Source organism: Benincasa hispida, chromosome 11 (assembly GCF_009727055.1).
Source record: "Benincasa hispida cultivar B227 chromosome 11, ASM972705v1, whole genome shotgun sequence".
NCBI lineage: Eukaryota > Viridiplantae > Streptophyta > Magnoliopsida > Cucurbitales > Cucurbitaceae > Benincasa > Benincasa hispida.
This window is the reverse complement of record NC_052359.1, coordinates 30,197,638-30,268,275: the sequence shown is the minus strand read 5'-3', so window position 1 is coordinate 30,268,275 and position 70,638 is coordinate 30,197,638. Positions and strand designations below refer to the sequence as shown.

The 70,638-nt window shown below is 34.5% G+C and overlaps 2 protein-coding genes across 4 annotated transcripts; both read left to right on the top strand.

Moving 5' to 3' along the window:
- The first annotated feature begins 5,570 nt into the window (after window positions 1-5,570).
- On the top strand, window positions 5,571-10,722 carry LOC120091116 (transcription factor-like protein DPB). Of its 2 annotated transcripts, none has more exons than XM_039048957.1 (9): window positions 5,571-6,006; window positions 6,215-6,294; window positions 6,446-6,489; window positions 7,127-7,189; window positions 7,280-7,429; window positions 7,528-7,596; window positions 8,158-8,256; window positions 9,750-9,820; window positions 10,051-10,722. In XM_039048957.1, exons 1-9 carry the CDS (start codon window positions 5,777-5,779, stop codon window positions 10,289-10,291), a joined length of 1,047 nt encoding a protein of 348 aa, XP_038904885.1. In that variant the 5' UTR covers window positions 5,571-5,776; the 3' UTR covers window positions 10,292-10,722. The 2 variants fall into 2 exon arrangements, with proteins under 2 accessions (XP_038904885.1, XP_038904886.1); XM_039048958.1 differs by having other exon boundaries at window positions 5,572-6,006; window positions 7,283-7,429.
- Window positions 10,723-21,385: 10,663 nt separating this feature from the next.
- Window positions 21,386-33,782, top strand: LOC120090915 (protein EXPORTIN 1A). Of its 2 annotated transcripts, XM_039048608.1 has the most exons (33): window positions 21,386-21,763; window positions 22,489-22,605; window positions 23,227-23,319; window positions 23,437-23,508; window positions 24,478-24,585; window positions 24,677-24,759; window positions 25,078-25,216; window positions 25,302-25,370; window positions 25,474-25,551; window positions 25,725-25,787; window positions 25,877-25,921; window positions 26,442-26,549; window positions 26,683-26,781; window positions 27,267-27,470; window positions 28,040-28,099; window positions 28,456-28,566; window positions 28,669-28,766; window positions 29,050-29,158; window positions 29,371-29,436; window positions 29,547-29,645; window positions 29,726-29,806; window positions 29,933-30,022; window positions 30,357-30,442; window positions 30,559-30,639; window positions 30,734-30,916; window positions 31,127-31,193; window positions 31,392-31,502; window positions 31,625-31,732; window positions 31,827-31,964; window positions 32,210-32,347; window positions 32,449-32,553; window positions 33,028-33,198; window positions 33,291-33,782. In XM_039048608.1, the coding sequence occupies exons 1-32, from the start codon at window positions 21,665-21,667 to the stop codon at window positions 33,148-33,150; spliced, it is 3,231 nt and encodes a 1,076-aa protein (XP_038904536.1). In that variant the 5' UTR covers window positions 21,386-21,664; the 3' UTR covers window positions 33,151-33,198; window positions 33,291-33,782. The 2 variants fall into 2 exon arrangements, with proteins under 2 accessions (XP_038904536.1, XP_038904534.1); XM_039048606.1 differs by having other exon boundaries at window positions 21,387-21,763; window positions 33,028-33,782.
- The last annotated feature ends 36,856 nt before the right edge of the window (window positions 33,783-70,638 follow it).

Below are 70,638 nucleotides of genomic sequence, written 5' to 3'. Positions count from 1 at the left end.
ATACCGATAGACGTCTATCAACCTCTATCAATGATAGACTTTTATCAGTTTCTATCATCGATGATATCAATGATAGACTTCTATCGATTTCTATAATTGATAGAGATTGATAGACTTCTTTCAGTTTCTATAATTGATAGACATTAATAGACTTCTATCAGTTTCTATCACTAATAGACACCGTCACACCGATAGACTTCTATTAGCATCTATCAATGATAAACTTTTATCGATTTCTATCATTGATAGATGTTGATAGACTTCTATCAATGTCTATCTATGATAAACACTGATAACAATGTCTATCACAATTATAATTAAAATAATTAAATTTTACTATTTGTGTAAATATTTTCCTTTATTTTTTTTTATTTTTAATCAAAAAGAAAAATTGTTTGTATTTGAATATACATATAATTTTACGGTAGCAAAATGTACACACATTTCTTTCATGTAAACTATAGACTTCGACGTACGATCGCATGTATTTGTTCATGACTCAAACCGACGTAATAAATTATTGCTTATATTAGTTCACTTTATAAATTTGTCTAACTTTCTACCTTTTCGATCCATTTTTCATCTACCCTATATACTTTGTGAATGAATTTGATACTTGTTTGAAATTGTAAACACAAAGTTCTGTTTTTCTTGTGAGTTCAATTTTGCTCCACGATATTGTTACTCTTTAGAGGAAAATTTAGGGGACGTTTGGACCGCTATTTTGGAATCAAGATTATCGAGAAACTGATTCCATTGAGATTTGTTGTCTTGCTTAGTTTTTTTATATATGTGCTTAGATTGGATTTGGTTGATCTTCTTTCTTTCGGTGGTTTTTTTTTTTTTTTTTTTTTAAGTGTTTTTAAGTTTTTCTATCGTCTTGTTACCTGAGTTTGTTATATTATATAACTTTCCATTTCATTGCTCACACTGAGTTTTTAAATTATAAAATCTTCATATTTAATTCTAACTTTTATTCTAGTAACTTACAATATATAACATGTAATCTAGGGACTATTTTGTATTGGTTTAATAACATTTATCATATCTTGATTTTAATTTCCAGTCCTAACTTTTATCTAAAGTTGAAATGTTTTTTGCAATCTTGATTTAAGTATCTTTATCACCCTTGTCAAGAGTTGTCCAAGTCAAGGTCCAAAATCCATGGGCGAACACAAGCCCATATAGTATTGAGAGGATGCATTGGAGAATGTTTGTCCCAAAAGGGAAAAATCAATCCCTCAGGGTTTGGGTAAACTAGAAAAGTCGGTAAAGATATACCAATCAGAAAATAATTGAGTTGTTCTTCGTCTGACACCCTGCAATCTCAAGTACCAAAAACAACTCTGATATCATCGACATTACAAAATTAGAGGCGAATGTTAAATGAAAGGCCTATAACATTTGACGTTTCCAAACGGGGAATAGTAAGTAATCTCCAAAAAAAAGCTATGACCTTACTTTTTGCGTGTTTTGCTAAAACACTCCTTTTACTAATCTGGACATCATAGTGTGGTAGGTTTAGGACCATAGATGCAAGGGTTCTCTTATGCAAGTAAGCTTGAATATTGAGATCAGGTTGGGAGAAGCGAGCCGAAGGTTAACCCACGAGGGACCACTAATGACAACAAACACGAACAAGATCTGAGCGCCAACCATCCTAAACTTTTATTCTATAAATTCATTACTTAGGGCTCAATGACATTTATTACACATAATATAACAATATATATGATATGGATTAAAACAAATATAAAAACATTTAAAGAGTTAATAATATTAAATACATCATTTCAAACCCAAAGAAAGATGAATAGTTATAATAAATGTTATCATTAATTTGTTGTTCAATTTTGATATGTAATGTCATCTATTTTTTCAATCAACTCATGTTAAATGATGTTGATTTTCTTGAGTTAGTCCAAATTAGTCAAAAGTGAATTTGACTAAGTGATATTGGTGCGTGCTCTATCTTAAGAGGTCGAAAATTTAACTTTCCACTTCGCAGTTGTTGTATACAAAAAATTAGTCCAAATTAAACTGATTTGTAAATTGTCCATCAAACTTTGTAATTAAATTTTAACGATGAATAATTAATTGCACAACATGATTCATATATTTGTGTGTCGACGTATAACTAAATATTTAGGAAAGAAAATCGAGCATATTTGCATTCATTTAATATTTTCCTTTTAGAAATGAACGTAGCAAAACACACGCATACATAAAATTTAAATAAAAAAAGAGACGGATGAATTTTTGTTCTTTTAAAATTAATGGTTAAAATGAATATTTTATTGTTTTATTTATTTATATCATAACTGATGAGAAATAGTGGAAATTTAAAAATGTAAAAAATACTAAAAATTCGTTAATGAAAGTAAAATAATAAAAATGAAGAAGAAATAAGAGAGATGAGAGAGATGTAATAAATAAAGAAAATTGAGAATTGAAAAGTATAATTGAATATTAGAAGAAAAATTAATATTAAAAAAAAGGTAAATTGCTAAAACCAACATAAAATATGGTGGTAGTTACAATAATACCCTCAAACTTTCGATTATGAAAATTGAGCCCTTAAATTTTTACAAGTGCTAAAGTTGGACCCTCGAACTTTTTATTGCAGTAGAAATTGAACCATCTAAATGATAAAAACTTGCTTGAGGGTTCAATTTTTATCATCTGCGGGTCCAATTTCTACAACTATCTTAAATTTGATAATTCAGTTTTGACACTTGTTTAATTTCTATGGTTGAAAGTTTGAAAATGTAATTGCAACTACTACCATACTTCACGGATGGTATTTGTACTTTACCCAAAAATAATAATTAGGATAGATGAGAGAGAACAAGAATAGATGAGTTGAAGATAATAGACAAATATGGTTTATAGTGGGATGGTTGGGTTGTAATGAATGTGGGTTATAATTACAAACTAACTCTAAACTCAACTAACCACACATGAGATTAGAATCCATACAACTCCTAAACACCATCTCAATTTATAACTTAAAATTTGAAAGGAAAATTGACAGAAATAACACCTTTAAGTTTTTACCTTACAAAACTAGCATTCTTAAAAATAAAAAAATAAAAAAACTCGTTCAAATAGCTTTTCTCGGTTCATCTCGAGCGACCACCGAGATTTAGTTTTAAAAAATAGTTTTTTTTTTTTCTAACTTATCGATTGTTCTGGCTCTTTTGACCTTTATCGGTTGAGACTACAGCGAGATTCTAGTAATTTTTTCCAAAATATTATGTGATATTCCTAAATATTATATATTTTCAAATTTTATCTAAATTCGATTATATTTACCAAATATTATATCAAAATGTTAGTTTTTTTAAAATCTTTAGCCAAATGTCTAATTTCCAAATCAATTTACCAATTATTCAAATGAATTTTTTAGATGGGTCTCAGGTGATTGATTTTGATTTTTAATTTTTTGGAAAGATTAATTTTTTTTTAAAAAAAAAACAAAATATGGAAAATATATAAAATCTCGGTATGAATATCGGGCAGATTAGCACACAGATTGGTGAATTCTCGGACAGATTAATAGCAATATTTTATATATTTTTCATATCTTGCCTATTGTTTTTTTTTTTTTTTGTAAAATTAAATATTTCTCATAATTTAAAAATCAAAATGCAATCATCCATCTGAAGAAAAAAAATCAAACTGATAAATTAATTTGAAAATTTAGAAATTCATATAATCATTGAAACATGAATTAGCTTAAAATTACATAAGGATTAAATATAATATTCAGTAAAGATAACCGAATTTGAAGAAAATTTAATAATATATAAGATTTTGTACAGATTTTGGATAGATTATCTAATATTTAGAAATATTACTAATCTCAACATTTAATGCCGAGAGAGATCCAAAAGGGCCAAGACAATCAATAAGTTAAAAAAAAGTAAAATTTTTAATTAAGCCTCCCCATTTGATCTCATCCGAGATCCACCGATAAAAACTAGTTTAACGACTTTTAAAAAAAAACGTGCTAATTTTGAATGATAGAAAGTTGAAGGTGCTATTTCTGACAATTTACCAAATTTGAGAATGTACTCTTCAAATTTCAAACTAATAATTTTTTCAAATAATAGTCTATAATTGTATAGTATGCGTAAAACAATTTAGACCATTTGCAATGATTTTGTCTCATAACATGTATATTTTCACGCATGTATAGGTAAAAATCAATGCCACACTATAGATAAGTTATAAAGTCAAATTGATAGTAGCATATTTTATTAATACGAGTGGTTTTTATGTAACTTTTTTAGGTAACCTGTAAGAGATGAATTGTTTGACGGGAAAAAAAAAAAAAAAAACAGAAGTTTAAGTTACCTCACATGGTATTGTACTTATGTGTTTATAGAGGAACTGACATATGATTCATTAGCAATTTTCCTAATGAATTAGCCCAATGATAAGTTGATCATTGACTTAGTTGATCTCTTGTCTATTTGGCCAATTTCATCACGTCCGTACCTAGTACAACAATCTAAAATAAAGAAAAATAAATGTATTGAAGGCAAAATAGCAAATGATCTTATTTATAACACAGTAATAATATTAGAAACAAATCTAATGTTTGTTATCAACATGAGCATAACACCGCATTGTTGACGTATACTCATTATTTATGTTTAAATCTCCAACACCACTATTATTGTAAGAAAATTCAATATCGATGTAGAGTTGAACAGAAGATAATTTAAGTAATGTTTTTGTATATCGCACATTTATTGTCTTTATCGATGGTTTCAATTTTCATGCTTCATTACTACAATAGTTTTTTTAAGACAAAATTTAACAAACAAACTCGAACTTATTTTAGTATAACAAATGAGAGTATGTGGATTTCAACCTCCGACGTCAAGAAGGTAGGTTGACAATAAAACCGAGCTATTGATTATAATTAACTAAGATCAAAACGACTCAATGAACCCACCAAAAAGTTAAATACAAAACTAATTTTCAATTTATTACATACAATGCTCATTCAAAGAATCAACGAAAATATGTATGTATATATATATGTCGCTTTATTTTATTGGCTTCAACTTCCATGTTTCATTTTTATTGTCACAATTATTATCAGCTCAACCCAACTCACCAAATGCATCCACATTTATTACTTTTATCAAATATTTTAATTTGTTATCCTCATTTTTATTACAAGAAGGATAGGGAATTAGAACACTTCTTCTAATCTCTAACACATTTATATGTCGTGCTTTGACATTAACACGGTTTATTTCTATTACAATCTTTTAAGACATATCTTAACGAACAATCTCGATTCCTTTTTTTTTTTTTAGTACATCAACTAAGGGTATGTAGATTTCAACCTACGACATAAAAAAAATAGTATATGTCAATTACCGTTGACAATCAAATCGATATACTCAAGATGAAAACGACCCAATGAAACACCAAAAGTAAAATACCAAACTAATATTGAATTTATTATATTCAATGATTTTGAAAATCGACAAAGTGTGTAAAAAAAATAACGTGTGTGTTATGTTCTCTTGGCTTAAAATGTGGAACTTACACAATAGACAAAGAAAAAACACAAAAGTTTGTAGCTGTTTAGGCATTGGAAGAGTTCAAAGACAGTTCTTCCTTTGTTTAAGAAAACCCTCTTTCCCTCCTTTCCTCCAAACCCTCAAACCCCCAAATTCAGTTTCTTCATCTTCATCCAGAACCCAATTCAGGATTCGCTTCTGTGAATCGCGAGCTTGTAGTTCGAAGGCACATGGGTACAAGAACACAGCAACCATGCCGAGAAGACGACGACGACGACCTCCCAAGTGGCCCTGGCGCCACCACAATTTCCGGTCAGTCTGTTTCAATGAGTGGCAGTGTGGGTTCTCCTTCTAGTCGCAGCGAGCAAACCATGGCAACGCCTGCCAGCGACAACACTTTTCTTCGATTGAACAACCTCGACATCCATGGCGACGAGGCAGGGTCGCAAGGACCCACTGCGTGAGTTTTCTTTTATTTTGTTTTCCTGTGATGATTCTGCTGGGATTTTGCCTTGGTGTTGTGTGTATGTTTGAGGAATGTTGAGTGATTTTTTATTTGAGTCATGCTGAATGAAGGGGACTGTGAATTGTGTAGTTTTAGCTTTGGTTATTCGAATTGAATTGTGGGTTTGATTTGATTTCGTAAATGGCTTGTTGTTTTGGGATAGTAACGTGAAGAAAAAGAGGGGTCAGCGTGCTGTTGGAGGGGACAAGAGTGGAAGGGGCCTTCGCCAATTCAGCATGAAAGGTGTTTGACTCGAGCTATTTTTGTTAATTCTGCCTTCATTGGGTTTGATGCGACTCCGCCTGTGGCTGGACATGCATTGAACTGGTGGATCGTGATGTGTAATAGAAATTTCTTATTCTCTGATTGTTTGACTTATTCCCATTGCTTGCAGTTTGCGAGAAAGTGGAGAGTAAGGGAAGAACGACCTATAACGAGGTTAGATCGTTTCTTGGCTTTGTTGATTTGTGATCGTGTTCATATGAAAGCTTCAGTAACTATGATGTTGCCTTTTCTTTTCTTTTTATTGGTTTGGTTAATTAAGTCTTGTTTTTCACTATTTCCTAAAGTGCTGACCATTATTCCTTTTTATTATTTATTTTGGATAATTTTTGTGGATGTTTGTTGGGCGCCATCTCATTGTTCAATGTAATCATCTATACCTTCCCTTCCCTTCTATTTTTTTCTCCCAGTGTGATGCTTCTTGCCTACCTTTGAGGCTACCATTGCCTAGCTAAACTCACTCATCAACTCCTAGTTAATTCTAAAATTAGTCAATATATTAAGATTTTAGGTATCTTCTACTGAACTATGCCATACTTCTGGAAACTTAATTGCTTGTAACTGCTTATCGCTGGATCATTATCAGTCAAAGGTGCTGCAAAATTCCTTATTAAAAAGGAAAAGAGGAGAAAGAAAAGAAGAAGAAGAAGCTAGAGCACTCTTTATGATTGTCTCAAGTTGTAACTAGAAAGCTACTTAAACAAAGCATGGTGCATTGAGATTTTTGGTTCCAATTTTCAGTCTTGTTTTCTCTCTTACACCATTCTCAATTCGAGAAATGTGTACTTTTCAGGTTGCAGATGAACTCGTTGCAGAATTTGCTGATCCTGGCAACAGTGTTGCATCGCCAGATCAGGTTTCCTATTCTTCATATTTTTGCTAGTTGTTTTTGTGCATGAGAGGACAGATGTCGTTATATCTTTTACTCCTTTTAAACTCAATCTAGCAGCAACAGTACGATGAAAAAAATATCAGGCGAAGGGTATATGATGCCCTGAATGTCCTCATGGCAATGGATATTATATCAAAGGATAAGAAAGAGATACAATGGAAGGGTCTGCCACGTACCAGCGTGAATGATATTGAAGAACTAAAGGTTCTGCTGCAGTCTGCATTTCTTATCTCATGCATCAAGCATTTAATTTAATTTAATTTTTTTTTTGGTTGCTTATATCTTGTTATTCAACGATGCAGTCAGAGCGTCTTGGACTTAGAAATAGGATTGAAAAGAAAGCAGCATACTTGCAAGAGTTGGAGGAACAGGTGTGAATAGCTGTCATTATATGCTTTCTGTTTGTTTTTCATGATTAGCAGCATGTTGTTATCATTTTGCACTCTAGTATCACGTTTCTGAATTGCAGAAGTTATAAGATATTGTTTGCTTTCATACTTCTTCTTACCAATTACTTCTAATAGATCTTGTAACAATTCCATCTCACTCTACCGACTGGAAAGGCCTTCTTCTTTATCCACATGTCAACTGGGTGGCTATCTAGACTTCACTTCTATGCTTTTTTTCTTGAGTTTTCTTTTTTCTTTTGGGATAAGTGACAATTTCATTGATAAATGCAATATCCAAAGATATCCAAGAGTACAAAGGAACCAAATCAAGATAGCTTCTTGTGCTGCTTTTATTTCATTCATCAATAAAATGTTTCTAATTCAAAAAAAGTATACTTTTTTCTTCAGCTAATTGTGTTATCTTAAAAATAAAAAAGTAAAGTTATTGATATGGAAATGCCATTATTTTGCATGCCTTCTTTGTACTTAAATTAATCATTGCATTCAAGTGATAGATTGCAGCTAACGGTCTCTGGCTATCAGTATGTAGGTCTTCAGAATCTAATACAGCGAAATGAACAGTTATTCAGTTCTGAGAATGCTCCCAGTGGTGGTGTGTCTTTGCCTTTCATCCTGGTGCAGGTAGTTTTTCCCCATTTTTTTATACGTATTTATCATATTATCATCCTATATTTCCTTCAAAACCTTTCGACAAGTGTGATTTTTTTCCCTTTCGAGAGAAGTAAGCGTGATGTTTTGTTGATCAAACAAGCGATAATCTAAAATTTTCAGTCTCAAATTCCAAAATATTATCATGGGTGCTAATTTTTAATCATTCTACACTTTTGAACTATGGATGCATCTGAAGCTTGTGCACTCTTGTACAGTGTGTCTGATCCATGCTTGTGTGTGTGTGTTTTCCCTGGATTAGAGGAACTCTGACGCTTGTATCTTTGTAGAATTTCCATTTATCTCCTTAGTTTTCGAATGGATGAACGTTTACTTGCTCCTATATTGAGCTTTATACAGATGAGCCACCAAGGGTCAATTTAACAGTTAAAAAGGACAAGCTATAAACTTGTATTCCTTTGAAGTCACATGTTGAAATCCTGTGCTTTAGCTATCAAATATCTTAGCCCTACCTGTCATAAGATTAGGTGTTGCTTGGGGTAATGATAGGCTAAAGAAATACAAACACTTCAGTTTTGCCCATGTCAGACACTTGGACACTCTAACACTTGTTCGACGCGTATCAGACACTTGTTAGCACAATGAATGTGTTAAACACTAGCTGTACAAAAGTTATGTAGGTTCAATATTTGGTAAACATGTATCAAAAACTTGACTTTGAATAAATTTCGAGAGTGAAATGCCATTTTTTAAGCGTATAAATGTATTAACCTATTGACTTTGAATTTCTTTTGGTATAAAAACGATATATATTTTAAAATATGTATACTTTAATGAGCGTGCCCTTGCCATGTTCTTGTCCTAGAATCTTTTTAAAAAAATTATGTGCCACCATGGTTGCGCCGTATCATGTTCATGTCCATGTCCAAATATGCTGTGCTTTTGGAGCTCTTAGGTAGAGGAGATCCCATGACACAATTAGGAAGCATTTATATCCTGAAAAGATAATGATGTTTATTTGTTCTCTTCTGTTGGGGAGACCTGAATACTGAACTGAAGATGTAATTTAGTAAAATAATTTGACAACTCTTGGCTTTTTCAAAGTTGGATGGATGTGTAAAAAAGAAGAGGATCTAATCAACCGTCTCTTCTTCTGGTGCCCTTTTTAGCATCAGTTCATTGAGTTCATTGAGGAATGTGCTTCAAACTTTTATCCGGTTTTACTGTTGCCAATAGGGATGTAGATATGCAGCAGCCTTTGATTCCTTTCACCTCTTAACGTATTAACAAAAATTCATGAGATTGTTTCTCATCTAGAAAAATATTGACAACTTTTGGGGTCTTTCAGACCATTTGAAAGTGATTCGAACTAGATTTCACTCCACCGGAGTGCTGTCATCTAGTAACAGCATGAAGAATCTGGCATTTTAAGCCCAAATAATATTTTTGTTCTTTCCATGTGTCATTCTGTTAGTTTATTTTCCTGATAAATTTTGAATTTGTAGACACGGCCTCATGCAACTGTTGAGATAGAAATTTCAGAAGATATGCAGCTGGTGCATTTTGACTTCAACAGGTAGATCGATATTTTGGTTGTAGGAATGTAATTTGGAGTAATTCCCAATTCCCTTTATTCTTATATAAAACACATACATACATATGTGTGTATGTGTGTATATATTCAACTAATGTCAGAAACTAACCAAGTTTGGGTTTAACAATGACTTCCAGCTTCGGACAACCATATGTTGAAAGTTGGAATTCTGAAAGTAGTTTGATTTTCATTGTGTCATGCTGTTCTTGCAGTACTCCTTTTGAGCTCCATGACGACAACTATGTTCTGAAGGCAATGAAGTTTTGCGACAGACCACAGTGCGATAATACGGCACAAAATTTTACTCCTGATGGTGGGGAGGGTTCTAGCATGTCAGGCATGTATCAACCACCTCAGATCCCTCTTCCTTCAATGTCTAACACGCCGGTTAGAACTCCAACCTCCCCACCACTTCCTGGAATCATAAAAGCTCGCGTCAAGCACGAACATTAACGATTGGTTAGACCGAGCTTGAGTCTATGTGCATTAATCTCTGCATGATTGTATATTCTGCATGTTCTTACTGCTGTGGCCTTCTTCATTATTGCTGGATCATATAGAATGGTAGTTCACTGCATCAAACTTCATGCAATCAAATTCATTTAGCTTGGAACTGATTTAAGTCGTTGGCTGGCTTAGAGCTAATTCTTTGCTTCTGATGTTCTTTAACTTTTCTTTTTACTGTATCTGATTAGTCATATAATGTTCCTCTTCCTATTCCTCATCCTTCTTGTAGAAGTATAGATTTTAGATGTGTTGGATTGTGGAGGGTTGATTAAACTACAGATCATTACAGAATGAGTTAAACAATGCTGCGAATCTGTTTACCTTGTGTATAGAATTCTAGTTCAAATGGCAAATATTGTCTTATTATATTGTTTGAAGATTATTTCTTACTCTTCCCCCTTCTCTCTCTCTCTCTCTTTATTTACAATACGTGGATGCGGAATCAAACATATGATTTCAATGTTGATAATATAAGTATAATGTTAATTGAACTATGTTTATTTTGGCTTCTTGTTATTTCATTTGTACATCTTTTGGATGGGCTTCCCGTTCCCACTGCTCGTACATTTTGCAACGAAATTTGACAGGGGAGTTGGAAATTATATGCGACATGCTTTACAATTTTTTTGCTAAAATAATGGATGAATATTAAAAAGAGAGTTAGAAAGTATATGTGACATCCTTGAAGGATGAAAATTGATAGTTGGAAAATACATGTGACATTTTCTGCAACTTAAATTCGATCATATTAAGGTAGTTATGTTCATACAATATTGTTTGTGTAATCATTTTAACAGATATATATATATATAATGATGTAAAGCAAATTGTATGTCATTTCTTTCTAATCTATAAACTTAATGGACAAAATTTAATTTCAAAGTAGCACCAATTTAAATATTGCCCTCCCATCCAATTTTCACTTTACCATTTTATTTTATTTTTGTTAATTTACCTATAATTGTTAATAAACAGATAATGTAAAATTCTAGGAGGAAAAAAAAGACACTTTAATGAAAAACAAGTTTTGCACGTAACTAAGTTTGATTAATGTACCAAATCAATCATTATGTACTAAAAAAACTGATCATTAAATGTTTTTTTTTTTTTCGTTATAACTACCTAAGGGTATGTTGGATTGATTAGATAAAAAAAATGTTTTTTAAAAACATTGTTTTTATTTAAACTTTTTTTGATAAAAGTTGTTTAAAATATATTTTTAAAATGTTTCAAAATATATTTTGAGTGGTTGCTAAATATTCCATTTTTTTTCCAAAATGTCAAAGTAAGCTTAGTTTGGTGATATTGGTATACATTCCAAAGAGGTCGGAGGTTCAATTCCCCACCCCATAATTGTTTTACTCAATTTTTTTTGCAAAGTGATTTGTTTTCAAATTTAAACACTTGAATAATTAAGTCAAACACACCTTAAGTTCAACAAGAAACTATTTATAATGCAGTTTTGATTATTTAAATTAAGAAAAAATATCAATTTACACCCCTAACTTTTTTGTTATACCAATTTAAACCTTGAACTAATAATTATATCAGCTAGCAACATTCAAACTTAGTTTGAAAATATCATTTTGCACCTCTAAATTTTGGGTTATACTAATTTAAATTTTGAAATTTTGTAAGTTTATCAATTAGCACTCTCATTAGACTTAGTTTGAATCATATCATGTGAAACATATAATTATTTCAAAATAAATTTCTAAATTATCATAAACAAATCAATTTAAACCCTTTATAAAGATTACATCTGAAAATCATATATACATTCAGTTGTTACACATGTGTAGACGTCTTCAAAGTCATATAAATAAAATTGACAATTATATTTGATATGTGGACAATTTCAAGAAGAATATTAGGCCATGTTTATCCAAAGTGTAATCCATCAATAGTAATTTGAAAAGTTGACCCCACTTAATGACGTTTGTTGTTGTTCACCTGTATTCCATAATCACAATGAGGAACAGAAGGTGTTCGATCTAATTGTGAAATGAATACTGCTCAGTCTGATTGTGTTTGAAAATTACGTGGGATCTACTACTTTTACCATTACTGTGGTGACTATTACAATATAAGAATTATGAATATGTCACTATTATTGTTACATTTACTTTTACATTTATTGATTGACCTTAAATGGTAAAGGTAAAGGTCATGGTAAGAAAACATGCAAAGTAAACGACCTCAATTGCAATCATATTGCGTTAGCAAAATGCTTTAGTAAATGTGATCAAAAGCAATCCAATTACGTTTGCAATTACACCAAATTTGATTACAGATTAGTAAACGATGTCTCATTTGAGAGTATAAATTACTTCACTTATGAAAGTTTTGGGGTTTAATTGATAAAATTATAAGTCACACATAATATTTATCAAAATATAACACAATGAATGGTGTAAATTAATATACTTATGAATGTTTAGAGTTTAAATTGATATAATTATTAGGTTATATCTAAAATGCATTTTCAAGTGTTTAATTAAAAAAAGAAAAGAAAAAAATCCATTTTAGGAAGAAAAAAATCTGAAGTATTTGGCAACTACTTTTGAAGTATATTTTCAACGATTTTTGTCAACGTGTTTAAATAAAAAAAAAAGTTTTTTTTTAAAAAAATCTCAATCAATCCAAACAGACTCTTAATTTATGGTTTAAATTGGTACAACCTAAAATTTAGAGAAGACAATTTAAATAAATTGTTAAATTAAGTACATCAATAAAATTTATAATTCAGCCCATAGTTTGAAACCAACCCAACTTTAAAAAATTATTGAAAATCAGCCCCTGATTTTCAATAGATGTAACATGTTAAATTGTTTTTTTTTTTTTCTTATAAGAGTTGCTAACGTGTTTCGTGGAGTTAACTTTATGTCTTCAAGGGGGTCTTCTATGGGATGAAAACTTTTTTAGAATGTGTTGATCCTGAGGGGAGTTTCTCTATTTATAGAGCTCATTGATGAGTTTTATGGGCTTAGGTTTGGCTTTTAGACCTAATTTAATTAGACTTGAGTCTGACCTTTGGGTATAATTTAAGTGGATTTGGATCTGATCTTTGAATCTAATTAATTGGACTTGAGTCTGGTCTTTAGGTCCAATTTTATCTATAATTATATGTCATTCTTTCTAATCTATCAACTTAATGGACAAAATTTAATTTCTATTCTTTAGCACTAATTTAAATATTGCCCTCCCATCCAATTTTCACTTTACCATTTTATTTTATTTTTGTTAATTTACCTATAAATGTTAATAAACAGATAATGTAGAATTCTAAGTGGAAAAAAAAGACACTTTAATGAAAACAAGTTTTGCACGTAGCTAATTTTGATTAAGGTACCAAATCAACCATTATGTACTAAAAAACTGACCATTATATAATAATCTAGTATATATATAGTATATAATATATATATATATATATATATATTGCTATAAGTACATACTAAGGATCTATTCAGATTGATTAGATAAAAAAATGTTTTTCAAAAATATCATTTTTATTTAAACTCTTTTGATGAATGTTGTTTAAAATACATTTTAAAAGTGTTTCAAAATATATTTTGAGTTGTTGCTAAACACTCCATTTTTTTTTTCCAAAATGTCAAAGTAAGCTTAGTTTGGTAAGATTGGTATGCATTCCGAAGAGGTCGGAGGTTCAATTCCCCACCTTATAATTGTTTTACTCAATTTTTTTTGCAAAGTGACTTGTTTTCAAATTTAAACACTTGAAAAGTTAAGTCACACACACCTTAAGTTCAACAAGAAACCACTTATAGTGTAGTTTTGATTACTTAAATTAAGAAAAATATCAATTTACACCCCTAACTTTTTTGTTGTACAAATTTAAACTTTGAACTAATAATTGTATCACAAACACCCTTCAAACTTAGTTTGAAAATATCATTTTGCACCTCTGAATTTTGGGTTATACCAATTTAAACTTTAAAATTTGTAAGTTTATCAACTAGCACTCTCATTCAGACTTGGTTTGAAAGATATTGTGCGAAACATATAATTATTTCAAATTAAATTTCAAAATTATCATAAGCAAATCAATTTAAACACTTTATAAAGATTACATCTGAAAATCATACATACATTCAGATGTTACACATGTGTAGACGTCTTCAGAGTCATATAAATAAAATTGACGATTAAATTTGATATGTGGACAATTTCAAGAAGAATATTAGGCCACGTTTATCCAAGGTGAAATGTAATCCATCAATAGTAATTTGAAAAGTGGACCCCACTTAATGACGTTTATTGTTGTCTACCTGTATTCTATAATCACAACGAGAAACAATGTTCAATCTAATTGTGGAACAAATACTGTGAGATCTACTACTTTTACCATTACAGGTGTGGTGAATATTACAGTATAAAATTATGAATATGTCACTATTATTGTTACCTTTACATTTACATTTATCGATTGACCTTAAATGGTAAAGGTAAAGGTAACGGTAAGAAAACATGCAAAGTAAACAACCTCAATTGTAATCATATTGCGTTAGCAACCTTGAGTAAATGTGATCAAAAGCAATACAATTACATTTGCAATTACACCAAATTTGATTACGGATTAGTAAATGAGGTCTCATTTGAGAATGTAAATTAGTTCACTTATGAAAGTCTTGGGGTTTAATTGATAAAGTTATAAGTCACACGTGATATTTGTCAAAACATAACACAATGGATGGTGTAAATTAATATACTTATGAATGTTTGGAGTTTAAATTGATATAATTATTAGGTTGTGTCTAAAATACATTTTCAAGTATTTAATTAAAAAAAAAAATCATTTTAGGGGGGAAAAAACTAAAGTATTTGATAACTACTTTTGAAGTATATTTTCAACGTCTTTTGTCAAATTCTTTTGTCAAATGTGTTTAAATAAAAAAATTCTTTTTTTTAAAAAATATTTTTTCCCCAATCTATCTACACAGACTCTTAGTTCAGGGGACAACCTAAAATTCAGGGAAGGAAATTTATATAAATTATTAAATTAATTACATCAGTAAAATTTATAATTCAGCCCACAGTTTGAAACCTATCCAACTTTTAAAAAATTATTGAAAATCTTGATCCAATCCCTGATTTTCAATAGATGTATCGTGCTAAATTGTTTGTTTTTTTCTTATAAGAGTTGCTAAATTGTTTGTTTTCTTCTTATAAGAGTTGCTAAATTGTTTTGATGTTGTTGTAATTAAAACGCTCTTATTTTTTAGATTCAATCGTATATTTTAAATTTGTACCTTATAATTTATAGTTGAGATATGCTTTAAGACCCTTCTATAGATCTACAAAATTAAGATTCTGTTTGATAACTACTTAGTTTTTAGTCTCTAAGTATTGATTTTTTTAGAAAATTTTAGTTTTTGAAAATTAAGTTTGAAAACACTATTTCGATGTCTAAATTTATTATTTGTTATCTATCTTCTACGGATGTTTTTAAAAATCCAAATCAAATCTTGGAAATAAAAAGGAAATAGTTGTTAAACTTTTTTTTAAAATAAGTTCAACACTTTTACTAGATAATAATAATAAAGTCATTGCAAAAATTTAAGAGAATAATGGGTTATGTTATTGTATATTAACTTAGACCGTTATGGTATGAGACGATGTCTCACAAACTTTTGATCATGGTATAAAAACATTATCAAAATGAATAATTCACACAATTTTGTCACATGATTTAAACGAGTCCAAAACATATGTGAATCATGTAAAATTTATAGTTTATTTTAGTATATAGAGAACAAAGTTTAAAAAGATTATAATTAATATATCAAATAATTTTTTACATTGTTTTATCCGTATAGTTTTAACTACTTTGAAAGAAAAGACAAAAATAATAACTTGTGAACTTTTTAAAGGTAAAAGATGTGATTATCCGTTCAAACATATTTCTACCGTTTGATATTGATGTTTATATTGAACTGAATTGTTGAGGCCTGATTCAAATATGGTTGGTGATCAAACAATGCTAGGAAAATAAATTGCACAAAAGTAGATTGTGATAAATTAAACGTTGTTTTTGGGGAGTCAATCAAAGAAAATCAACTGAGGGATATTAATTAATTAGGCTGCTATTTCTTTATCATAGGAAACTAACGATGAAGACATTCAACATGCAAACACACGATCACCTATAAATTAATCTACAAGTGTCCCAAATTTTTAATCAATAAAAACTATTAATTAAACTAGATCCTTCAAATTTCTTGGGTAAGATAGCGTCTATTGAAATCCTTCGAGTTTGCATCAAGAGAAATGGGTAATTTATTGTGACGAATGAAAAACTTGGTTGGCCTAAGTCTAACACGTGTTTTACTATTTATCTTAATTAGTTTGTGAATATTGAAATAGAGAAGAAGCCTACCAATTTAATACTCACCTTCTACTCATGCCACTAGGTGGGATAATGCTAAAACAAACATGGCAAACAAATAACACCCCATCGGAAGAGTCAATTCAATCATGTAGATACATTGAGATGAAACAAAGATTCAAGAGAATGTTTACAGCAGACAATTCCAAGAAAATAAGAACAAATCATCGAAAGGAATACAATCAAAATCCTATCCTCCAATTGAAATAATTATCTTAGACTCTCGTAATGTTAGAATGATCAAGATAAATATTCCAATATTCAATATGAGTGTTGGAGGAGAAATTTCGAACCAACCACAGACCGCCACGTCATCTGCTAAATTAATGACAAAATTCCGAAATCGTCAAATTTGTGACCAATTGAGAGTTGACATGTGTCTCGAATTGAAATTGAGGATAAATTATGTGTTTTCGTCGCAGACGTCGATTGGTAAAATTAATTTCGACCAAATTGATGCTATAATTTGGGCGTTGGCCGAGTTACACCTAAATATGGCCTTAAGGTGGGCCTAAAACGCCAAAATAGGCCTAAGTCTAGTTAATTGGGCCTAAAGACCATACTCAAGCCCAATTAAATTAGGCCCAAAGGCCAGGCCTAAAAGCCAACCCATTGGCTAATCAAGACCAGGCCCAAGCCCATGAAGCCCATCAGGGAGCTCTATAAACAGAGAAGCTCCCTCATTTGCAAGGGTCAACATTTTCTATATTCAGAGAGCCCAGAGAGAATTCATCAACAAGCAGAAGACTTCCAAGACTCTACTTCGAGAACGTTTAGTGCTTTCTTCTTCAAGTCAAGCACATCCACCCAACCGAGAAAGAATCAGATGATCAAGTACTAGAGATTGAACCACATCGCATCAAATCAATCTCAACATCAACACCAACTCAAGTTCAACTCCACGAAACAAGTTTCTCTGGAAATCTCGTGCGAACACTAATCCTCCAAAAAGATCAACAAGCTCACAGGTCGATCAACCAAGAAGATCAACAAGCCCAAAAGCCGATCACCTAAGAAAATCAATAAGCCCAAAGACCGATCGTTCAATAAAATCAACCAACTTAAATATTATAGTTTATTATGAAAGCATCAAAATATTACGTATTGGAGATTATACTCACTTTCCACGAAATTAATACAAATACAAAGTTTCAGTTCTACAAAATAAATTTCTATTGAAATCTCGTATGAAACAGTGCATAAAAACTGTGTGGATGTTGGAAATTTCAGGCTCATGTGACCTATGAATTTGTGCACATATTTATCAAAATAGCATAGCGTGCGACGCTCTTAAACCCCTTATAACAGCATTTCGCGGTACTACGCACAAGGTGCGATGCTTGTGCCTTTTGTCAATTTTCGTAGGCGTTGCTTCAAATTTTTCGACCTTCCGTCTTTAGCGTCGTACCTTTCTCCCTTCATAATATTTTTCCTTTGGCACCCACCTCATCGTTGTGACGCTGTCCAAAGAGTATCTTGGTCATTTATGCCTCTTTTCCTTGGTTGATGATTTAAAGCTTCGTCTTGGTCTGGATTCCATTCAATGGTTAATTCTACCCTCTCGATCTTCATGTAAAACCATAAAACGAGTTTAAATTAAACGGAGAAGGACAACACTTTTTAGGAATTATCAAATCACCCCAACTTGATTTTTGATTGTCATCGAGCAAGATAGAAACACACAATCACAAAAAATGAAGTTTGCTTAATTACAAGACTCGTTACTCTACAATCTCTAAGACCATGTTTGCAATAAATTTATGTCGTCCAAAAACAATCAAATCAACTGAGACAAGTTTAAAAATACTTTTCGAGCTTCATACACGAGTGAGTGTAAAACTTGTCTACTTTAAATCTAGCAACCCTACAATGGTCTTACAAAACTCCCAAATTGTTTTCCTCCTGCCATGACTCAATATATCAAGAACTAGAGTTCCTAATCTCAAAGAGGCAATAGCATGCTTAAAAAGCAACCAACCTCACCCATTTCCCCACCTTCTTTTATATTTATTTTTTGTATAGTCATTTAGAGAATAAGCCTTGTCTAGACATACTGCTTTCGTTTTGGTTTGCACGCGTGGATAATATGGAAGACATTCGACTACGAGCCGTATAGCTTAACAAGATTTGGGCATACTTATTATTCAGGGTCACTTTGGCATAAGAGAAACTATGAGTGTCATGGTTGCCCTGGCTACTAACATTCCTAAGAAAGAGGAGTAATACTCTCATAAGTGCTCTTCTTCTTCTTCTTCTTCTACTACTACTACTACTACTATTACTACTATTACTACTAATGAACGAGGGGTCAACTGGCAAAGTCTCCATGCATATATCACTAAAATGAATTTTAGGCGACCCAACATCTATCACCAAGGCTTTTTGAGGCGACAACAAAAATATAGGCATAAAAATATAATTATAGCATGTGGATTTTATGCATGTGAGATAGAATTATTTTTATGTTTTGTCTATTAATAAAAGGGTAAATAAATCACGAATATTTTATTCCAACGCAATCTCATGCAAACAAAGTCAAATGAGAATGTATCGTTAAACTTTCATGGCAATGAGCACACACAACAAAATGAACAAACATTCAAAGTATTCAAACACAACTTAAGTGCTCGAGGAATTCAACAAACCATATCAACCGATTAGATAATAATAAAGAAGCAAGCAAAACCCAACCACATAGACATACATTATCTTCCATGTATAGAACAAAACCAAAGCAAGGGTTTAAGAGTCATTACGTGGAGGGGTGTGAGTGTGAGGGTTTAATAGTCATTATTAAAAGAGTTAAGGACAAAGAGGAAAGTTAAAAATTACCCCCTTCTAGCCCCCTCCCTCTAATGTAGTATAGATATAAATGATATAGATTACTGAACTCATGTATTAAAAACGAATAATTTGAAACCAAATGCCATTTCAAATAATTTGTTGCTCTCATTTTCAACCAACATTGAGACCTAGGGGTGTACATGGGTTGGGTTAGGGAGATTCTATTCGGGTTGGTTACCTTAATGATCCGAATTGGATCTTCACCCCAACCCGACCCAACATTTTAAAATTCAGGTTTAGTTGGATAGAGTTGTCAGGTTATTTATTTATTTCTTATTTTTAATATATATATATTTTTATTAACTTATAATACTTAAATTTGTTTACAACATAAAATTCATATGTTAAATATAAAAATCCAAAATATCTATTGCAAACTTTGCAAATATTATAAAAATATATATGAATTATAATATTTATAAGTTATTGCATATATATATATATTAGTAATATTAAAAATTCGAATTTGGTTGGTTCAACATAAATTAACTCGAATTTTTAAAAGTGATATCTGAACCCAACCCCCCAAAAAAATAAAAAATTCAACCTAACCTAACAAAAAATTAAAACTAACTCAACTAGATACTTATAATTTAAATTGGATAGTCCAAATTATTTGGTTCATCAGATCATTTGAACCCTATTAAGACTCGAATCTAATTAAAATAATACCAATAAGAAACATTTTCCATTCAAACCAACCTAACAATTTTAAGTTCTTAAAGCCATTTACAATATTTCAATTCACGTAATTAAAAACATGAATTTTAAGTACTCCTACATTTCAATTTTGTACCTGTAAAATTTAAAGGATGTGAAATTAGATCCAATATCAAAGATTCATAATTTATTAGACACAAAATTGAAAGTCAATAACTTAGTAAATATTTTTAAAATTGTTGGGACTTCTTAGGCACCTAAAAGGTTTCAAGACCAAATAATAAAAAGAAAAAAACTCAAAATTTAGAGATTAAATTCATAGTTCAATGAGAAAACAAGTATTTTATTTGTCAAAATCAATTTTGGTCATTGTATTTTAAATATGTTCAATTTTAGTCTATACATTTTCAATAATCCTTAAATTTATATTTATTTCTCGATGTCATTGTGTTTTTGTTGAAGCAGTTAAGTATTGATCATAAGTTTCATGAAAAATACATATAATAAGCAAATTTATTTCTAAAATTTAATGTAAAAACATTATGGTAAATTTGAAATAAATTTAAAAGTGTTTAGTTTAAAAAATAATTAGAGTGGCTGACAACTACTCAAAATAATTTTTGAAGTGTATTTTAAACATTTTTGATCAAAAGTTTTAAAATAAAAATGAGTTTTTTTTTTTAAAAACACTTCCTTATCGAGCCAATCAAAACAAGTCCTTAATAGATAATAAAAAGCCCTTGACAAAAAATGATTCGTTAGCAATATGAACTAAATTTAAGGTTTCATTGAAAATATGTAAATTAAAGGTTTGTTTGGAATGACTCGAGAAAAAGTTTTTTTAAAATTTTTATAACACTTATGACAAAATCGTTTAAAATACTATTTTGAGTAGTTGTTAAATACTTCAATTTTTTTAAAATGACTTATTTTTTAAATTAAATACCCGAAGAAGCATTCCAAACACACCTCACAAATGATGACATAAAAAAAATATAATTCCTAAAAAAAAAAAAAAGAAGAAAGAAGAAAGAAAAAAGAAAAAAGAAAGAAAAAAAGGGAGAAAAAAAAAAAAAAAACGAGAGTTTGGAAGTGAGGTGTATGAATCGATAAACCCTTTCACACACTCTGCTTCGTTTTTAAGCAGTCCTTCGTTTTCCCTCTCCCTCTAAAGAAAGATTTCATTTCATATATCTCCTCAGTCTTCTCTACGTATAATCCTCTTCTTCCTCCTTTCTCTCTCCTCTCTCTATTCCCTTATTTTCCCCTCCCTTTCCTTTCTCCATAGCTTTCTTTCACTCCCATTCTCTCTCTCTCTAGGGTTTCCCAACTCCGTACAGTACCCGCTCGGAGCCCTTTGGTCCGACTTCCTCTCTGTTTCGAGCTTCCGAGCTTGATCTTTAACCATGGCAGCAGAGAAGCTCAGGGATTTGAGCCAACCGATTGATGTTCCTTTGCTTGATGCAACTGTTGCGGCCTTCTATGGTACTGGATCTAAGGAAGAGGTGAGTTACCCTTGTTTCTTTATTTCCCCCCCTCTCTCTCTCTCTCCTTCACTTGCTGAAGGTAGGGCATTTTATTTCTAGCCTAGTTCGACTGCACCATAGAATGGGGAGTTGGGTTTTTTTTGTTTGTTTGTTTGTTCGTTCGTTCGTTCGTGTTATTTGAATGTGGTGGTGTTTGAGGGCATTATTTTGAAATTTCTATTGGAATATTGGTGAAGAAGTTTCGGGAATTTAGGGTTTTAGTGTCTGTGGTTTTAGGGTAGCAATTTAGGGTTTTAGTCGTTGTATGTACTAGATGACTGAGAGTTTATAAGAGTGACACATCCTTTGCCTTACTCCTTTCCCCTTCGGGCTCAAGCTGCGAAAATGCTCGTTTGTTGCTTATGCCTGGCCGTTGAAATTTCCGTTTTGTGTTGTACGTTTCATAACCAGATTACATGTCATGGTCCTGGTTTTTGCCTTAATTGTTGCATTGTACTTTGGAGTTGGAAAATGCATGCGTTCTGGTTAGTTGATGATTATCTGCGTTTACTTATTAACCATGCAATGCACTCTCTTAATGGGAGCCCGCCTGGTAAAGACTATCTATTCAGAGTGTGCAACTTACACTGTTTGGCAATATCACTGAACTGTGTCATGTCATTTAATGTACTTACTGATAGTTTACCTTTTTTGTTTAAAATATCTACCTTCTAATTTTTCTCGTTAACGTTATGTCGGTTCAGAGAAGTGCTGCAGATCAAATTTTAAGGGACCTACAAAATAATGCAGACATGTGGCTGCAGGTTGTGCACATTTTGCAAAATACAAAGAACTTAAACACGAAGTTCTTTGCCTTGCAGGTATGTTGCTCGTATAAATATTTAGTCTGACGAAGTAATATAGAAAATTACGAAGTTTACAAAGTTGCTGTTCTCATGCCAGACATTGATTTTCGAATAGAATAACAAAGTCTGCTTATGGCAATTGGAGTGCTTATCCTTGGTCTGTTGGTTTTGAGGGGATGGCTTCTTCTTGCTTCTTTTTGTATCTCTCTTTGTGGAATAAAATTCAGTTTCTAATGTAAAGAGTTTGGAAACACCTTTGTGGCGATTCATTATCTGAAAAGTAATTGCACGGGTTCAAGTTTATTGCTTTGGTGTTTTGCTATAATTATCAGTTAATTTCTCTGATGTCTTAACCCCTCCTCTTGCACCTTTTCTTAACCCCTTCTCTTGCACCTTTTAATCTGTCACCTATTAATGGTCTCTTATCTTTCCCACCTCCCTTCAAAGATGGGACTGTTAATTTTTTTTTCCTTTAAAGTATTCATCATTTGCCAAAGATGGGATTGTTAATTCAACTATTCTCAACAGAAAACTAGGATGTTTACATTCTTTTATAATTTGCTCAATTATATTTTTGTGGATAAGAAATAATTTCATTGATGATATGAAATAATAAGCTCAGTTCCCATGTCGCAGGTTCTAGAAGGTGTAATCAAATATAGATGGAATGCATTACCGGTTGAGCAAAGAGATGGAATGAAGAATTACATATCTGATGTGATTGTACAGGTGTGAACTATGTAGTCCTCTCTCTTTTTGGTTGTTTGTTATTGAATATTTTATATTTCTTGTCAATTCATGCTGAGGAATATTGTTTTGTTCTACAATTCAATTGATCCTGTATAGCTTTCAAGCAATGAAGCTTCCTTTCGAATGGAAAGACTGTATGTCAACAAGCTTAACATCATCTTGGTTCAGGTATTTCCTAGTTTTATCTTAGAAAGCTTTAAAGGTTTCTTTTTCTCTCTTTAAGGATCTTTGGATGCATTCCTTTATATGTGTAAAATATTTTCTCTTTTTGCATGCTTGAAGTCTTTCCCCCTCACTGTTCCCGAATCAAGTTTTCTGTAGAGGAATAATTTAGGGTGTTTCATTTATTTATTTTTTTAAATTATTTCTCTCTGGTGGTCTTAATGGCTGTCAAACTGTTGGCTTGATTCCATTAATCCACATCCATTGCTCTTCTTCTCTTCCCTAGGTATATTATTTACAGCTGTTTCCTACAAGGCAGTGAATACCTTTTCTTCATTTTTTATTATGTACCTATAGGGTATTTTTCTTCATTTTATCTCATACCTGTAGTAGATTGCTAAACTCTAATACTTTTGGTATACCTTACCAATTCCACGACTATAATCATGATTGTGTGGATGTGGACCTACCTTCTTATGGATGCTTCTTCAAAGAAAGGCTTAGAATTTTCTGCTCTTGTGCCTTGTACAACCATCTCTATTAGTTACCATATGAAATCCTGCTCAAAGAAACCAGAGAAAAACTTTTGAGGATAAAAGTAGATAGTGGGACAGGACGATCATTGGGTGATCATCAAATTAGTGAAGTCCTGTTGATGCCTGCTTTATTTATTTATATATTTTTTTGAAGCTATTGTTCCTTTTGTATTTATGGCAATTAAAGTAGTTTTTCTGTGTATCTTTGGATTTTAGTGTTCTCTCCTCCTTTATACTTCCTTGATGATGGCAAGTTTGTTTCATTTTAAAAAAGGAAATTTGTGGCATGCTTCTGTGACATGGCCCTTGTGTGTAGGGGTTGATGAATGATGAGTTTGAACACTGTTTTTGGTGCACTTTTTGAGATTATATTTGGATTCAATATACCTAATTCTTACCTGAGCTTTCCCCATGCAACGATATTTTTATTTGACATCAGATATTAAAGCATGAATGGCCAGCTAAATGGAGAAGCTTCATTCCAGATCTTGTTTCAGCAGCTAGAACTAGCGAAACAATTTGTGAGAATTGCATGGCAATTTTAAAAGTAGATCTCTGAACTTTTGTTTATTTAACTATATGTTGTTGCATTTTACATGGATGACAGTCTTTTTCCTTTTACTTTTATAATTTTTCAGCTCTTGAGTGAAGAGGTCTTTGATTTCTCTAGAGGAGAGATGACGCAACAAAAAATCAAGGAGCTTAAACAATCTTTGAACAGGTAAACTGTTTGTATTTTCTTAATATGTTGAACCGCTTGTCAAGTGTTGCTTTGCTGTTCACTTTAGTTTGTAAAATTTGTTATGTATCTTCATGTATTGTACATTTTATTATTATTATTACTTAATGAATGAAACTTGTTAAGTGGGTATGCCAAAAGTATTTTGTTGTTTAATCATGAGCTTTGTTCCAATGGTGTGGGCTTCAATTCTTGGCTTAAGTTATTATGACTGTTTATGAAATTTTGAAATGCACTTAAATTGTGATTTTACGATGTTAACATAAGTTTTAATTTAATCTCTTTTCTGTATACCAACAGCGAGTTTCAACTCATCCATGAGTTATGCTTATTTGTGCTATCAGTATCTCAAAGGACTGAGCTCATCCGAGCAACGCTATCAACATTACATGCTTTCCTTTCATGGATTCCATTGGGATATATATTTGAATCCCCATTGGTAAGTATTGACCCAATCACGTGACGAGTTTTGGATGGAGATCCACTTTAAACAATTATCCACCTTGCATTTTTTGTTGTTGCAGCTTGAAACATTACTGAAGTTTTTCCCGGTCCCATCATATCGTAATCTGACTCTCCAATGTCTAACGGAGGTACATTGTTCAATATACTAAAAGAAATGTGCTATCTTAAACTCTTGAGAATTCTCATCCTTTGTTCTTTCTGTGTGCATGGGTGCGCATGGGCAACTTTTAGGTGGCAGCTCTTAATTTTGGGGACTACTACAATAGGCAGTACATTGAGATGTATACTGTATTCATGGGGCGATTACAGGTTTGTTAAGATTTGTCTCTTGGATCTTCTATGTAATGAGCAACTGTAGTTGTGTCTCTTTGGTCTTCTCAATGAAAGATTGGTTCATTGATAATTTTTTTTTTAGTAATTCGTCCTTTTGTCTTTTTATTTCTTTTATTTTTCAACGTCTGGCTGATGCTTCTTTAAATCAGACTATTCTCCCACCTAGTACAAACATCCCAGAGGCCTATGCTCATGGATCAAGCGAGGAACAGGTGTCATTAGTAGTTTCTTGAATAGATTGATTAATACTTTTTTTTTTTGACGAAGGCAACTAAATTTGGCTTCTATGTTATTTGACCAGGCTTTTATTCAGAACTTGGCACTATTTTTCACTTCATTTTACAAGGTAAATTCCCTTTCTCTTGATGAAATGATTTGAGAAAGTGAACGCAAGAACTTGGTTGTGATTAACACAGGATGTTCTTGCCAATTTGTATATTGTCTTTTCATATTTAGAAATTGGTAAGTTGGATGAAAGAACAAAGAGGATGGACTGTACAAAAACAAGGACATATCAACCAAGTAGGGCTACTGAAATAGATAAATATAAAAATGACTAGTTCCTGGAAAATGAAGGAGGAAATTTTAAATCACTAAAAGTTTACTATAGGAAAACTTAATTTGAAGTGTGTCACAAAGCACAGATTTATCCTGCCTTGAAAAAAAAGTATTGTACTGTTAGGGTGGTATGGGATCTGTACATCAGAGTGTTATTAACTAATGTTGCATTCCTGATTGATAATCTTATATTATTAGGATAGGAGTTCAACTCCTTTTTTTGTCATTTGTACTTATTATATTAAAGTTTGTGGGAACTTATGCTTTTCACCATTTTATTATGATCATATTTCTTTTTATTTGTGTAGTCGCATATTCGAGTTCTGGAATCCACTCAGGAGAGTATAGCTGCATTGCTAATGGGTCTTGAATATCTTATTAACATATCGTATGTTGACGACAATGAGGTTTTTAAGGTGAGTTGTTTATTATTAATATNATCTTAATAACCCCGCATTCATGAAAATAATCATGTATGCTGGTTATGCAAACATAATATACTAATTTCCTCACTTGTGGATACCCTGCTCTTGTTGTGTGAATAAACAGGTATGCTTGGACTATTGGAACTCCTTGGTCCTAGAACTGTTTGAGGCACACCATAACATGGACAATCCTGCTGTGTCTGCCAACATGATGGGATTACAGGTATGGTTGTCATGCTGTTTGTCTAATGGTTGACAGTTGCTACTCTGGTTGAGGGTATATTTGTGTCCTTGAGATTTGTGCCATATAAGTTTCTTCGTTCAATTGGTAATCTACCTCAGTTAGGATTTAAGAAGGTGGATTTTTGGATATAAAATAAGTCTGGCTGGAAAAATATTGAATATACCTGGAATGATAAATTTTATTATCAAACCATGCAGATATACGTATTGCATTTTTGTACTTGATGTCTTTATAGTTTTTACATATAGTTTTATTTCTTTCCAATAGAAATGATTTTCATGTCTGTCCTTTTCTTTTTTGAAAAATTTGTGCATTCATGTTATATGGGAACATTTTTGTACCGTTTCCAGCTTTGTGAATTTCAAGTTCAACAATGATTTCGTCGATGGTATATTTGCAGAAATATGTCTCAGTGTTTCTTACATTTGGGTTCTCTGACTCCCTCCATCCAATATGATGATCAGGTGCCTTTGCTTTCTGGTGTGGTTGATGGCCTTGGTTCACAACTCATGCAGAGGAGGCAGCTTTACGCTGGTCCTATGTCAAAGTTGAGGATGCTTATGATATGCCGCATGGCTAAACCTGAAGAGGTTCTCATTGTTGAGGATGAGAACGGTAACATTGTTCGAGAAACCATGAAGGACAATGACGTCCTTGTTCAGTATAAGGTTGTCAATCTGAACTAGTTATTTGCTATTTTTCATTTTGTGGTGGTGGAGGGGGGGGAGAGAGAGAGATGGTGGGGCGGGGCTGAGTGAAGTTTTAGTCAGTGATCCACTGAGGTATGGGCAAGAATGAACCTTAATCACTTACAACTGTGGATAACCCTTTCTTGATGAAGGTTTTGAACTCATTTTTGGCTTCTTAGTGAGTTGCTCATTGCCCTGTTCTTCTGGGTTGCTGTTCTTCAATTTGGCAGCTTTTGTTTAACATTGTACTTCAGGATTTGGTACTAGAATGTGGTTCTCTGTTGATGGTTCCCTTATGAATGTTCACTTTCCCTAAGGCTGTCGAGTTATAGATTTGTAGTAGTAGATCTTAATAAAATTCCATTGCTACTCTGGCTAATGAAATATTTGTCTCCTTGAGCTTATGATTTGTAGTAGTAATGTTTTTCAATATACGATTTTCATTTTTATGTGGTGTTATGCATTTTATAGATTGGTTGTGCTGTTTTAAGACAAGCAGTATATGCATTTCTTTTCCATGTCTTTGGTTAATTGGGTTAATGTTGCAGAGCATGCGAGAGACATTAATATATTTGTCGCACCTTGATCATGATGACACCGAAAAGCAGGTAACGATATTACTTTTTTGCTAAATGCACAGTTTATTTTCTTGTATACAAGCCTTTACCTGTTGACATAGAAACATTCCTAGTCCATGCCTGATTTTCCCCTTATATGAAAATGGATGCAATTTATTTTTTATTTTTTGAATTTTGAGTCTGGCTTTATGTTGTTTCCTTTCTTCCAACGTTGTGTTGATTTATATTAAAATGTTATGGGAGCTCCTTTTTGCAGAGTTTTGTTACTGCTTTTTAACTTTAAGTTATAACTTGTAACTTGTAAGATACTGCATTCTAATGACTAGACTCTTCCTCTCTCTGTCTACATTAATTAAAGTATATTAAAATATATTGTTTTGAGACAGATGCTAAAGAAATTAAGTAGACAACTAAGTGGTGAAGATTGGTCATGGAACAACTTAAACACACTATGCTGGGCAATTGGGTCTATCTCTGGTTCCATGATGGAAGATCAGGTCTTTTTTCTGCATTACTTTGGTGAATTTGGTCTTAGGTTCTTTTAATGTCGACTCTGAATTTCTGGTATTCTGACTCTTTTCATTTTTGGACTTTTTCAGGAAAACAGATTCTTGGTGATGGTCATACGTGATTTACTGAATTTATGTGAAATCACCAAAGGAAAGGATAATAAAGCTGTTATTGCAAGTAACATCATGTAAGGATTATCCCGTAACTCGATGGAGCTACTCCTTTTCTGGGCTGTACTTGGCTCACATGTTTCAAACGGGAATGCACATAATTTTATTTTATTTTTATTTTTAATTGTATGTTTCACACTCGACTTTTTGGCAATAGTTTTGATTTTATGGGAATATTGTGATATTATGATGAGTATGCTAAAAAAAAAGGTACTGCAAAGGCTAAGGATTAATCTGTCCATTTCCAAACTTCAAATGTCTTTAGAGACTACCTATTCACATAAAATGTTCCCCTGGCAGGTATGTAGTTGGTCAGTATCCAAGATTTTTAAGGGCTCACTGGAAGTTCTTGAAAACTGTTGTGAACAAGTTGTTCGAGTTCATGCACGAAACACATCCAGGAGTGCAGGTTATTGTTGCTTTTCTTATAGTATTTGAGGACATAATTATGGTCGTGAACAAGTATTACAACTAGTGAAAGTAATAATTGCAAACATGCACATGGAGATCTTTTGAGGCTGTTTTCTTAGCACATTACTTTTATGATCTGTTTTTTAAGTATTTATTACTAAATTAATTTAATAAGCTTCTTCTCTAATTCTAATTTTACATATATTTCAGGATATGGCTTGTGACACATTCTTGAAAATTGTTCAAAAGTGCAAGCGAAAGTTTGTTATTGTACAGGTATTTCACTCTCATTTTGTGCCACCAACTCACGTGTTTAAAAAGAAAAGATTATTTGATTTATGCCTTTTTATTTGTTTATTGTTATATGTTTTTCTTCTAATTTTCAGGTTGGAGAAAGTGAGCCATTCGTCTCTGAACTTCTTACCAGTCTTCCGACAACAGTAGCTGATCTTGAGCCTCATCAAATTCATACCTTTTATGAATCTGTATGTGTCTATAGAATATCCCTGTTTAAGATCTGGTTGAACTAGACATTTTATAATGTGATCACTCACTGCTTATCCAGGTTGGTAATATGATTCAAGCCGAACCTGATCCACAGAAGAGAGACGAATACCTTCAGAGGTTGATGGAGCTCCCAAACCAGGTTTCTTTTTTCTTTGTTGTTTTTGTTTTTTCTTTCAACAAACCAGATTCTTTTTGTAGTGAATTTGTCTTGACCATTATTGGTGATAATTTGTTTGCATGCTTTATGTGGCTACTCGCCATACAGAAATGGGCTGAAATTATTGGTCAGGCACGCCAAAGTGTGGATTTCCTAAAAGATCAAGATATAATAAGAACAGTGCTCAATATACTACAGGTATGATTGAACTTTTGAATTTCATTTGAGCCGTAACAAGAATTTAGATCTTTAATGCACTAAGTGTCTATAGTGCCTTTTCAAATCTATTTGTTTTTCTAAAGATTGGCTGTCGGCCATTCCCCCTCCTAAACTGTATAGTACTGTGGACATACATCCATACGTTTGATGTTTGTATTTCTTCTTAAATCCTTCATTCCTTACCTAATTATATACATTTCCTATCTAAACTTATCAAAGTTAATTGAGTGAGTAGAAGCTGTGGCTCTTGATGCAATTCTTGTTATACTACTTGGTGCTCAATAAATTGGTTTATTGATATTCTTACATGCAGACAAATACAAGCGTTGCCAGTTCTCTTGGAACGTATTTCTTACCTCAGATATCTTTGATCTTTTTGGATATGCTCAATGTGTACAGGTATTGATATTTTCTACACATCCCATAGTGTCCTCTTGAAATTGCAAGATACTTAAATGCACATATCTGTCTTCCTTATCATAAGTGGTTTCTGTGGTTATGGAATGTGCCTACAGAATGTATAGTGAGCTTATATCAAGTAGCATTGCTGAAGGAGGGCCCTATGCATCTAAAACGTCCTATGTTAAACTTCTACGGTAAAATTTTATGATGGCGCTTCTTGTTAAATATTCTGCTTTGGTACTTTAATACTTAAATCTTGTGATGAAAGAGAAACAACTGATGAAACAGATCAGTGAAGAGGGAAACTCTAAAGCTTATCGAAACATTTTTGGACAAGGCTGAAGATCAACCTCAAATTGGCAAGCAGTTTGTGCCCCCAATGATGGAACCCGTTCTTCTTGATTACGCTAGGAATCTCCCAGATGCTCGTGAATCAGAAGTCTTGTCTCTTTTTGCTACAATTATAAATAAGTATGTTGATCTTCTGCAATAGTCAATGTATTTTCCACTATATTTAACATCAAATCTATGCGAGGAATAAATGCTTTTTGCTTCATTATTTATTGATATTATTTACTAATTGAATTAGAGTATACTTTTGATTTTAGTGTTGCTTTATTAAATTATAGTTATACCAATTTGCAATTTTCATAATTTGTTTTTGCAACTTTTTTCCTAAAGGTATAAGAATACAATGATTGAGGATGTGCCTCGTATATTTGAAGCAGTCTTCCAATGCACGTTGGAGGTGAGGATTTGTATAAAGAGATCGTTGCATGTTTGCAAGGCCTACTGACTTCTTTACTTTTGCTTCAGTGGTTCAGTCCAATGGGCTTCTCCTTTTTATTTTCTCCTCTATGCTTAAAATTTGGCTTTGTGTGTTATATTTTTTACGTGATCCATTATTTGTTTTTGAGAAGCGTCCTCTGATTGTGTGCCTTCGCAGATGATTACTAAAAATTTTGAAGATTATCCAGAGCATCGCCTCAAGTTCTTTTCACTACTACGTGCCATTGCTACATATTGTTTTCCTGCCCTGATTCGGCTGTCAAGTCAGGTTTTAGACAAACATTTTCCCTTTTATTGATTTTGTTTACATTTTCAGTTATTACATTTTCTTACTCCTCTTTCGTTGGATGCAATTCACTATTATTTTGGGACGTGGGGTCTTCTCATCAGCAATTAAAGCTTGTTATGGATTCAATTATATGGGCATTTCGGCATACAGAGAGGAATATTGCTGAAACTGGGCTCAATCTACTGTTAGAGATGCTAAAAAATTTTCAGGTGGGGTGTTTTGATGGATTCCATTTTTACATATCCTGATAAATATTGTCTGATGTTCTCCTTTCTTTTTTTCTTTTCCCTCTTGGTATTGCAGGCTTCCGAGTTTTGCAATCAATTTTATCGAACATATTTCTTGACCATAGAGCAAGAAATATTTGCAGTCTTGACGGACACATTTCATAAGCCGGGATTTAAGTTGCATGTCTTGGTCCTCCAACACTTGTTTTGCTTGGTAATGTTGTTCGTTTATGCCCCAGCTTATATGATGAAATCATTCGGTTAATGGTATCTTTTAACTAAAATATCTACGTTGTCCATTTATTAGGTTACATTACACGGTTGTTGTTTTATTCCTTTATTTATTCATTAATTTTGTATAAAATATTCTTATCAATTTTTTTTTTTTTTTTTATGAAGTATATGTTCATGGTTGTCTTTTGTGGGAAAAATATGGGGTTAACATTTTTTTTATGTCAGGCGGAGTCTGGTGTATTAACAGAACCTTTATGGGATGCTGCAACTGTAACTTATCCATATCCAAATAACGTGGCCTTTGTTCGGGAGTACACCATCAAGCTGCTGAGTTCTTCATTCCCCAACATGACTGCAGCAGAAGTATGAGCTTTTGCCCATTCATTTTTGGTCCCTTCTCTTGTCTTCATTGTTTTAAGTTTTCTGCACATTCTATTCAAATCAATTTTAATGGTTGTTTTCAGGTCACTCAATTTGTGAATGGACTGTTTGACTCGAGAAATGACCTCTCCGTGTTTAAGAATCACATTCGAGACTTTCTGGTGCAATCCAAAGAATTTTCAGCACAGGTTAGCCTTTTAACGCTGTACCATGTCCTTCATTGTTGCTGTAAATGAATTGTTATCATTTATGATGAGTGTTCTTAGTTATCAAAAAACCATGAGTGTGCCAACTGCCAACCCAAGTGTTGTACAGTCCCTATCAACTTGGCTTATTATGAGGGAGGAAGAACCATATATGTATATATAATAGGAATCGAACTCATCAGAGCTAACATATGTGGGGAGGAAGCATTGATTCTGTTTAGTGACTTGGGCAGGAATTAAAGGAAGTTCATAGGAACACTTGAGAGTCACATATCATGCTTTTGGTTCTAAAGTAGTCAATAGGTGGGGAGATACAAGGGTCTCTGTGATCTCCTTAAGCCCTATCCGTTAAATCTTTTCCAATAGGGAGTTCTATCAAAAGGTGGTATCAGATCCAGCTTGTGGAAAGTAAGAAGCGAATATGATGCTTAATTAGGTATTCGATTCTGTTTGCAGGACAACAAAGATCTTTATGCTGAAGAGGCAGCTGCTCAGAGGGAAAGAGATCGGCAACGGATGCTTTCTATTCCAGGGCTTATTGCTCCGAATGAGATTCAAGATGAGATGGTGGACTCGTAAATGTGTCTAGTTTCTGTGCAGAAGCAAAAGCTCATGGACTTTGATGAGGTTGAAGTGGGCATATGATTTGCAGTCCCCCAAATCTGTGCATGTGAGCCAATACGGATATTTTTTGCTAATTAGTTTTTCCAGTTCTGCAGAATTTTTCCCCCCACAGATGGAAGTGATTTTCTAGAAAAAAGACGCTCATGGCACGGTGGTAGTTTGACTGCTGATGATGGGAAATTCCTATAGATTGAATGTGGAGTAAGTATTTACTATTTAGTTGGCTGATTTTAGGTTAGAACACATCATAGGGAGGTGCGCGATTTAGTCGCAGGATCCACGAGCCAGATTGATATTGTATTGCACTGTTAGATTGCAAAACAGTTTGAGGGACGAACCATTTTCTATCTAATGATGATTCATCCTATAGGTGTAACGTATACGATTAGGCCTTGGCGCGGGTTGTGCAGAAATTATTCCCTTTTGCCTTTTGTTCGTTTGGTTGAGGGTAACTTTTGCTTTTACAATGTTCTTTTAGGGAAAGTCTTATATTTTCATCGATACAGATTCTCTCTACTGGGTTTACATCTTTCTTGTATTCAATTGTGGATGGCCTCTTTTATAGGTATAATATTTCTTTCAATGCCCTTGCTCTTGTGCTTTGCTTTTCTTCAATTTTTATTTTTGAATTCAATTCCTTTTTGCTATATCAAACTTCTTTTAATGGAATTTCTGGGCTATAGTTTCCTTCTATCGTGTGATAAACAATTTCATATGGAGTGCTTGTTTTATTCTTCCCTTGCTTTAGTTTTTGTTGAATACACAAGCTTCTTGATCTTATTGTATTCGCTGCAGAAAATATCAAATTTGTGGAAATTCGACTTAAAATGGGTCTTTTGAATCGAAGCTACATTTTTAGAGGGATTCACGTTTGACTTTATTACTGACGAATTTACTTCAACACGGATTTATCTTTAATAGAATTTTTATATTGAACTGCTTGGAAATTTGGACCTCAGAACATGGAAAAAAAACTGTTGCAAATATGGTAAATTCAAGTATTTGTAATGAAGTAAAATGTAATGTGGGTTAAAAATGTGCTTTCATCTTTTTAGGATCAACTATTTGAACAATTCAGAACGAAGTTTAACAATAATGTACTCTTAAAAACCAACGATAAATATATGGGAAAAAACTAATTTTAATAGGGGTGGTATGTGTGGATGACCTCTGCCCAAATGAAAAAGGAAAAATGGCATTCTGCTCGCTTGCTTTAGCACGTTATGAGTTTACCAATTTGATCTTGAGAACTATTCACATTCTGTGATTTATAGATAGAAGTCCACTTGAGGTTTGATGTGCTATACGTTTTATGCTCAATGTTTGCTAATCGATGTTTTATGCTCGATTTAGAAGTTTACTGGATACTTTATGCTCTGTGCTCGGAAAAAGGAAAGGAAAAAAAAGAAAGAGAAAAGTCAGAAGAAGAAACGAAGAAACCTATGGAAAAGGAAATACCAAAAAAGGGAAGAAGAATAAACAGAAAAAAACTATGAAACAAAGAAGAAAGAAGGATGCATTTGGGTTAAAGTAGTAATTTTACATAGTGATGACATAAGTAGAAAGAACTCATGTACATGGTATATGAGTTCAATCCTCCACATTAACGTATAGATGACTTCTACGTCTTTATGGCTCGTGTTAGAATTTGTGTACAATGTACATTACTTTGACTGATCTCTCTCTATCCTATTATATATATGTTTTTTTTTATCGTATTTCTTAGATTGCTTTTTCTTGTTTATGTTGCTTTTATAACAATAAAACATGTAACATTTTTCGTAATAATAAAATTATGGACATATAATATGAAAAATGTTTAACTGAATAGTGTTAAAATAAAGGTAGACGAACATAAAATCTATTAGCAAAATTCATGTGCCACACAATGGTCGTCTTCTCTAACATTGTCCATGATGATGTACATATACTTTAAAGTATTGTAGATGGTGAATTGTATTATCAATATCTTATTCAGTTACAATGGATGGGAATTTTTCATGTGCATAATACTCTTGTTGATGACTATAACTTGATGATATTTCTGTTTAAATTATTATTGAGTGCTTAGAAAAAGTTGGAATAAGATCATTAACTAATAAGTGGTTCTTGGTCAAAATGTGACTTTGAAATATCTTCGACTTGTTGCCGTTGGTGTTTACAATGAGTACGTCTTCTTTTCATGTCAACAACATTAAGTCTTTTAGTTAGTTGAAAGATATCCATTACATTTACCACACATTGTCACACATAGAATCTAAATTAGGTAAGTTGTGTTACATTGAGTATTGTTGCACATCTTGAACAAAGTTATTCTGCATGAAGGAGAAAATTTACATAATATAATGTAGTATAGATGTATATAATAGAAAAAAAATTATATTAGAAAGTTCTTAGTAGTAAGCGCCATTAGGGTGATATACCTTCTTGTGATTGAGTCATATGAAAATAAATAAGTCATCTAACACAATTGACCCATATACTATATTGCCTTACGAACAATGATCACGATGTGTATGCAACAGTGGTATGTAATTTGCATGATGTTGTCTCTAGTCTTAATCATCTTTACCTCTCAAGTGAATCTAGTGTAGTTGCATGTTTGTATTGCATAATGATGACATTGTTTATCACATGTGGAATTGTCTTTAACACCCAATCTAATTGATGGTATTGGTACTCTACGGTTTGAAAGCATATAAGAGCACATTCAACCAATTTTTTTGTGATCATTATGACAATAATTAGGTATCAATGTTATAATATTAGGTGTCAATTGATCTGAAATTTTGTAAATAGATAATTGAAACCCTAAAAGTTAACAATAATATTTGTTTCTATATGAAATGAATAATACTGTTTATTTTTATATGAAAGATATTTGCCCTTACCTGATTATGTATAAGTTGATCAAATGATATTCGATATTCGATTAACATATTTGTTAATCGTTCAGGTGAGGCTAACATACCGCTCCATCTACACATGCATATAATATAATTAAAACATTAAAATTTATGACGTTTTAAAATAAATATGTAAAGAAAAAAATATCGAGCACTAAATGGACATCTAATATAATGATTGGGAGTTTTTAACTCATGTGATTATAGTAAGAAAATAATCAAGAGCCCGTACTTGAAATAGTATTAATGGACTCACTATTTCAAGGTTAGTGCACGATTTGCTCGAAGGAACACCATACCCATGAATATTCTTAAGTATTTACAAATTAAATCGACATATATGTCAAAATGTAAGAATAAAAATAGACCTAATTTATCCATGACTTAAAGATGAAGCACCTAACGAATGAGTTGGACATGTATACTTGTTATGTCATTCTCTTTTACATAATCCACAGTAAATTTTTGTACCAGTTTCACACCAATCAATCTCATTATGAATTCACAAACCTTTTTGGCCATCTATGTTCCTTTAGTAAATTCTCGTTTGGATGAAGTACCTCAAAGGTTACCTTTGGCCAATAGTCTTTATGTTGTATAGGATGAAAAGGAGATTCGTAGCATCGTTGGCACTTGGACATTTGCCAAGATTCCTCAACATAAGGTAAATATATGTCATAAGCATGTAGTTACAAACTACAATTATATGACAATACAAAATTTTAAAGCACTGCCACTTGTTCCAAGTACATCCACCATTTTTCAAGCTCACAATCACTTATTTTGTTGACATTTGTAAGGAGAAACCATACTTATTCTTGATTCGACTTTGAAATTTTGAGTCTACTTTAGTATGTGAAGCAAGTTTTTTTTTTTTCTTTTTAATCTTTTAATCATCTTCAAAGCATATTAAGTTTATATGTGAGCATGATCAAACGGTTTACATTCTTCTCTACGCAACTCAAAATATAGAATCATGCATAGTTAACCCAACCAAAGATGTGGTTAGTAGCATTCTAGCTCCTTTAAAAAATCGATTACTACATTTAGCAGTGTTGACTGTCATCCACCTATAATAATACCCACTGCCATGTGACGTGTCCATTTTTTTTTAAAATTTATATTACAGAAAAATTCAAGAAACTCAGGGTTTGTTCACTTTAATTATTTCATGCATTTGAGATACTTGTGATTTTGGTATTGATTTCACTCAAACTAGTTTTCTCATTGTTCACAACAACTAGAATGCTTCCATGCCTATCTGAAATTAAGCATATGCCATCTCGTTGGGTAACACATACCCACAAGCCACATGAAAGCCACTACCAACTAGAAGTACTTTCTTCCTCAATAATAGCAAAAGCAAGGAAAAATATATTAGTATTTGAGTCAATGGATGTAATTATCAACAATTCTTCTTTATACTTACCATAAAGATGAGTTCCATCTATTTGAAGTCAAGAATATTTGAAACCTTTTATTGAAAGACCAAATAATCAGAAAACTCGATCAAAAGTAGGACTGCCTAGCACATTAGACGTAGTCAAGTCCCATACAACTCGTGTAATAGGATTGTAGTAAACAATAACACTCAACCAATACAATTTCTCCCTTCTATTCGCTTGCCACACACACCTATAGTTGGCTCAAAACCCACATTTCTTTTTAGTTGTTTTTGTAGTAAAGCTACATAAACACAATGATCAACTTGAATAATATTTTGATTTTTACTACTTGTAGAGTTTGAATCAAGTTGTAAATGATCCATGTGTCAATTCTAAGTACAAACACGAATGTTCCGATTCAAGTCTTATAATCTCAAACAATTCATTAGTTTTACACCAACAAGCACAAAACGTCCAATTGTAGCTCACATTCAACTATTTGTATTTTACATACCAAATATTTTGATTTGATACCACTACAAAAATTTGATAGTATTGTGTTACACAATATTTTTTTATGGCAAGTTGTAGGACTTGTTGAGTGTCAAATAGTTAAGAAATTGACAATCAAAGATGAACAAAAAATGTAAAGTAATAAGAATCGACACAGAGATTTACGTGGTTTATTAACAATGAGTTAGCTATGTCCACAGGCAGAGGGAACAATTTATTATTAGAGAGAATAATTTAGATTACATATGAATTTTCAATATATTTCGCCCCTTCAACGACGATCCTTTTCACATTTGAATTACTAATCTCCGTATATATTTGTGTGAATCTATCTAAAAGGGGCTATGAGAGAGAAAGTTTTTATTTTCCCTTTTGCCCCTTCTAGATTATGACCATAGGTTAATTTGATATTTAAATCATTAAATAAACCTTGTCCCCGTTTTCAACATGATATGTAAAAGAAAAAATATTTTTGAAAAATAAAATTTTCCCCTAGTTTTGGCCTTCACATGTTAAAAGAGATAACATTTTATCCATGTTTTTTTTTAGCATCACACGTAAAAAGAAAAAAATAAAAGAAAATCAAAATTTATCTCTAACTCAAATTAAAATTTTTTTTATTTTTAAAAGGAAATCACATTTTATCTCTAATTCACATTAAAAAAAAAAAAAGAGATCATATTTTATCTCTATTTTTTAGCATCACAGATAAAAAAATAGATCACATTTTATCTTGAACTAATAACTATTTCACATTAAATAAAGAGAAAAATATTTTTTAAAAAGTCACAATAAATAAATAAATAAATAAATCTATATATATATATCACATTTTATCTCTAACTAATATCTACTTCATGTTAAATAAAATAAAAAATGTATACATTCTTTAAAAAATCTCATTTTATCTCTAACTAACATCTATTTCACGTTAAATAAGGTGAATGATTTTTTTTTTTTAAAATCACATTTTATCTCGAACTAATATCTACTTCATGTTAAATAAATGATTTTTTTAAAGTCATATTTTATCTATAACTAATATTTAGTTCAGGTTAAATAAAAAGAAAAAAATTTAAAAGAATATATCTATCTAAATTATTTTTGTGAAATAAAATTAGAATTTCAAATCTAAATTTTCTCCGTAAATAATTGAAATAGTCCTTTAATTTTCATAAAGTTACTTTGGTCATAAATCTCCTTTCGAGATTCTTTTCTCTTCCAAACCCGATTATTACTTTCTTCGTACACTTTCGGGTGTGCTTGTTACCCATTACTTAGATCTATAATTCTATTAAACTTCAACCTCATACTACTCTGTGTTTCTTGGCTAAGCACTTGGTTATAAGGGTTACTTGTGCTATGATCCTACTCATGATAAATTCCATGTATCTCGTCATGCTGTTTTTTATGAACAGCTACTTCTTTTTCTCAATCTTCCTCTCAATACTTACCTTTGACTTCATTGAACCTAAGTTCTGCTTCTTTTCTTCTCATAACATCTCTCTATCCTTTTGATTACTCACAGTTTTCCCTTCATTCAAATTCAAATTCAACCTTCTCTATCTTCTTCCTCATCTTTACCTAACTCTACTTCTCCTATTGCTTCTTCAGAACCTATTTCTCAGCCTATTTCTCAACATATTTCACAACCTGAGGTGACTTTAGATGTGTCAAATTCTTCCATTGTGACTAATCTTCACCCTATGCAGAATAGGGCAAAATCTGGGATTGTTAAAAAGAAAGTATTTGTTGCTAAGAAGTCTTCTTCAGTTGATGTCTCTGAGGAACCTACTAGTTTCACACAGGCTTCTAAAGTTTATGAGTGGCAGCAAGCTATGGTACATGGTCTCTTACTCCTTTGCCTCCAAATAAATATGCAATTGGTTGTAAGTGGGTATATCGTATTAGGAGAAATCTGAATGGGAGTGTTCCTCAATATAAGACTAGGCTTGTAGCTAAGAAGAAAGTGTTGATTATTTTGAAATGTTTAACCCTGTTGTAAAGAAAGCAACTATTCAGATTGTTCTTTCTTTAGTTGCTATATTTCGGTAAGATCTTGTTAAAAATTCATTTTAACATAGAGAGTTGCAAGAAGAAGTGTATATGCAGCAGTCTTAGGGGTTTGTTAGTAAAGATTTTCCTAGTCATTATATGGCTTGAAACAAGCACGTCGTGCTTGGTTTGAGTGGTTTACTACACATATTTTAACAATTGGCTTTGTTGCATCCCAAGCTAATTGATAACTTGTAGAAATATAAGTTCTCTGCTTTTTTTTTTTTTTTTATTGAGAACAATTAAGAAAAATCAAAGGAAAATGCGTCAGCTTGACCAAGAATCCACACAAATAATTATACTTTGGGATCATGAGATTACAAAACTAACAATCATTGAAAAAAGTAAGAAATATGTCACTTTTGGACATAGGATGAATGAAAAAGAAAGCGAAACAAGCTGCAGCTGAAAATGCATCAGTTCATTGCAACGCATAATACTACGTGATGAAGCAAAACACGACAAATGCATGGGCTGTGGAAGCCAAGTCAACAGAGCAAGTTGGTGACCGATGTGATAGGTTCATTGCATAGCCAGTGGATATCTGATGCGTAGTAAGCGGCATAATAGGGCATGAAATTTAATGCGAGGCGTCAGACCATTATTAGGAAGAGACGATGACCTCAATTTTTGACGCCTACAAATAGTCGATCCAAGAAGTTGAAAACAACTTCATCCATCGAGAGAAGGGAAGTTCTATCAAAACTCCGTCCTAACCCTCCATAGCCACTGTTCCTCCAAGCTTTTCTTGTGAGAACTCAATAATTGACCGAGAAAGAAGAGGAAGTTCCTCCAGATCATTGCAATTGGCATAAAGCAGTCACCACTAAGAGCTATAGAGAGCAAGATTGTCACCTAAGGCTTGATTTCTTCACTTCTCTTTTATTTTTTGCATCTTTCGTTCCTTTATATTTGTATTAAGTGCAGTGGTTGAACCATATCTCATACATCTCTGTCTTCTTCCACAAGCATGAGTAGCTAAATTATCCACAGGTTGAGGGAGATTAGTTAACATTTTCACTAATGCATAAATAGACGTTCATCTTGTTCTAACATGTGCTTAATTGTTAAGATTAAATCGAGAGATTGATCTAAGTACAAAACAATCAACGCCTTGAGAAAGGACGCAATTGTAGAACCATTTAACAAGAAAAGAAGTAACTTTGGAGGTAAAGATAGTCTTTCGCAATCAAAACTAATCGCATACATCCTAGAGATAGGGTAGTATGGCATAAAAAACCGAGAGGTGAAGTTCGTTAATTATAAGTTTCTGGCATGAACGCATAACCTACACGTTTCTTAGGAAAATGTTGGTGAATCTTTCTTAACCCTATTCATCTATTGTTATTTCATCCGTTCTCGTCGCTCAATGCTTTATTTTGATTTACAATTATCATCACATCCATTTCATCCATCCCATCGCCTAGATTAAATAGGATAGTTAGATACATACGTTTCCATCGCCTACTTTATAATCAAAATACTGCGTCAAGATTGAACAGAAACCTTACCGCACATTTTAAACGCATGTCCCTAAGTTTGATACTCGGATCATACCGAAGCATACTCTAGTTAGATTTATACTTGGATTTAATTAGAGAAAATATTGCATCTAGATTAAGAGATATTCATATAGAAGAGCATGACATAAGATGTTTCATTGCATCAATCTAGATGACAAGTTTTTGACACTGTTGCCGGGGACATTAGAAACTTAAAATGTGCTAAATTTTTTTGCTTTTGATTTTTGCAAGAACTCGATTTGGGGCGTATTGCATCCATGTCCAAGGAGTGTAACACATTGTATGAGCGAAGGCACATCGTCTGAGCTATTATATGACCTTGAAATTGAGCAGACATTCCATCTGTTGGGGTTGATGCCCTAAATCTTGTAGGTTTCTATAATTTGTAAATGATCTGAACAAACTCATTATTTATTTAATAAAATAAGAATATTGTATTCCACTTTTTGTTGCATTAACCACAAACCACTAAACAAACATCTAAGGTTATCTTGTAGCTTAAATATGTATGTAGAGACATACGGGTGGATCATGTTTAAGTGATAACCTAAATGGTCTGTCGTAGATGGATAAGGCTGGATACCTTATCTTGGTAACACGACGAGTATGACCCGCTTTGTAGGTATTGTAAATTGTTATAAAATGCTACAAATGATCCGATCCTGATTATTCATGTATAGACATGTGACCAGGGATGATCTATACAAAGCAGTTTGTATAAGACCAAACCACGAAATGTTTAGTCTTATTATATAATGCAGTTCATAATAGAGACTTACATTTCACCAAGATGACCATGGGTAACATGACCTGAATCCTGAGTGAGTTGTGAACTCCTGTCTGTGAGGGTGGTCCTTTGATTTGTATGGATCAGAGTGGCCAAATTACCGACTCAACAAGCCTATCATTTTGAGGATTCGTCTGATTGGGGAGCTGGGAACACAGCTACACAAAAATGAATTCACTCCTTCCCCGAGATCGGGGTAAGTAGATAAATTGCTCCTTTAAGAGCTGATTTCGGGGATTGAATAATGTTTGGAAAGCTTATGAGCGTTGAACACGGGCAAACAATAAGACTCGAGCATATATCTTGGCAAGTCTTAACAAAGTCTTGGCCAAGAAGCATGAGCCCATGCTCACAGCTCGTGAGATCATGGAGTCCTTGAGGGGAATGTTCGGACAACCGTCCGCACAGCTCAGGCATGACACTCTAAAACACATCTTCAATGCTCGTATGCAAGAATGGGTATTTTTTCAAGAGCATGTTCTTAACATGATGGTCCATTTCAACGTGGCGGAGATGAATGTGTCAAACATCGATGAAGCCAGTCAGGTTAGCTTCATTTTAAAATATTTATCCGAAAGTTTCCTTCATTTCCGTAGTAATGCTATTTTGAAGAGGATTGATTACAACCTGACCACCCTGCTCATGAGATACGGACCTTCCAATCCTTGATGAAAAGCAAGGAACAGAAGGGTGAAGTAAGTGTTGCTTAATCTTCTAAGAAGTTCCATGGAGGTTCGACCTCTAAAACTAAGTCTGTACCTTCTTCTTTCGACACCAAAAAGTAGTAGAAGAAGAAGGGTGAAAAGGGAAAAGCTAACCCTATAGTTGCTGCTCAAAGGGGTAGAAAACCGACCAAGGCTGCAAAGAAAATATGTTTTCATTGCAACCAAGATGGGCATTGGAAGAGAAATTGCCCCAAATACTTGGAAGAAAAGAAGAAAACCAAGTAAGGTAACTATGATTTACTTATATTGGAAACCTGCTTAGTGGAGAATGATGATTCTGCCTGGATTATAGACTCTGGGGCCACTAACCACGTTTGTTCTTCATTTCAGGGAATTAGTTCCTGGTGGCAACTAGATGCTGGTGAGATGGCAATGTTAGATTAGAGTTGGGCACGTCGTCTCGATTGTGGCAATGGGAGGTCTCCGGTTGACTTTACATAACAAATTTCTTATTTTAAAATATGTTTATGTAGTTCCTGATTTAAAAAGGAATCTTGTTTCTGTAAAGTATTTGCTTGAACATTCATACTGTATCAACTTCATTGTCAATAAAGTGTTCATTTCCAAAAATGGTGTCGATATTTGTTCTGCAAAACTGGAAAATAATCTTTATGTGCTAAGACCGTTAGCAACTAACGCCTTTCATAACACAGAAATGTTCAAGACTGCTACAAATGATCTGATCTTGATCATTTATGTATAGACATGTGAGCAGAGATATTCATGTTTAGTCTCATTATATAACGCCGTTCATAATAGAGACTTACATTTCACCAGGATGATCATAGGTTGAAGGAAATCAAAACTAAGGATTTCCATGAGCAGCAGAAGGATCGTTCCAAATTTCAATCGTATTTGAACAACAACAATTACAATCACAAAACGAAAACAAAGCGGTCATGCATAAAACAAAATTACAACATGATTTTCTATAGATCAAGGGATAGAATTACCATACCTTTGAAGACTCATCTTCAACACCCTTGATTAAGAACACTCATTCATAGAAAGACGAAAATCACAAATGCTCGAACACTACGACCACTACACTGCATGATCACAGCAACCACGAACACAACGAACTCAAAGACCATGAACACAACGAACGACCTCCAAAAACCTCGACAATGTCGACTTGCGTATGACACCACTACAATGGCTACCTTGGTATTCTCAGTGTGAGAATCCAGAAGTGTGGGCTCTGTGTGGACTTGGTTAGAGGATAAGACGGGAGAAACAACAATCATGTAAATGATTGAGCAAGTGGGAGATGATAAGGTCTATCGTATAGACGATGCCCAATCGTTTAGAAGAAGCTGTACGATCGTTTAACAAAAGCTCCGTGATCGTTTAGCTAATCGGCCAGCTGAGTGATCTATCGTATAGAAACACTCCACGATCGTCTAGTCTCTCTAATGCTGTCGTTTAGCAAATCTAATTTACTTGACAACAATCGTGAGATTTTTTCGAGAATGGAAACTCTCTTTCAACTACTAAATTTAGGAAAACATTTTTCTTTTTATCTCACGGTTACCATGAAACCACCAATAACCTCCCACTCAATTGGTTATTAGAGAAAAAGATATAATTATCCGATAATTAATATTATTATAAATATATATGATAACTAACTTACCATATTATATTTATAACCTATAGTTTTAATATTTCATCTCATGAAACATATAAACCATAGCTCTTTTTCTATTTCATGGTCCTTAATGTAAATTTAATTTACATTAATCCTCCACTAGATGTATCTCATACATCATACCGATCCTATCAAATATAATCGAATTACCTCTTGTCAATTTGAAAATTTCAAATCAACACCAAGAACTGATCCTTAACTTGAATCCATTGAGCTACCAAGGGGACCTTATGAACATGTAGCTCGAAGCTTCAACAGTACGTGAATAACTGACTAAATTCTTTGGTCACGAGATCCACCATCCATTAATTGCCATGCACTCCACTAAAGACCGACAATTGAACTCTCCTTACTACAAATATATTATGTGTCCATCTTAACCAATCAACAATGCGATAACCATTCACAAATCGCTCATAAGTACAACTAATAACCGTTATGCCCTTATAGTTACATCTAACTCCTTAAGTACCACTGATCCCTCTAATAAACATAAGTCATAGTCCTACTATGACTGAGTCATCTCTTCCAAAGAGAAGTTGTGGCCACTATGTTCAAGCCTTAGAATCAGCCTTAAGGGAGCAATCTATCTACTTACCCCTGCTTCGGGGAAGGAGTGAATTCCATCTTGTGTAACTGAGTTCTTAGCTCCCAAATCAGACAAGTCCCCAAAAAGGTAGGCATGTTGAGTTGAAAATCTGGCCACTCTCACCCATACTAATCAAAGGACCGCCCTTAAAGGCAGGAGTTCCCAAAACACTCGGGATTGAGGTCATGTCACCTATGGTCGTTTAGGTGAGATGTAAGTCTTCAGTATCAACGACATTATATACAGAGACGAATCATCTCGTGGTCCGGTCTTATACAAACTCTTTGTATAGGACACCCCCGCTTGCATGTCTCCACATGAATGGTTAGGATCTACCATTTGTAGTAGTTCACAACACTTACAAACCTCTACAAAGCGGGCCGTATCCGTAGTGTCACTAGGATCAGGTACCCCTCCTTAATCCTTATACTACAGACCTACTTAGGTTATCACTTAAGGCATGATCCACTTATATATCTCATATACATGCTTAAGTTTACATACTATAACCGTGGAGCTTTGTTTATTGGATATGAGTAAATGCCAGATAAAATAACTCTTATTTTATTCATAACAAATGTGTATATATTACAAGAAACGAGACTCCGGGAGAATTAGAACACCAATCTCAACATAGGTAACATGACCTGAATCCTGAATGAGTTATGAACTCCTGCCTATGAGGACAGTCCTTTGATTTATATGGGTGAGAGTGACCAGATCGTCGACTCAGCAAGCCTACCATTTTGGGGATTCGTCTGATTGGGGAGCTGGGAACACAACTACACAAGAAGGAATTTACTCCTTCCCCAAGGTCGGGGTAAGTAGATAAATTGCTCCTTTAAGGGCTAATTTTGGGGCTTGAACAATGTGGCGCCCCACACCCTCTCTTGGCCCGAGAGGAGTTTAGTCCTAGTTGGGACAATGATTTATTGTTCATTAGAGGGATCAGTGGTACTTAAGAGTTAGATGTAACTATAAGGAAAAACGATAATTTTGGCCTAGCTATACTTAACAAGCAATTTGTGATAGGTCATCGTACTGTTGATTGGTTATATCCAATGGATACAGAAATATATTTGTAATGCGAAGAGTCTGCTGTCGTCTTTAGTGGATTGCCCGACTGTTAATGGATAGTGAATAATTAATTAAAGAGTTTGATTAATTGTTCATGTACCGTTGAACCTTCAAGCTACAGGTCCATAAGGTTCCCTTGTAGCTCAATAGGATTAAATGAGAATAAGTTTTTTGGATTAATTTGAATTGTTCAAATTAATAGAGGGATTTAATTATATATGATATAATTAAGTTATTTAATTATATGTGATATAATTATTGTTGGGTTTTATGTCCTAAAACTCGCAGTTTGTTAAAATGATAAACATTTTCTATTATCAGATTATACTTGTTATTGATCTCATAAATTGTATGAAAGTCTAAATCCAATAAACTAAGACCCATGACCATTGTATGAGTACTTGAACTTTATGTGGAGACATAAGAGTGGATCGGGTTCGAGTAAATAGTCAAAATGATCTATGGTACATGAATGAGGTTGGGTATCTTATTTTGGTAACATCATTGGATGCGGCCTACTCTGTAGTTGTTACAAAGAGTTGTAAAGTTCTACATACGATGTGATCCTAATTTGTACATGTAACATAAAGTGTGGGGGCGTCCTATGCAATGAGTTTGCATAAGATCAGGACCAAGAAATAAGTCACTCTTACTTTATAACGTTGTTTACTGTTTAAGACTAACTATTTCACCTAGATGACCTAGGTAATTCGATCTTAATCCTGAGCTAACTATGAACTTCTGTTTATTCAGGATTGCCCTTAGATTTGCATAGTTGAGGGTTGGCTCAACAACGCCGGTTCAATAAGACTCCCATTTCAGGGGTAAGACTGGATAGATAGCTGGGGACATAGGGTGCAAGACAGAGTTCACACCTACCCGATTTAGGGATATGAGAAAAGTTGTTCTCTCAAGTACTGAATCCAGGTCTTGAACAAGGGGCCCCATCCTCTCACTAGGTTGAGAGAGTTTGATTTGGTGATTGGATCACAAACTAGTTGTTCATTAGAGGATCAGTAGGGATTGAGGAATAAGACGTAATCTCGGGGGTAAAACATATATTTGACCTAGCCGTTATTACGAACAACCTGTGAAAGGTCAACTTGCTGATTATGGTTAAATCATGTGGACATAATATATCTACAGTGAGAGGAGTGAAACTATGGGCTTTAGTAGAATGACCCATTAGTTAACGAATGGAGATTAATTTGGTCTAATGAGTTTAGCCAATTAATCTCGGATCGTTGGAGCCCATGATCTGTAGGTCCGCGAGGTCCCCCTACTAGCTCGTAATGGACTAGCTCTAGAATAGCGTGATAAGTTAATTTGAAACATTCAAATTAGAATTAAGGGAATTAATAACTATATGAGATATAATTATGTTTAATTTTAGAATTAAATAGAATAGAAGAATTTATATATTTAAATATGATTTAAATATATAAAGATGGATATGTGTTAAAAATATTAAATTAATTAAGTTTTATTTAATAATTAATTTATGAAATTAATTAATTTTTCATTTTTAAAATCAAATAGATTTTTTTAAATCAAAATTTAATTTTTAGATAAAATTGAAAAATTGGAAAACAAAAACACAAAATGAAAAAATGGATTTTTCCATTATCCATCACCTAAGTAGCTCAGACATGAAGCAATATATTTGCTTTGTCTTCTTCAAGCATGAGCTGCAACTCATGCAGCTCTTCTCTTTTCATGTTGATCTGCAATATAATGAAGAGATTGGAGTAAAAATCGGGCATGCAATCCATAGAGTTTTTAAGAGAAAAACTGGTTTGAAGAATGGTTCTTCAACAAGGTTCCTGCAGTGAGCTTTTCTCCTTCATCCCTTGATTCAAGCTTGTTTTGAGTCCCACAACTCAATCTAGAGTACCAAGAAAATAGTGGGGAAGATCTTGAGGTGGTCTACAACAAGATATGGAGAAGATAGCAGCTGGAAATGGAGCTTTGAAGAAGTTCTACAAGAGGTATATCTTGAAACTCATTTTTTCTTCAAAAGTAGGCTTTATATTTTGCTAAAATTAGTGAATTTGAATGTTTAGATGATCCTTGTGCTTTCACTGCTGTCGATACAATCCTACAATTATTATAATGTATTTGATACATTATAGGTTTAGTGAGAAGAAATAAATATTTAAATATGATTCAAATATTAATTATATGAACTGGATTCATAATTGTTAAATTTGATATAAATGTGATTTATATTAAAAGTTATATGAGAGAGAAGAATCTATAGGTTATATTGTATATGATACAATATTAAAACTATAGATTATATGTTATATTTGATATAACATATAATATATATATTANATTAAATGAGACTCAGTTTTTGGATTAATTTGAATGGTTCAAATTAATAGAAGGATTTAATTATATATGATATAATTAAGTTATTTTAATTATATGTGATATAATTATTATAATGTATTTGATACATTATAGCTTTAGTGAGAGGAAATAAATATTTGAATAAGATTCAAATATTATTAATATGAATTGGATTCATAATTATTAAATTTAATATAAATGTGATTTATATTAAATGTCATATAAGAGAGAAAAGAAACTATAGGTTATACTGTATATGATATAATATTAAAACTATAGATTATATGTTATATTTGATATAACATATAATATATATATTATATGATAAGTTAGTTATCATATATATATATATTAATTGTTATTTTAATTTAAATGAGGGAGGGAGTTACAACTTCCTCCTCCTCTTTTCTCTCCAACCACGTAAGTAGATGGTTGCTGTATTTTGGTTTTTGAAAGAGAGGAGAGAGTCTCATTCTTAGAGAGATGCAGGCTGTGAGAAAGACAGAAGGTGTTTTGTGAGTTTTTGGGTTGTTAGTGAACAATCTCAACTCTTCCTCCTCTCTACTAAAATTTTATAGCCTCATTCTAAAATAGTCAGAGCCCACCATTCCAGGGTTCTTTGCCTGAGAATACTGAGGAAGTCATCGTGGTAGTGTTCGGATTTGATTGAAAGATACTTGAAGAAAGTCTTCAAAGGTAAGGGTTTCTGATACCCTAAGTTTTCTTTTAACTTAGCATGCTGTAATTTATGTAAATGCATATCTTCTTCTTTCTTTTCTATAAAAATTAATTTCTTTAAAGAATGGTGTTTGGGACGATCCGCTTCCGCTCAAGGTTCCTTTCAATTTGGGTCCCTTAACCATCGTCGGATAAGAAACAATAGAAAAAGGCGTTAAAGAAATAGAGCTTAAGCAATGAATGAAAAACTCAACCCCTTGGTTCCTAATGTACTCAATAATCTAGCAGCACCGAACGCAACCAACAACGCATTGACAATGGCAAACCTCATACTTTTAGAAAATCACTGCAACAAACTTATTTGAGACTATGCATCACCTAATTTGTATGATTTCTCATAAGGAATTTTGCGACTGTTAGCTGAAGGATCTAGGTTTGAAATAAAATCGGTGATGCTTTAAATGATTCAAACGACAAGGCAGTTCGAAGGTACATTGGAGAAGATCCACATGCACACCTAAAAAGATTCCTTGGAATTTGCAATACATTTGTGATTTCAAACATTACTGCAAAAGAGATTAGACTGTTTTTATTTCTATTCTCATTAAATGATAAAGCTAAGCAATGGGCATGCAAATTGAAACCAGTAGAAATCACTTCGTGGGAGCAAATGGTAGCTAAGTTTATGAAGAATTTTTTCCTGCCAACTGAGAATGCAAGAGGCGGCGAGAAATAAAAAATTTTCAACAGGAGGATCAGGAAACATTGAGTGATGCTTAGAAAAGATTTAAGAAGTTGGTAAAAAATTTCCCACATAATGGTTTGCCTGACTACGTGCAAATGAAATTTTTTTATGATGGCCTCAATGAAGCATCACAAACTACGACTGATTTGGCAACAAAAGAAGGCCTACTGTAGAAGATATACTGAAGCTAAAGCTATATTGGACCAAATCTCTCAAAATCATGAAGATTGAGAGGATAGTGGATTCGGATCACGGTGAAGTTCTAGAAGAGGAAATATTTCGAAATCAGATAATGACACTGTTGTGACATTGCAAATGCAAGTGACTGTAATGTCAAAACTGCTACAGGTAATGACTATGAACAAAGGTGGCGGAGAGAATGGTAACCAAATGGGCTCCATGAGTCATGTACTATATTTAAGTTGTGTAACATGTGGTGGACCACATACCATTTATATGTGCCCACATAACTCTCACTCGGTATGCTTTATTAAGAATAATCCATTCTCTAACACTTACAATGCTGGTTTAGGGAATCACCCAAATTTTTCTTGGGGAGGTAATCAACAACCTAATGTAAATCAGCATGGCTAACCATGGTATGAATAAAGGTGAACCCCCTGGGTTCCTTGAAGGACAACAAAGACATGATCAAGTGCCTAGTCCGTCACAACAACCATCTTCTTCATCATCACCACTAGAGAACCTATTGAAGGAATATATACATAAGAACAATGCCTTGTTACAAGAACAAACATCTTCGATCAGAGATTTAGAGCACCAAATGGAACAACTTGCAGAAGAATTAAAGAATAGACCGCAAGGCACTTTGCCAAGTAATACAAAAGCATCGCGTCATGCGGGCAACTTAGGAAAAGAGCAATGTCATGTGGTGACATTGCGCAGTGGAAAGCCATTGAATGAAAATTCTAAAGAAAGAGCTCACCTGCCAGACCAATAAAAGAAGATAATGAAGACGTTTCTGACCAACAATCCACCTTGCAGCAAACACAACAACCAACAACAACAAACTAGACATTAAAAGAGCACGAGAACGAACATGGAGAATTATCCAAGAAGGCTTCGACTTCATAGGCATCAATGGAGATGCGGTTATCGCCGTAGCCGCAAAGATTGAGAAGAAGAAATAATGGAAATCAATTCCGACGCTTCTTGGTGGTATTAAAACAATTGCACATCAATATCCCTTTGGTTGAGGCATTAAAACAGATGCTTGCGAATGTAAAGTTCTTAAAGGATATACTTTGTAGAAAAAGAAGGTTTGAATCGTTTGAAATGGTAGCACTCACTTAGAAATGCAGTGCGATAATACAAGAATAGATCCCAACAAAGATGAGGGATCTTGAAAGTTTCACCATTCTTTGCTCCATAGGAGGTGTGAAATAGGGCAAGCTGTATGCGATTGGGGGGCTAGCATAACTCTTATACCCCTATCCATTTTTAAGAAGTCAGGAATTGGTGAAGTGCGACCAACCTCAGTAACGCTTCATATGGTTGATCGTTCTCTTGTGCGACTAAAAGGGATAATTGAAGATGTATTGGTAAAAGTGGTAAATTTATCCTGCCTGTAGAATTCATAATTCTTGATTACGAAGCAGACTGTGATGTGACCATCATTTTGGGTAGACCATTTGTATCCAATGGACACACACAAATAGATGTGCGTAAAGGGGAAATCACAATGAGAGTGAACGAGCAAGAAATCAAATTCAACATCCTCAAGGTGTTAAAATTCCCCGATGATGTAGATGTATGTCATGCGATTTACATAGAGAATGATTGGCTTTACAACATAGACCAAGAAGATGAAGATGATGAAGGAAAAACAGACCAACAGCTCCCGCATATATGCTATGCGACAAAAGTTGTAAAGAAGAACTTTGAACCATTGAACATGGGGACCAAGAAAACAAAGTCAAGCCTTCGCTGGAGCAACCTTCCGTGTTGGAAATGAAAATGCTACCCTCATATCTCAAGTATACCTTCCTCGGTGAGGGAGAAACGTTACATGTCATTATTTCAGACACCTTAATCCTTGAAAATGAGGAATCTCTGTTAAAAGTCTTGAAGAAATATATCCGAGCCATTGGATGGACCATTACAAACATAAAGGGGATCAACCCTTCATATTGAATGCATAATATCAAACTAGAAAAGGGGAAAGAGAGTTCAATTGAACATCAACGCAGACTCAACCCTGCGATGAAAGAAGTAGTGAAAAAGGAAATCTTAAATGGCTGGGTGCGGGCAGAATCTACCTTATTTCTGATAGTAATTTGGTAAGTCATGTCCAGTGCGTTCCAAAAAAGGGAGGTATCACTGTAATCCCAAATCAAAATAACGAATTGATACCCACTCGACCTATCACTTGGTGGAAAATATGTATGGATTATAGGAAGTTAAATACAGCAACCAAGAAGGACCATTTACCATTACCATTGATTGATCAGATCGCTGGAAATGATTTTTTTTGCTTCTTAGATGGATACTTAAGAAACAATCAGATAATGATTGCCCTTGAGGATCAAGAAAAAATCACATTTACATGCCCTTATGAGACACTCGCTTTTCAGCACATGTCTTTTGGGCTATGTAATGCATCGGGTACTTTCCGTTGTTTTATGATGGTAATCGTTTTTGATTGATTGGAGGACTATGGAGATATTCATGGATGATTTCTAAGATGTTTGGAAAATCATACAATTCATGCTTAGTCAACCTTGAGCAAGTTCTACAAAGATGCAAGGATACCAATCTTGTATTAAACTGGGAAAATTACCATTTTATGGTGAATGAATGAATTGTGGTAGGATACAAGGTATCCAAAGTTGGCTTGGAGGTGGATAAAAGCCAAGATTGATGCTATCGAAAGACTACCCCCTCCAACGAACGTTAAAACCTTAAGAAGTTTCCTAGGCCACGTGGGCTTTTAACACAGATTCGTTAAGGATTTCTCAAAAATCGTGCGACCATTGAGTATGCTACTTGAAGTCAATAGTCCCTTTATTTTTTACGAACATTGTTCGCAAGCGTTTGAGAAGCTGAAACAAACATTAGTCACTGTACCCGTTTTGATCGCACTGAACTGGTTGCTTCCTTTTGAACTGATGTGTGACGTCAGTGACTATGCGATGGGCGCTGCACTAGTTTAGCACAAGGAAAAGATTCTGCATCCAATCACATATGCTAGTAAGACATTAAATGAAGCACAAGTTAATTATACAACTACTGAAAAGGAATTGTTGCCCATGGTCTTTGTAGTAGAAAAATTATGAGCCTATCTATTGTGATCGAAAATCATCATCCATACAAACCGTTCTGCAATTAAATACTTGATGACAAAGAAGGATGCAAAAACTAGATTGATTCGATGGATTTTGTTATTACAAGAATTTGATACAAAGATTGTTGACAGAAAGGAAACTGAGAATAAGGTGGCCGACCACCTATCCCACATTGAAAATTTAGAAATTAATCACATGCAACTTGACATCAACGCATGCTTTCCTGATGAAGCCGTGTTGAAAATTGATGACTTTCTACCGTGGTATGCTGGCATTGTCAATTTTTTTGGCATGTAAACAATTCCCAGAGGTTACAATGTGCAATAAAAGAAGAAACTTATGCACGAATTAAGTTCTACTATCGGGATGACCCCCATCAATTCTGATCATATCTTCAGAAAATGTGTCCCTAAAACCGCATATCAACACATACTTTTAAGTGCCATGAGTCACCTTTTGGCAGTCGTGTCTACAGAGATTGAACAACATGCAAAGTCTTTCAATGTGGGTATTATTAGCCCACCTTGTTCAGAGATGCTAGAGGCTTTGTAGTATGATGCTATAGCTGCCAATAGACAGGTAATATTTCAAGGAGAAATGAGATGCCTCTAACAACGATTTTAGAAGTTGAATTGTTTAATGTTTGGGACATAGATTTCATGGGCCTGTTTCCTCCATCATGTGGCCACAACTATATCTTGGTAGTTGTTGACTATGTATCTAAATGGGTTGAGGCTATTTCTTGTGCTAAGAATGATATGACAACAGTAACCAAATTTCTTCAAGAGCACATCTTTATGTAGTTTGGCACCTCAAGGGTGGTCATTAATGATGAAGGTACACATTTTATTAACCGCATCATTTGTAAGTTGTTAATTAAATATAATGTTCACCATAGGATTGCAATGGTGTACCATCCGCAGACCAATGGGCAAGCTGAAGTTTCAAATCGAGAGATCAAGTCCATCTTGGAGAAGGTGGTAAACACCACTAAAAAATACTGGCGATGAAATTCGATGAAGCTTTATGGGCTTATCACACCGCATATAAGACACCTCTTGAGATGTCTCCATATGCATTGGTATTTGTGCCATCTACCCTTAGAGTTGGAACACAAAGCTCATTGGACCACAAAGAAGTTAATCTTGGACTTGTAAGTCCATGGCGAGATAAGGAAATTACAATTAAATGAACTTGACAAATGGAGGCTTCAGGCCTATGAGAATGCAAAAATTTATAAAGAAAGAACTAAACGTTGACATGACCAACACATTTTTAAGAAAACTTTATTTTTTGGTAAAAAGGTTCTCCTGTTTAACTCACGATTGCATTATTTTCAGGTAAATTGCAATCGTGTTGAATTGGCCCATTCACAATCAAAGAAATATTTCCGCATGGTACTGTGGAGTTAGTCAATGGCGATGGAACTAATATATTTAAAGTAAATGGGCAACACATTAAGCCCTATTATGGAGGCAAGGTTGATCGTAATGAAGTTTCCATTGATTTGGGAAAACCCGAGTGAAGAACATGTAGGTGGTCCCTGCGGTGAAATGATGACATCTCAATAGAGACACATCCTAACTTTTTGTCTTTATTGCTTTCTTAATTCTATGATTCTTTTGTTTTTTTTCCTCTCTTTTTGGATATTGCTTGAAGTTTTGTGATGATTGGTTGAAATATGGATTGTATGAAATTTAGATTCTCGAAAAATCGAAAGAGTGTTGCGTTAAGTATAAGATGTGTCGAAAAATATTTGAATGCATCCAATACACTCAACCCATGCGAGGGTACCAAGTGGAATTGTAACCATTGGCAGGATTTGAAAAGACACTAGTCACGCACACCGCCTGACGCAATGTCACGTCTGCCTTTCATTAAATGTGCCATTATGACGTTGGTGTCATGCCTCAATTCCGTGCCTACCCACTAACACCTATAAATAGACCCTTCTTCTTCACTCTTTCATTTTCCCATTTTTAAACCCATCCACCAAGCCCTCCTTGTGTGAATTTTCCGACGATCATTTCGATACCCTGGTTTTCCTTGTTTCTTACCTTTCCTTACAAACCCGACTCATGGATAGCCGAAAAACCACCACCAAGATCGCTACCGCATCAGTCCCATCAAAATCGTAGTCATGATACCAACAGGCACATTACGTCTAGTGGAAATCACACCGTCGGAAGCAAATCTCTACCACCAAAATGCCCCTTCATCTACTCGGAGACCCAATTTTATCGACCCAACTCTCCTGGCGCCGCTGACCATGTTCTTCCCTCAGACCCCAACACTTTCACGATCGTCATCTCCATTAGAAAGGAAAACTAAAACCAGTGTGGCTATCAACAGACCACACGAGAAGAAAGTCCACCCCAACAGACCTGAGTTGAGGATGCGTCCAAATCAGTCTTGAACTAGCGAACTGATGGACAACATTGAGGCGCGGAGAAGAGATGAAAGGGAGGTGTTTGACGAAATCTTGATGTGGCCATTAGAAAGCTTGGACAATGAAGGCATTGTAAACCAGCTGGGTAAGATGACGATATGGCAAAGAGAGGATGAAATAAGGATGAGCATGACGACTGTATCTAGAATAGATCTTGATGAGGAAGAAGAGATCGAAGAGGAAACACTGCTACAATGAAGGCGTAATATGCTAAAATGGTGATTGAAGACGAAGTACGACTCCCCGCATCCTCTATGGAGTGGTTAACGACTCATGTAGTTGAAAAATCAAAGCAGATAAAGGAAAGCTTTCAGGATCTGAGAAAGGAAGCTCAAGGTGTCATCGCGACGACAAAGTTTGACAGAGAAGTACGCAATGAGAAATTAGAAGAAGTTGTGGATGCGACGAGATGTAGGCCCCATGAACCAAAGGAAATGAATAGTGTAGATAGAACCACTATCGAATTTGAAAAAGAGATGGAGGAGAGCAACGATGCGGCAAAGAAGCCAATAAGAAAGAGGATTGCCACATCGCCAGAAAGGGTGGTGATTAAGAAAAAAAAAAGAAAAAAAAGAGGTAGGCTGCAAGGAAAAAGCAGTCTAAGAAATCTAAAAACAGAAAGATGAAAGAGGGGACCGCGTTGACAAAAGAAAGAGGTGAGGGAAGCAGGATATCTGCTGGCCCTAATGAGAAAAGAAAAGATAAGGACAAAGCGCCCATTGAGGTAACAAAGAGGAAGGCGTCGAAGAAGCAATCGACGCTATAATTGGATATGGGGTTCTTCCCTTGGATACTCAATTGCTCGCCTTCATAATGAATGTTTAAGCTGAAGGAAATCGAACATGAGGATTTCCATGAGCAGTGGAATGATTGTTCCAAATTCCATTCGAAATTGAACAATAACAATTACAGTCACAAAACAGAATCTTACAGGTCATGCACAATACGGAATTACAGGATGCTTTACAATAAGATCAAGGGATAACAAATACATACCTTTGAAGACTGATGCATCAAACTCCCTCGATCACGAACGCTCGTTTAGTCTTTAAGACAGCAACACACGAACGCTCGAACACTATGACCGCAACACAACACGATCAAACAACAATCTCGAACACAACAAGATCACGAACCCAACGAATGGACAACATATATTAGAGAAAAAGAATTAATTATCATATAATTAATATATTATAAATAAATATAATAACCCTTATCATATTATATTATACCTATAGTTTTAATATTTTTTCATATGAAACATAAAAACCATAGTCTTTTTCTATTTTATGGTACTTATATAAATCATATTTATATTAATTTCTCCATTTAATGTATCTAATACATCACACCAATTATATCACATAAATTTGTCACACCCCGTCCCAAATTACTCTCTGAGCCTAGGAAAGGATGTGACTGCAGCAGTTATCAACCCTTTGTTGACACTTACTGCCTAATAACTCTTGCAGAAATAGCTTCGATACCAATGAACAAATTCAACAACCAACTGATTAAGTCAAGAAGATAGACAACAAGTAATTAAGTAGGCCCATTTTATTACAACAATGTATGTTTATACTCAAGACTTAACTACAAAGTTTACAACAACAACAACTGTAAAACCCTCCGGAAGTGTAACTGTGGCTTGTGACAGACCTTGACCTTAGCAGCACCCTGGAAACTCCTCACCTTTCCTACCGGGGGGGGGGGAGGGGGATATAAAACATGAAAAATGTGAGCTACAAAGCTCAATGTGTGGAAGCTTTACACAAACATAAGTTTTATTTTAATAGTATACTTTTTGGAAATCAATACATAATCAACAAGAACATTGCTACAAGTTCAATATTATTTTTCTAGTCAGTTCGTTAGATTATCCCCAACTCAATTGCTGGTTAAAACAATCAACCCCAACTTGACCGCTGGTTATCACATAATGTAAACATCCCCAGCTTTACTACTGGTTATTCCTGGCATGATCCTACATTTTCCCCAACACTTTCACACATATACTAAGGTAACAACTATTCCTGTGGAAACTTTCCCTGCACCCTATTATCCCGCCAATGTGCACATCGATTATTTTCCCGCTAGCTATGCTTAGGTAACTTGACTATATTTCCCATCGGTCGTCATCGACTATCATTTTTCGTCGATCGAAGCCGATTATATTTTCCCGCCAAATACCTTTTCAAGCAAGCTAACTATATATCCCAGGTACAATTTCAATTTCCAAAACAAACATACAAACAATATCTTAACAAGCATAGTAACAAGATAAACATATATCCCTGATCATGCCAATTTAACATTATCCCCTATATATATTTACCTATATATAGAAATTTCATCAATAATACAATAACACAATAACCACTCACCTTGGTTGGTTAGGAACTTTCCTTTCCGAAGTTCCTTATGTTTCCTTGGTTTCCCTTTTAAACCCTAAATTCCAGATTCAATTATCAACTTAGATTACTCATAGTTCCAGAACTTATTTTAAGATACTTCCTTCTAAAAACATGTTCTAAAATGTCTCTTGAAGCTTACTCTAAAATATTAGCTTTGAAATCTTCGTGTTTTGGCCGGAATCTTCAAAACATCAAGATTGGTCCATCTTACACGACAGCTCGACCCTTCTGTATTTTCCTCATTGTCCAGCCCGATTCCTTGGAGATTCTTCTCCGGCAGCCCCACCATGAAAACTAGACTCTTCTAGCTTTCAAGTGGATTTAGAATTAGTCCAAACACATGATTATTTTGGGAGAACTCTTTATCCCAAGTTGATGCTACTTCCTGTTCTTTCTATCCGACAGCATCTCCCCTCTTGGAACCTCTTGACCAACGCATTTAAGTTTCTTAAGACCTATTTAGGTTACCCTCCCAATACACTATTCTTTATGTTCTTTGAAGAGAATTTGAGTTCTCATATAAAGTCCTTGGCCCTATTTATAGGTGTCCAAGATTGCTCTAAGGCTGACACCTTCTACTTGGCCGCATGTCCAAGTGTCTCTTCCTTACACTATTACCGCAATCTTGCATCAGCGCAACCCAAGGTGTCTTGATCCCCTTTTACCAATGCATAGCCCTCATTTTTGCATGTCTTTTTATGCATCCACTTCATTTGCTTAAGGCTTAAGATTTCTTCCCAACAAGCCACATGTCCGGATGGCGTCCTTGAATGCGTCCATCCTTCATATGCGTTCATCTTTCATATGCGTTCATTCAACTTCATATGCGTTCAACTAGGATAATGACCAACACTCCTTCAACGCATACTACTAGCTTGTCCTATGCGTCCATGTGCCTTCAGATGTCCAACGCATAGCACATTACTAACGCATAGCAACCTTTGGGTCGAGTTGGTTCTCAACTCAACACCTCAAGGCATAGCTCACCATCGCCTAGGTTCTTGCTAACACATCTCTTATGACCAACACAACCCACCTTATTAACCTTTTTACCGCAAACCTTAACAACGCAAGGACAAATCACTATGCGTCCACCTTAGCTCATTACGTCGCATAGCTTATACCTTAGCAAGGCTGCCGCATCCATCGAATCCATCACCACATGCAATCGCATCCATCGTGCATCATCACCGCATGCCACTTCCGCATACATTGTATCCATAGCATCCATTGCTGCATGCCATCGCATACTACCAACGCATTCCTTCAGCCGCATATGCGCATACCATCGGTCGCATACCATAGATCGCATCACCGCATACCCTTGTATCGCATGCCCTCGTATCATCGCATACCTTCGGTCGCACAATGCATAACACCGTCCCATGTCATCAACGCATAGCACCGCCACATGTCATCAACGCATAGCGTTGCCGCATAGCATCATCGTGTGACACCAATGCGTGTTACCGTATACCATCGACGCATACCTCCATCACTGCATGCCATCAATCGCTGCATGCTACCAACGCAACCCTTCGGCCGCAAACCATCGACCGCATACTGTTGTGTCCAACGCATCCATCGCGCTTGTCTCCATCGCTGGATGCCTCTATCCATCGCATCCAACGTCCAGCGCCCTTGGATGCACAACTTGAGGCTGCCACATGCGTTGTTCTAACTTCTCAAAACATTTGACCGCTGCATGCGTTGTTCTTGGCCATACTTCAGCCTCTCTCCATGCCCAAGTAACCTTTCAATACTTCATGGCCAACGCATGGCACCATATCAACGCATAGTCTCACACTTAGTCATTTTTCTCCTTGTTTTCCAATGTATGGTTACTCTTGGCAATGCCTCTTGCCAATACTTCGGCCACTCATGTGTCCAACCTTACAAACGTGGTTGCCTTTTCAACTTATGCGTTAATGTCTCCCAACTCTTAATGCATGAGTCCTTTTGACCTTACACTTAGCCAATATTTCATCAATTAAAGCTTAACTCAAAACTACTCAAAGAAAATCTATTCAACACTTAGAAATTTTCTTCTGTTCAATATAGGATTTAACTTTCACTTAGTTAATTTCCTTAACCACCTGCTTAAGTAGGGAAAATGGAAATCCGGGTTGCACATAAATGAATTTTCTCTTGTTAATTTGAACACTTCAAACTAACCCAAAATCTGATTCTCAACTTGAACCCATTGAGCTACCAAGGGGACCTCATGGACCTATAGCTTGAAGCTCCAATGGTACGTGAATAACTGACTAAACTCTTTAGTCATGAGATCCATCATCTGTTAACTGTCGGTCACTCCATTAAAGACCGACAGCTGCACTCTTCGCACTACAGATATATTTTGTGTCCATATAACCAATCAACAGTGCGATAACCCTTCATAAATCGCTCGTAAGTACAGCTGGGCCAATTTATCGTTTTGTCCCTATAGTTATATCTAACTTCTTAAGTACCACTGATTCCTCTAATGAACAATAAGTCATAGTCCTACTATAATTGAGTCCTCTCTTCCAAAGAAAGGTGTGGCCACTATGTTCAAGACCCGGAATCAGCCCTTAAGGGAGCAATTTATATACTTACCCCTGCTTCGGGGAAGGAGTGAATTCCGTCTTGTGTAGCTGAGTTTCCAACTCCTCAATCAGATGAATCCCCAAAAAGGTAGGCTTGTTGAGTTTGCAATCTGGCCACTCTCACCCATACTGGGTATAAACCTTTGCCGTAGAAAGTTTCCTCATAGTTCACTCCCTCAACCTGGGTATAACCCTTTGCCACGAGTCTAGCCTTAAAGGTTTACACCTTTCCATCTACACCTCGTTTTCTCGTGTAGATCCACTTACACCCTATAGGTTTAACCTCATCAGACTGATCCACAAGTTCCCAGACAGAATTGAAGTACATAGATTCCATTTCCTGATTCATGGCTTTAATCCACTCATTTTTGTCAACATCTTCCATTGCTTGCTTATAAGATAATGGATCCTAAACTCCATCATCAGCCATGATGTTTTAGGCTTCAGTCAAACCCATGTAGCATTTCGGTGGTTTGTAACCCTCCCACTACGTCGAGGCAGTCTTAACTCTTGAAATGGTTGACTAGATGAACCGACATCAACAAATCTTGTTGATCTATCAGTCTGTTCAACAACTCTTGTTGAACTCTTAGTAGTCTAATTAAAAATCTCATGTAAAACAAGCTTGCTTCGTGGCTTATGATCCCTGATATGGTCTTCTTCCAAGAAGATAGCATTTGTCGACATAAGCGCCTTATTCTCATTTGGATCATAGAAGTATCCACCCCTTGTTTCCTTGGGGTATCCTACAAAGAGGCAAAATTTCGAACGTGGTTCCAACCTTTTAGGGTTAGCCACAAGCACATGGGCTGGACATCCCTAAATCTTGAAGTGGCGTAATTTATCTTTACGACCTTTCCACAGCTCAAAAGGCATTTCAGAAACACTCTTTGAGGGAACGTTGTTCAAAATATAACATGCAGTCTCCATTGTGAATCCCCAAAACGAGTTTGAAAGATGAGCATAACTCATCATAGACTGAACCATGTCGAACAGGGTTCTATTTCTCTTTTCTGATACACCATTGTTGAGGTGTACCTGGGGCCGAGAGTTGGGACGTGATTCCATGTTCTATCATATAGTTCTGGAATGCTAAGTTCATATACTTTCCACCAGGATCAAATCGTGGTGTTTTTATATTTTTACCTAACAAGTTTTCAACTTCAGCCTTATACTCCTTGAACTTTTCAAGAGCGTCAAACTTATGTTGCATTAGGTATAGATACCCATATCTTGAATAATCATCTATGAAAGAGATGGAATATTCATACCCACTTCGAGCTCTAACACTCATCAGACCACAGAGGTCTGAATGTAAAAGCTTTAAGGTTTCCTTGGCTCTATAACCTTTTCCAGTAAAAGGTCGTTTGGTCATCTTGCCTTCAAGACACGATGCATATACCGGCAAGGAGTTTTCTTCTAAACCTTTTAGAAGTCCACATTTCACTAACTTCTCAATCCTATTGAGGTTGATGTGACCTAACTTTAGATGCCAAAGATGGCCGTTTTCCTTGGGAGAAACCTTTGGTCTTTTTGCAGTGTCGCTATTTTGAACATTTTAGTATTAAGCAAGGCTTTTATGACTAACGACCTTAGTATGTATAAGTTATTTTCCATTGAACCAAAACCAATCTCCATACCATTCTTGAAAATGAAACTTTACTTTCAGAAAAGGAGACAATATAACATTGTTCAATCAAACAAGAAACTGAAATCAAGTTCCTCTTGATATGAGGAACTACAAAAACATTTTCCAGTAACATATAACGTTTCTTGTCCGAAAATAACTCTAGCTACAGCAACAGCTGAAACAACCTCACCAGTACCAACTCGAAGATTCGACTCTCTATCTTCCAACATTTTCTAGGAATTAAATCCTTGGTAGGAAGAACTTACGTGATTAGTAGCACCTGAATAAAGTATCTAGGAAGAATCATCATTCTCTACCAAACACGTCTCGTAGACAAATAAATCACATTTACTGTCTTTGAACTTCTTCCTCCTCTGAAGAGTAGCGAGATTAGTATCAGAATCTAAATAAGCTCTAAGTTTCATTTTAGAGAACAATTCTCGTCAATGAACTTCTCCAGAGTCAGCAACAATTGCTTTTTCTTTGAGTCCCTTAACATTGAAGAAAGACTGGAGATTATCTTAGGAACTGACACTACTGGTTTCTTTGTCATCCATCCCTTTTTGCTCAAAAAGTGAGACCTGACGTTCAAACAGTTCTTGCAACGAGTCCATGATCTTACGTGCAATGACCATGTTCTCAACCCTTTTGGCCAATGCATCAAGTATGCTAGCCAAAATGTGAAGTCGGGCCAACGAGTTAGTCTTCATCCACACCTCATATGCATGACGAACATTTCACGGTGCATTAAGGGTTGGGACTTGAGGACACTCATCAACCATGAAAAACTCAAGGTTGTTTACCACGAAATATGTTTTAAGAGACTCTTTCCAATGTATTTAATCGGTCAAATTAAAAGAGGCAACTAACGAAAAATCACACATGTTGTTGAAAAAAAAAACACATTGATCTACATTAGATTTTAGCAAATCCTCTTTAAAACAAAATCCAATTTGGTTTAGCAAAATCTAAATGAACCCCGTGGGACATCTAGTTTTGCAATGACGCTTCAGTGGTTTAGGACAAAAGCCACCGAAGTGTAGTCAATTTATCCCTCCTCTAAATTGGGACACTCTCAACTAGTCATTAATACCAGAATAACTATTGTTCCTATAACGACCAACCATCATTGATTTTGTCAAGAAATGATTAACTTGCTCAACAATTTCCCATAAGTGTGACCCTTCATTTTAGATCCTAGAGTTCCGCCCCAAGCAGTCAATCCGAAGGGAAAAAAATTCGATTATGGCTAAAACTAAAGCGACCCTATCCATTTTTAGAGTTCACCTTGACATTGACCAATCGTACAAACCATCCGAAGGGGGACACTCCCAGGGCACCACGAGGTCATACAAGAAGATCTCACTGTGCAAACCAGTGAAGGTGACCGTAGGACATGTTGACACATATCCTTCACCCACTTACTATAAATACTCTCTCCGTCCACCTTGATATTGACTCATGCAAACACTATCCGAAGGGAGATGTTCCCAGGGCACCATGAGGCCAAACATGAAACTCATGGCGTGAATATTTAGGGAGAAACGTGAGTGGAATTGACATATCTGTTGGGGTTGATGCCCTAAACTCTCATTGGGTCTTGTAGTTGTAAACACTGTATTGAACAAACACTTGTGATGTAATAATATATGATATTTTTCTTCACTATTGTCTATGAAACATGGGATGTTTTAATTGCTTTACCACAAACCAATAAACTAAGATCCCTGATTGTCGTTGTAACTTAAGCATGTATGTGGATACATACAGGTGGATCATGCCTTAAGTGATAACCAAAATGGTCTATAGTATATGGATATAGGAGGGAAACCTTATCTTGGTGACACTACGGATGCGGCCCGCTTTGTAGAATAGTTACAAGTGTTGTGACTTGCTACAGATGGTCTAATCCTGATCATTCATGTGAAGGACATGTGAATGGGGGCGTCTTATACAAAGGAGTTTGTATAAGTCTGAACCATGAAGTGTTTTAGTCTCGTTATATAACGTCGTTCATAATGAAGACTTCATTTCACTAGGATGACCATAGGTAACATGACCTCAATCCTGAGTGAGTTTGGAACTCATACCTTTGAGGGCGGTCCTTTGATTTACATGGGTGTGAGTGGCCAGATTGCTGACTCAAACCTACCACTTTTGGGATTCGTCTGATTGGGGAGCTGGGAACTTAGCTACACAAGATGGAATTAACTTCTTCCCCGAAGCAGGGGTAAGTAGATAAATTGCTCCCTTAAGGGTTGATTCCAGGGCTTGAATGATGTGGCGCCACATACCTTCTCATGGCCCGAGAGGTGTCCATACATAGTAGGACTATGTTTGTATTGTTCATTAGAGAGATCAGTGGTATTTAAGAAGTTAGATGTAACTATAGGGAAAAATGGTAAATTGGCCCAACTGTACTTATGAGTATTGTGAAGGGTATTAACTGTTGAAATTGGGTTTTTTATATCCGATATCACAGAAATATTACTATGGTGAGAAGAGTGCAACTGTCAGTCTTTAGTGGAATGACTGGCAAGTTAACGGATGGGTGGATCTCGTGGCTAAAAAGTTTAGTCAGCTATTCACGTACCGTTAAGAGTTCGAGCCACAGGTTCATAAGGTCCCCTTGGTAACTCAATGGATTCAAGTTGAGAATCAGTTTTTGGGTCAGTTTGAAGTGTTTCAAATTGACAAGAGGAAGTTTGATATATATGATATGATTAAACGAGTCAATTATATATGAATATAATTGACATGTGTATGAGATACATTAATTGAAGGAAACAGATATAAATATGATTTATATCTAGTGGAGGAGAAAATGACTATGGTTTATATGTTACATATGAAGTGATATTAAACTATAGGTTATAAATATATATTATTATATTTATTTTAATTAAACAATTATGAGAATGTTGTTGGTGGTTTTTTCTCCATAACAGTATGAGATAGTGGGAAGTTAAATTCAGTTTTTCGTAACTGAAGAATAAAAATGAAAACTATTTTCATTTTGCAAAAAAAAAAAAAAAAAAAAGATCGGATAATCGCTTCACGATTAGTACACTGCCCATCGTCTAGCTAAAGAGAGCATATACGATAGCTCAAGTTGTCCTAAACGATCGTGTACACGCGCAGTTTTTCTAAATGATCGTATAACCTTTTCTAAACGATCATGCGTGAGAGCGATTTACCTAAACAAATGTCTAAATGATCAACCCGTTTTACTAAACGATCATGCACCCTTTGTTAAACGATCAAGCACCTGTCTATGCTATAGACACAAAATTTCTCCCACTTGCATGGTCGTGGTAAACGGTCGTAGTTTCCTCCTTCCCTCTACCAAATCCAACAGAGCCCACACCTCCTGGATTCTCACTCCGAGAATACTGAGGTTACTAAGTGGTGGTGTCCTCCTTGTTGCCTATTCGTGTAGAAGACCATTCGGTGGTGAGCGACAACGAGGTTTGGTGGATGATAGCCTTGACAATCACAACGACACGAGAGTTGCATGTTCTGAAGAGAGCGAGAGATCAAAGAAGAAAAGTTCTTCAAGAGGTATGTCTCTCGGTCCTTTGTTACTTAATTGTGTAAAGCATGCCATAATTTGTTTGTAAATGCATAACTTGTATGTTTGTTTGTGAATGCGGTATTTCTGTCACAATGAATTTGGAACGATCTTGCTTCCGCTCATAGGTCCTCTTTGATAAGAGTTCCTTCAATATCATATATATCTTTTCCTCCCACTAAGTATTTTATAACCTAGGGTTTAGTTTACTTAGAAAAAACACGGCTAACGATTTTAACTAAGTGACTTATTAGGTTTGTCCAAAAATAACTCTTATTTCTTAAAATGAACAACTTTTGATCATTATTCACTTTTCCAGGTAGGTTCCCAAGTAAGGGTGTTCTGTTTCCGTCAGCTTAAATACCCCAGCCTAGACAGAACCTGTCTTAAATAAAAGGTCCCTTATAGATGGATTTAATACGAATTTACTCTTTTATGGAAATCAATTTAATCCTATTAAATTGATTTAAAAGATTAAACTTAGGTATCTAATCTCATTACAACCATGAACTTAGGTCTATCTCAATCCAGTTTTAAAACCCTTTTAAAACATGAGTTCACCTAAGTTCGCGTGCAACTCTTTCTTATTGATATTAGTTCTAATTTCCATTATAATACTTATAACAGGAAACGACTAAAACCAACCACAATGCAAAGCAACACATACAAGGCATTCATAACTCTTATAAATAAGCCTAAGTTTCATGCTCCATGCATTGTTCATTCATTACTACTGGTATATAACACTTATATAACAAATCAATGAACCAAGCATACATACTTCCATACACCCTTATATTATAACTCTTATAATATAAAGATGATGCATGAATATGCTTTCTTGTAATTTCATCATGCCATTAACTATATTATAACGTTTATAATATATGATGCATGAATAAAATGCATAACCTAAAGTGGGTTTTAAATCTATATGTCATACACTATGGCATATAAACAAACATACATCTCATGTACATTAAGTAAAAGTTGATGGACCAGGATAATTAGCCTCAAATTCTCAAAAATAAAACTCACTATTACAAAGAGCAATGAGTCAACCGGTTCAAACAGGCGAATCGGGTCTTGAACCGTCTAGGCGAAGTCGTGTCTCCTTGATCGTGTAATAAATCCTTGTGATCATCTAGCAACGCTATATGAGCATAAACGATCGTGTAACTTTGACTATGTGATGAAGCATGAAGGTCACGCGATCGTGCAGCGCACATCATGCAACACATGCCTTAAATGATCAAGTAAAGGACAACGATGCAGTGAAGCATAATCGTCTAAACGATCGCTGAGCATGCGTAAAGTATCGTATACTAGGTGATCGTGTAGTCAGTGACTATGCAATGAATCATACTGAACTACACGATCGTTTCGTCCGCGTGCGTTTTATTAAATGACGAGCATCAAATACTCTATACGATCGTTTACCCGAAGCATCCATATGATCGAGCAACCAATGCTACACGATAGAGTAAACTCTTTACCCCATCGTTTAACGTTAGCTATATGATCATTTAATAAATACTACACGATCGGGTAGAACTTTTCTACATGATCGTTTAGCTAAATCTCATGATCGTTTAGCTTGGGCTACACGATGCGACCAACCTTTGGTCTTCTTCCTCGATGAGAACTACATCTCCATGCTTCGAAACTTCATCACGAACGACTCAAAAAACTTCAAACACTTTGAATATAGACTCGATTGCTTGTTAATTATGCCTAAAAATGTAGGGGCCCTTAAAAATTATCACTTTGTAAAATTAAAGAATGCTTTTAACAGAGGCAAACATCCCGTAAACATGAATCAACATATCCACAAACACATTTAACTCTTATATCCATTGCAGAACAAACTTAAAACCCACCACGACTGTAAAAGAAGTTCAATACAGCAATGGAATTTGGAATATCAGAACAACCTGTCTTTGATACCAATTGAAGGAAATCACAAACAAAGATCTCCATGAGCAGCGGAAGTGGATCGTTCCAAATTCCATTCAGAATGAACACAACAATCACAGTCTAACCGGAAACGAACAGATTATGCATAAACATAAATTGCAGCATGCTACACTAAGATTCAAAGGATAGAGTATGCATACCTTTGAAGAACTATTCTTCAAGTATCCCTTGATCAATGTCCAATGCGTCTAATAATGCACTTGAACACAACAACCAGAACAACCATCAACACAAACACGAACACAACGATCGTCTGAATGCACCTCGAATCCAATCGAGTCCAACTCGATCCACAAACTGAGTTAGAACACCACCACAAGTGTTACCTTGGTATTCTTGGTGTGAGAATCCAGACGTTGTGAGCTCTGTGTGATCTTGGATTGAGGAAGAAATGAGGTATGCGATCGATAAGTATGAACACTGTCTAATCGCATAGAGGATGTAATCGATCATTTAGAAACGATCAATGAGTAACCATCGTATAGTCAACTCTAAGTGATCGTGTATGCTCTCTACAGCTATCGCTTAGTAAAAACTAATTTTACTTGATAGCCTTTTTCCGTGAGAATTTTTCAATGAATTAACTTTTAATTTTGGAAAACAATTTTTCTTTTATCTCACGATTACCATAAAACTTTCCAATAACCTCCCACTCAATCAATTATTAGAGAAAAAGAATAATTATCATATAATTAATATATTATAAATAAATATGATAACCAACTTGTCATATTATATTCATAACCTATAGTTTAATATTTCATCATATTGAAACATAAAAACCATAGTTATTTTTCTATTTTATAGTACTTAATATAAATTCATATTTATATTAATTCCTCAATTTAATGTATCTAATACATCACACCAATTATGTCACATATAATTGAATTTCCCTTTGTTAATTTGAAAACTTCAAAACTACCCAAAATCTGAATTCTCAACTTGAACCTATTGAGCTACCAAGGGAGCCTCAATGGACCTGTAGCTTGAAGCTCCAACGGTACGTGAATAACTGACTAAATTCTTTAGTCACGAGATCCACCATCCGTTAACTACCGGTCACTCCACTAAAAACCGACAACTGCACTCTCCGCACTATAGATATATATCCGTGTCCATATAACCAATCAACAATGCGATAACCCTTCATAAATTGCTCGTAAGTACAGCTGGTCCAATTTACGATTTTGCCCGTATATTTACATCTAACTCCTTAAGTATCACTGATTCCACTAATGAATAATAAGTCATAGCCCTACTATGACTGAGTCCTCTCTTCCAAAGAGAGGGTGTGGCCACTATGTTCAAGACCCGGAATCAGCCCTCAAGGGAGCAATTTATCTACTTACCCCTGCTTCAGGGAAGGAGTGAATCTCGTCTTGTGTAGCTGAGTTCCCAACTCCCTAATCAGACGAATCCCCAAAAAGGTAGGCTTATTGAGTTGAAAATCTGGCCACTCTCACCCATACTAATCAAAGGACCGCCCTCATCAGCAGGAGTTTCCAACTCATTTAGGATTAAGGTCATGTCACCTATGGTCATTTTAATGAAATGTAAGTCTTAATTATTAACGACATTATATAAAGAGACTAATCATCTCGTGGTCCGGTCTTATACAAACTCTTTGTATAGGACACCCTTACTCGCATATCTTCACATGAATTGTCAGGATTAGACCATTTGTAGCACTTTACAATACTTGTAAATATCTACAAAGCAGGCCGTATTCGTAATGTCATCAGGATAAGGTATCCTTTCTTTATCCATATACTACAGATCATTTAGGTTATTACTTAAGGCATGATCCACTTGTATGTCTCACATACATGCTTAAGTTTACATAAAAGAACCATGAATCTTAGTTTATTAGATTTGAGTAAATGCAAATAAAATAATATTTATTTTATTAATAACAATGTGTATAAAATGTTTACAAACTACAAGACCACCGGGAGAATTAGGACACCAACCCCAACAAACTTGACTTTAATCCGGAGCTAACTATGAACTCTTGTTTATTCGGGATTATACTTAGATTTGCATGAGTGAGGGTTGACTCAACAGTGTCGACTCAATAAGCCTTCAATTCAGGGGCAAGGCCGGGAAGATAGCTAAGGACATAGGGTGCAAGACGGAATTCACTCCTACCCGCTTTTAGAGATAGTAGAGAGGTTGTTCCTTTAAGTGCTGACTCTGGGTCTTAAACAAGGGGCTCCAGCCTCTCATTGGCCTTAGAGGGACTCAATTTAGTGATTAGATCACAAACCAATTGTTCATTAAAGGATTAGTGGGACTTAAGGAGCAAGATGTAATCTTAGGGATAAAACAACTTTTGACCCAGTTGTTATTACGGACAACCTGTGAAGAGTTGACTTACTTATCATGGTTATATCAAATGGATACATAATATATTTACAGTGAGAGAGATGCAACTACAGGCTATAGTGGACAATCCTGTTAGTTAACGAATGTTGATTAATTAAGTTAAAGAGTTTGATCGGTTAGTCTTGGATC

Coding starts and splice junctions, on each gene's coding strand:
- LOC120091116 (XM_039048957.1), top strand. CDS start 5,777: ATGGGTACAAGAACACAGCAACCATGCCGAGAAGACGACGACGACGAC. Junction 6,295..6,445: donor TCGCCAATTCAGCATGAAAG/GTGTTTGACTCG, acceptor CATTGCTTGCAG/TTTGCGAGAAAGTGGAGAGT. Junction 7,190..7,279: donor GTGTTGCATCGCCAGATCAG/GTTTCCTATTCT, acceptor AACTCAATCTAG/CAGCAACAGTACGATGAAAA.
- LOC120090915 (XM_039048608.1), top strand. CDS start 21,665: ATGGCAGCAGAGAAGCTCAGGGATTTGAGCCAACCGATTGATGTTCCT. Junction 24,760..25,077: donor CTTAAACAATCTTTGAACAG/GTAAACTGTTTG, acceptor GTATACCAACAG/CGAGTTTCAACTCATCCATG. Junction 25,788..25,876: donor ATGGATCAAGCGAGGAACAG/GTGTCATTAGTA, acceptor TTATTTGACCAG/GCTTTTATTCAGAACTTGGC.